Genomic DNA, 72,089 nt, shown 5'->3' on the forward strand with positions numbered 1-72,089 from the left:
ATCGCATTTGCGATGAGTGGTTCGCATTTGCGAGCATTGCAATTGTGAATAAAAGTTCGCAATTGTGATATCTGCAGCTAGGTAAAATGTAGGCATATTCGGGACTTAGCTCATTTTACATTATTTTTGAACCCTAGACTTCATAGATGCGATTTTGGGAGAGCAGTTTCTTCCCAACTTCATAGGTTAGCAACTTTAACTTGTTTTCAATCAACTTTTATTACTTTTTCATGAATTTCATCATCAAATCTAGGATTGTTTTAGTAGAAATTGGGGAATTTGGGTAGAATTTAGGGATTTTATAAAACTGAGATTTAGACCTCAAATTGAGGTCAGATTACGAAATAAATTGTTGTAATGACCCGGCCGGTCCTTTTTAATATTTTAGCCCTGCTCCCCTATTTATTTCCTCCTTTATGTTATATTATGGTTATGTGACTTGCTGGGGTGGTTGGTTTGGTTTTGGGTGAGTTTCGGAGTGAAGTGAGATACTTAGTCCTAAAGTTGGAAGCTTAAGTTGGAAGAATTGACCGGAGTTTGACTTTTATAAAGACGACTCCAGAATAGAGTTTTGATGGTTCTGATAGTTTTGTACTTAGGAGCGTATTCAGATATTGATTTGGAGATCCGTAGGTCGTTTTGGCTTGAAATGGCGAAAGTTAGAAAGTTGAAGGTTTGGAAGGTTGAGAAGTTTGACCGAGAGTTGACTTTATTGATATCGGGGTCGAATTCCAATTCCGAAAGTTGGAATAGATTCGTTGTGTCATTTATGACTTGTGTGCAAAATTTGAGGTCAATCAGAGTTTGGTATGAATCGACATTAGTTTTGGAAGTTGGATGTTAATGGTTTCAATAGGTTTGAATTGGGTTACGATTCGTAGAATCGATGTTGTTTGATGTAATTTTAGACCTCGAATAGGTTCGTTATGTGTTTTGAAACTTGTTGATATATTTAGACTAGGTCCCAGGGGCCCCGGGTGTGAATCGGATTGAAATCGGATCATTTTTGGACTTGTTGATTGCTAAAGGTTGCTGAAGTCTGGTGTCATCGCACTTGCGGTGGGTTTGGCCGTAGGTGCGGATGCACAGGTGCGAAACGGTCATCGCAAAAGTGGATTTTAGTGGGCTGGAGAAGGACTGCAGTTGCGGTCAACCCTTCACAGAAGCGGACTCGCAGAAGCGAGCCACTGCCCGCAGAAGCGTGAGTGCAGATGAGCTTTTGAGAGGGCCCGCAGAAGAGGAATTCATGGGCTTAAGTGAGAGCCGCACCTACGATGGAATTTCCATAGGTGCGGAGCTGCAGAAATGACTGTAGGTCCGTAGAAACAAAATCACTATGGGGCAGATCGAGGGTTTTATTTCATTATCCATATTTTGAGTTAGAGAGCTCGGTTTTGGGCGATTTTGAGAGAGATTTTCAAGGTGTTGATTGGGTAAGTGATTCTAACTCAGATTTGGCTATTATACATGAATCCATCATTATTTTTATCATTTAATTAGTGTTTTGAGTTGGCAAAATTGGGTAAATTTGTGAAAACTTTATAAACTATATTTTGAGGATTTGAAAGGTGATTTGAGGTCGGAATTGAATAATTTTAGTATGGTTGGACTCGTTGTTGAATGGGTGTTCAGATTCTTGTAAGTTTGGTCGTGTTCCGACATGCAGGCCTGGGATTGACTTTTTGAATTTCCTTTAAAAATTGCATCTTTATTATCCAGAATAGTTTTCTATGGTTTGTATTTATGGTATAAAGTTATTTTTGCTAGATTCGAGCCGTTCAGAGTTAGATATTCGCGGAAAAAGCTTACTAGTGGATTGAGTTAGCATGTTTTGAGGTAAGTATCTTGCCTAACTTTGTGTGAAAAAATTATCCCTTAGGATTGGTGTTGTTTTGTGTTAATTGTGGTACGTGAAAGTCGTGTACACGAGGTGACAAGTCGGTACACGGCCTAAATGTGGTAATTAACCGGTTTAAGCTATGTAGATTCTTTTCATGCCTTTAATCGAATTGTCATAACTTGTGTTATATTCATCATCGTTAATCTGTCCTTACATGCTTTATTTGACATTGTTAATGCGCATCCCATCTACTTGTTATTTCCCCTGACATGTTTAGTTGAAGTTACTGTTTCCTTATCCTCTTGTTAATTATTCAACTATTGAGTTGCCTTACTTGAAGTTGTTATTTCTTGGAATATCTTATTGTTGAGTTTCAGTGTTGAAGTTGTAAAAGTCATGATCACATTGACACAAAGTTATAAATCATTGAAATACCATTCTTGTTGAATTATTCACTTTCAGCTGCTATTGTTGAGACTCTTGTACACATTGTGGTTGAGCCACGGGCTGTTTATTATGGAAACATTGTTATTGTTGATTCTTTTGGCAAGTTGTGGTATTAGGACACTTTAGGTTCGAGTTGTGAGATGTTATGATATTGATTTGCTTGCGGTAGTATAAGGATAGGGGTTATAAGGTGGGCTCGATACGCGTGTTGCTAGTAAGGGAATTACTTAAAGCTACGCGGTGTGATAAGGTGGGCTAAAACGCGAGTAGCTATTTTGGGAAAATTGATTTTTAAAAACTAAATGTAAGGCTCCCGCGGTGATATAAGGAAAGATTGTGATTGTGTTTGTGAAATGAGATATGAGGTGGTACCTCGGACGTGATTCTTGTTGTTACCTTTCATTTACATTACTTGTGTTTTGTCTGCATTGTTTCCTTGGCATTCATATTATGTGTTCCTTCCGTGATGCCTTATTCGCCTTAATTTCAATAGAGCTTATCTTGCTGTATTTCTTTACTGTATCATTTCCTTGTTCCATTATTGTACTGTACCACACATTTTCAGCTTCTTTAATTATTTCAGTAGGTGTCTTGACCTGACCTTATCACTACTCTACCAAGGTTAGGCTTGATACTTACTGGGTAGCATTGTGGTGTACTCATACTACGCATCTGCATATCTTTTTGTGCAAATCTAGGTACTTCATACTAGGCTAGGCACTAGTGAGTTGAGCTTTCAGACCAGAGACTTCAAGGTATACTTGCCGGCGTTCGCAGGCCTCAGAGTCACCCTCTGTCCTTGTATCTTTTCTATTGTTTACTCTTTATTTAGACACTGATGTATTAGGGATTGGTTCAGTATATTCGTGTAGAGCTTATGACTCAGTCTCACCAGATTTTGGGAGTTATTGTCAGCTGTATTGTGGCATTCTTTTATGATAGTTGTATGGCTTAATTTGAAGTTTTATTGTTATTTTCGTTATTTCTTCATGCATATTAGGCTTACTTAGTCTTAGAGACTATGTGCCATCACGACATCCTACGGTGGGAGATGGGGGTCATGACAAGCTGGTATCAGATCTCTAGGTTCATTGGTGTTATAAGTCATAAGTAGTTTTAGTAGAATCTCGCGGATCGGTACGGAGATATATATACTTATCTTCGAGAGGCTACAGAACTGTTTGAAAACTTCACTCCTTCGATTCCTTATCGTGTGAACTTGTTGACTTCGAAATTATGAATATTTGTCTTTATGTTCTCTCACATATGGTGAGGGCACGCACCGCTGGATCTGATGATCAAACACCCGCACACCTTGCTTGAGCTGCGAGAGGTCGGGGCAGATGTCGTGGAGGGGCACGTGGTGCAGCCATAGCACCTGCCCGAGCTGCGATTTTAGTGGCCATCAGTAGCTCTAGTTGGGGGGCACGCACCTGAGACGCCTGTTACCACCCCTGCACTTCAAGAGACCCTCGCATAGTTTTTGAGCATGTTTGGTAGTCTAGCTCAGGCGTGATTGATTCCACTTGCACCAGCCACATCTCAGGTTGGGGGAGGAGCTTAAACTCCCACAGCCCATACCCCAGAGCAGCAGGTCTATGTTGACTAGGTCCCAGAGGTTATACCGATGCAGCCGGTTATTCCAGTTCAGCTCGAGGTTAGGGCAGCATCATCTGAAGAGGAGCAGCTTATACTTGAGAGGTACAAGAAGTATCACCTACCTACTTTCAGTAGCCTAGCTACAGAGGAAGCACATAGTTTCCTAGAGAAATGCCATCGTATTCTTCGCACCGTGGGTATTGTTGAGACGATCGGGGTTTCATTTACTACATTCCAGTTATCGAGACCAGCGTATCAGTGGTGGCGGGCTTACGAGGAGGGTAGCCCAGCCGATGCAGCTTTAGTTAGATGGACTTAGTTTTTTTTTCGAGTTGTTCCTGAGAGAATTTATTTCCCAAACCCTTAGGGATGCATGGCATGCAGAGTTTGAGCAGCTGCGCCAGGGTACTATGATAGTGTCAGAGTATGCTGTCAGATTCAGTGAGTTGTCCAGACATGCACCTACCTTAGTTTCCATAGTCATATAGCGAGCGCGCCGATTATCGAGGGGCTCAACTATGGTATTAGATTCAGTATGGCTCGAGAGTTGGAGATAGATACTCTGTATTAGCAGGTGGTAGAGATCGCACGGTGATTGGAGGGTATGTGGAGCTAGGATAGAGAGGACGGGGAGGCGAAGAGGCCTCGAGATTCTGGTAGATATAGTGGTGCATGTGCCCCGGTTGCAGCCCGTCATGGTAGAGGATATGTGAGTCGGCCAGTTCATTCAGCACTTCTAGCTTCTAGTGGTACTCCAGCTACTTCCAGGTCTCAAGTTGCCCATTATGCACCACCACTGTCTAGTGCACCTCTTGCACGGGGTGCTCTCAGTGGTCAGTCCATCCGACCAAGCCCAAGATAGTGTCTGCAGCCACGTCCTCTAAGAGCTTGTTTTGAATGTGGTGATACTCATCATATGGTGAGGGATTGCCCCATCGACTACTCAGGCTCCACGTATTCCATAGGGTACCGAAATTCTTAGGTCGTGGTTACTGCTCCAGTTGCCTCTCCACCTACACAGTCAGGTAGGGGTGGAGTTCAGGCGAGTAGGGGTCGCCCTAGAGGGGGAGGCCAGGCCGGATGTTATGCTTTTCCGGGTAAGACGGAGGCAGTTGCATCACATGCGATTATCACATGTATTGTTCCGATTTGTCATAGAGATGCATTAGTCTTATTTGATCCAGGATCCACTTACTCATATGTATCATCTTACTTTGCTCCGTATTTGGGTTTATATCGTGATTCTTTGAGTTCTCCTGTTTATGTGTCCATGCCTGTGGGAGATTCTATTATTGTTGACCATGTGTATCGGTCATATTTAGTTGTTATTGGTGTTTTTGAGACCATAATTAATCTATTGTTTCTCGGTATGGTAGACTTTGATTTTATCTTTGGCATGGACTAGTTGTCACCCTACCATGTTATTCTAGATTGTCACGCCAAGACGGTGACATTGGCTATCCCAGGTTTACCGCGGTTGGAGTGGATGGGTACTTTGGATTATGTTCCTAGTAGGGTTGTGTCCTTCCTTAAGGCATAGCGGATGGTTGAGAGGAAATGTGATGCGGTTGGAGTGGAGGGGTACTTTGTGAGAGATGTCAGTGTTGATACTCCTATCATTGAGTCAATTCTGATAGTGAGAGACTATTCAGATGTATTTTCGACAGATCTTCCGAGCATGCTTTCCCGATAGGGATATCGATTTTGGTTTTGATTTGTTGCCGAACACTCAACCCATTTCTATTCCACCATATCGTATGGCCCTAGCGGAGTTAAAGGATTTGAAGGAGCAGTTGTAAGAGTTTCTTGATAAGGGTTTCATTCGTCCTAGTGTGCCACCTTGGGGTGCTCCGGTCTTGTTTGTGGAGAAGAAGGATGGTTCCATGCGCATGTGTATTGATTATCGGTAGTTGAACAAGGTTACAGTGAAGAACAGGTACCATTTTTCATGCATTGATGACTTATTTGATCAGCTACAAGGTGCCAGAGTGTTCTCAAAGATTGATTTGCGGTCAGGGTATCATCAGTTGAAATTTGGGATTCAGATCTCCCGAAGGCTGCTTATAGGAATCGGTATGGTCATTACGAGTTCCTTGTGATGTCATTTGGACTGACCAACGCCTCAGCATCGTTCATGAACCTGATGAACAATGTATTCCATTCCTATCTTGATTCATTCGTCATTGTGTTTATTGATGACATCTTAGTGTACTCCCGCTGCCGGGAGGATCATGAGCAGCATTTGAGGATTGTGCTCCAGACCTTGAAATTAAAGAAGTTGTATACAAAATTCTCAAAGTGTGAATTCTGCCTTGATTCGGTTATGTTTTTGGGTCATGTGGTGTCAAGTGAGGGGATCAAGGTAGATCCGAAGAAGATTGAAGCAGTGCATAGTTGGCCCAGACCGTCTTCAGCCACTGAGATTTATAGTTTTCTTGGTTTATCCGGGTATTACTGTCATTTCATAGAGGGTTTCTCATCCATTGATGCACCTATGACTAGATTGACCCAGAAGGGTTCTCTGTTCAGATGGACCGAGGAGTGTCAGGAGAGCTTTCAAAAGCTCAAGAATGCTTTGACTACAACCCCATGTGTTAGTATTGCCTACGGGTTCGGGGTCTTACACTGTGTACTGTGATGCATCACGTGTTGGCCTTGGGGCAGTGTTGATTCAAGATGGTAGGTTGACTGTCTATGCGTCTAGGCAGCTGAAGGTTCATGAGAAGAATTATCCGGTCCACGACTTGGAATTGGCAGCTATGTTCATGCCTTGAAGATTTGGCGGCACTATTTGTACGGTGTTCCTTGTGAGGTCTATACCGACCACCGTAGTCTACAACATTTGTTCAAACAAAAAGATCTTAATTTGCGGCAGAGGAGGTGGTTAGAGTTGCTTAAGGAATATGGTATCACTATTATATATCATCCCGGGAAGGCAACTGTGGTGGCCGATACCTTGAGTCGAAAGGTGGAGAGCTTAGGCATTTTAGCATTTCTACCTGCAGCGGAGAGTCCACTAGCATTGGATGTTCAGTCCTTGGCCAACCAGTTTGTTAGATTTGATGTTTCGGAGCCTAGTCGGATTCTGGCTTGCTGTAACACCCCAGAAAATTTCGAAGTACTTAAGTGTAAATCCTAGTAGAAAAAAAATTTGTAAAAGAAAATAATGTTTCGCGGTGCCGAATTGGTTTTTACGTGTTTAAGGATTTTAGAGTAAATGAAAAATTTTGGCAAAAGAAGACATTTCTGCGGCCCACTATGCGGTCGCAAAATCACTCTGCGGACCGCATAATGGTCGCAGAGTGAGGTAGGAAATGGGAATTTTGGAGACCAGGTTTGCGGCGCATTATGCGACTGCAGACCAATTCTGCGATGCATTATGCGACCGCAGAACAGGTCTGTCGGCCGCATAATGACAGCAGACCAAGTCAGTTCACGCCCAGTTTTGGAGGCCAAATTATGCGGCCAGTATGCGGACCGCATATCAATTATGCGATCACATATGCGATCGCAGAACTTGTTCCGGAGCTCCATTTTTGGGTTTTTAAAACCCGATCCTACTTTGTTAAATATACACAAAGGGTCATTTTTGAGCAAAAATTCTGATGTTTTAGAGAGAAGGGAGAGTTTTTTAGAGAGAGAGGAAACCCTAGGCTAATTATTCATCAAGTCTTGCTCAAATCTTGGAAGATTAACAAGGAAAACCCATAAGTTCTTCATCTAAGAGGTAAGGTTCCATACCCTCATTTTCAATCTCAAATTTGTGTAGAAGATGGTTGATTAGGAGTATGATTCTTTGGTATGAGAGTATTATCTATATATGCATGTACCAATAAGATTTGTGGGAAGATTGTTGATCTTAAATAAGTAAGGATTGGGTTGTGTAGTGAAGGAAATCTTATAGAAGAACCTTGTGGTTAAATTTGCACACCTAGTGTTTGATAAAATGCTCAAATGAGCTGAGACCATGAATATCTTCCTAATTATGGTTTAATTTTTGTTATGTCTCAAAATAGATTGGGATTGCTAGAATTTCCGGAATGTTGTAGTAATTAAGGAAAGCTCAAAGCAAGGTATGTTGGCTAAACTACTCTCTTAGAATTGAATTCAATGATGTTCTCATAAGTTTCAAGTATGGTTGTCTCAAGTTCCTTATTCTATGTTCCGAGATATTCCCAATACATTCGATCCCGAATAAGAAAAGTTATAAGAATTATGTATTCAAAACGTGTTCCGAATGTTCCTATCACATTATGTTATCTTTTGGGAATGTGTTCAAGAATGATATGTGTATTAAAATGTTATGTCTTTGAGTTGTGTTTCAAATAAAGGCTATGATACCAAATTGTGTGAGAAAAGCCAATATGCTTAAGACTCTTAATTGCTCATATGTGTACCTAAAGTCTTGATTGAAAATGTCTTATTGTTGATAACCTATAAAGATGGTTGGAAATGAAATAATTGAATTGGGGATATAGTGTGTGGCTAACGTGCCAAGAATCTAAGTTATGACTGTGGTTAGTAGTGCAAATTATTTGAGAGGATGCGATAAAGAATATGAAATGAGCCTCGACTCAATTATTTAAAATCGATTTCAAAAATAGAACTGCCTAAAGGCTTTTGTACTCAATTCATGCCCATAAGTGGTTGCTTTAACTATTGCTTGCTTTATAAATATATCTAGTGTGATTCGAGTTCTATATACTCATGTATTGAAATTGTACATTGTCATTTCTGGGGGAAGAGTATTGCAAGAATAAATGGTGTATTGATTGTTTATGATTTTTCATGTGTGTTTCTATTTTTGGTTGGTATGCCTCATTCTTTTGGAAGAAATCATTTATGTTCGTAGTTCCCATTTGAAATGGATTTGAAGTATATGATTTTTGAAATATTCTATATGTTGATATTTGATGGTGATATTTGAAATTGAAAGAGGTGAAAGTATGGAATATGAAATACGGCCATCGTGCCAGGAATAAAGAATCTTGTGAATGGCCAAATGAGCCAAGGAAATATTGTCGTTGTGAATGACTGAAAATACTAATGAGAATTCATACAATGTGAAAGATGATGAGGTAAATACATTTCCACCTATGTTATTTTTGTGAATTATTCCCCTTATTTGGGATGAGATTGATGTGATAAAATTATTCCTCTTAATTAGGATAAGATTGATTGATAAAAAAAGTGTTGATGTCTCAAATAAGACAGCCTAGCCGATCGGGTCGTGATCGGACCCCATATCGCACACATGGTGGTGATTATGCTGGAAATTGTAATTGAAATTGAGATTTTGGTTGATGTTTTCAAATAAGACAGCCTAACCGATCGGGTCGTGATCGGACTCCGTGCTAAAATTACGGTGGTATTGGTATTGATAGTAATTGTGGTTGATTCTCTAATAAGATAGCCTATTTGATCGGGTCGTGATCGGACTCCCTGCTAAAATTATAGTGGTATTGGTATTGATAGTAATTGTGGTTGATGTCTCAAACGAGATAGCCTAGCCGATCGGGTCGTGATCGGACTCTGTGCTAAAAGTACAGTGGTATTGGTATTGTGAACATTAGTATTGTGTGGTATTGCTATTGTGAATATTGGTATTGTAAAAGGTGAAATTGTAAACAGTGATATATCGGTGCTAAAGATCTCCCAACCAAAAATAATATTATCATCATAATTTGATTATCACTTCACAGTGTTATCTTCGTATTTTGGAAATTATTATGTTTTAACTTGGCATTTGAATATCATTGAATGTGACTTGTTGTTTCAATGGATTTCCCTTTCTTACATTGGTATTTTATTTTGAAAGAGGACAGTTAGCTTCACATACTAGTACTATTCCATATGTACTAACGTCCCTTTTGCCGGGGACGCTGCATCTTCAATAGATGCAGGTGATTCATCAGTGGTGCAGCTTTGGTTCTCGTTAGCAGTTACTCCCTATTCAGCAGGTTTTGGGGAGCCATACTCTATTCCGGGCCCGATGTCACTTGATGTTACACTTTGTGTCTTGAGGTATAGCCGGGGCCTTGTTGCCGGCACTTTCATACTATTCTCCTGTCATACTCAAAGGCTTCGTAGACAGGTTGTGGGTGGTGTATGATGTTGGGAATTGAACTAGAAATGTTGCTATTTGACAAACATGTTTTTCATTATACCTATAAACTTGTAATACTTTGGAAATTATGAACGAATTTGCTAATGGAATGAATGAGAGTTATTAATAAAATATTTTCAGTGTTTGATTAATGGAGTACATCTCCTCTTTATTCACGGATGAGTTTGGGTAGAAGGAAATCTAATAGGCTTGCTCGGCCGGGTTCACTCAGTTGAGCGCCGGTCGCGCTCCCCGAGTTTGGGGCATGACACTTGCGTGGTTTCTCGGTCTTCTTTATATGATCGCATTAGAGAGCGTCAGTATGACGACCCCCATTTGCTTGTCCTTAAGGACATGGTAAAGCACGGCGATGCCAAGGAGGTTTTTTTCGGAGATGACAGTGTATTGCGGATGCAGGGCTGATTATGTGTGCCCAATGTGGATGGGTTACGTGAGTTGATTCTTCGGAAGCCCACAGCTTGTGATACTCTATTCATCCGGTGCTGCTAACATGTATCAAGATTTGAGGCAGCACTATTGGTGGAGGATAATGAAGAAGGACATAGTGGAGTATGTAGCTTAGTGCCTAAATTGTCAGCAAGTGAAGTATGAGCATCAATGACTAGGTGGTTTGCTTCAGAGGCTTGAGATTCCAAAGTGGAAATGGGAGCGTGTTACCATGGACGTCGTTGTTGGACTCCCACATACTTAGAAGAAATTTGACGATGTATGGGTGATTGTGGATAGGTTGACCAAGTCAGCTCATTTCATTCCGGTGGTGACTACATATTCTTCAGAGTAGCTGGATCAGGTCTATATTCGCGAGATTGTCCGACTTCATGGCATGTCAGTATCCATCATCTCTGATCACGGCACGCATTTTACATTGCGCTTCTGGAGAGCTGTACAGCGTGAGTTAGGCACACGAGTTGTGTTGAGTACAACATTCCAACCCCAGACGGATGGTCAGCCCGAGCGCACCATTCAGATATTGGAGGATATGCTTCATGCCTATGTTATGGTTTTCGGGGGTTCTTGGGATTAGTTCTTGTTGCTTGCAGAGTTTGCCTACAACAACAGCTACCAATCGAGTATTCAAATGGCTCCCTATGAGGCCCTATATGGGAGATGGTGTCATTCTCCAGTTGGTTGGTTTCATCCAGGAGTGGCAAAGCTATTAGGTACGGATTTAGTTCAAGATGCCTTGGAGAAGGTCAAGTTGATCCAAGATCGGCTTCATACAGCCCAATCTAGATAAAAGAGTTATGTGGATTGGAAGGTTCACGATATTGACTTTATGGTTAGAGAGCGAGTTTTGCTCCGGGTTTCACTTTTGAATGGTGTAATAAGGTTCGGGAAGAAGGGCAAGTTAAGTCCTAGGTATCGGACTTTTTAGATCCTAGAGAGAGCGGGAGAGGTGGCCTACAAGCTTGCATTTCCACCTAGTCTATCTGTAGTTCATCCAGTGTTCCATGTTTCTATGCTCCGGAACTGTCACGGTGATACGTCCCATGTTTTGGATTTCAGCTCAATCCAATTAGACAAGGATTTGTCTTATGCTGAGGAGCCAATGGCCATCATGGACAAGCAGGTCTGAAAGTTGAGGTCAAAGAACATTTCTTCAGTGAAGGTACAGTGGAGGGGTCAACCAGTCGAGGAGGCGACTTGGGAGACCGAGCATGATATGTGTAGCTGTTATCCTCATCTTTTCACCACTTCAGGTATGTCTTTATACTCATTCGAGGACGAAAGTTTATTTTAAGGGGGGGAGGATGTAACTACCCGGCTAGTTGATTTGAGTATTTTAGCCTCGTTCCCTTATTTATTACATCCTCTATGTTATATTGTGGTTATGTGACTTGTCGAGGTGGTTGGTTTGGTTTCGGGTGAGTTTCGGAGTGAAGTGGGACACTTAGTTCCAAAGTTGGAAACTTAAGTTGAAAGAGTTGACCGGAGTTTGACTTTTGTGTAGACGACTCCGGAATGGAGTTTTGACGGTTCTTATAGCTTCATATAGTGATTTTGGACTTAGGAGTGTGTTCGGATATTGATTTGGAGGTCCGTAGGTTGTTTCGGCTTGAATTGGCGAAAGTTAGAAAGTTAAAAATTTTAAAGGTTGAGAAGTTTGACCGAGAGTTGACTTTATTGATATCGGGGTCGGATTCGAATTTTGAAAGTTGGAATAGGTCCGTTGTGTCATTTATGACTTGTGTGCAAAATTTTAGGTCAATCAGAGTTTGTTTGATATGAATCGGCGTTAGTTTTTGAAGGTGGATGTTCATGGTTTCAATATATTTGAATTGGGTTGTGATTCATAGAATCGATGTTGTGTGATGTGATTATAGGGCTCGAGTAGGTTCGTTATGTGCTTTGGAGTTTGTTGGTATATTCGGACAGGGTCCTTGGGGGCCCGGGTGTGAATCAGATTGAAATAGGATCATTTTTGGACTAGTTGATTGTTGCAGGTTACTGAAGTCTGGTGTCATTGCATCTGCGGTGGGTTTGGCCGCAGGTGCGGACACGCAGGTGCAAATCGGGAATCACAGAAGCGGATTTGAGTGGGCTAGGGAAGGACCGCAGGTGCGGTCAACACTCCGCAGAAGTGGGCTCGCAGAAGAGAGCCACTGTCCGCAGAAGCATGAGCGCATATGCGCTTTTGTGTCCGCAGAAGTAGAATTTCATGGGCTTAAGTGAGAGCCGCACCTGCAATGGAATTTTCGCAATTGCGGAGCCGCATAAGCGACTGTAGGTCCGCAGAAGCGAAATCGCTAGGCAGAAAAGGGGCAAATGGAGGTTTTTATTTCATTATCCATATTTTGAGTTAGAGAGCATGGTTTTGGGTGATTTTGAGAGAGCTTTTCAAAGAGTTGATCGGGATAAGTGATTCTAACTTGTATTTTGCTATTATACATGAATCCATCATTGTTTTTATGATTTAATTAGTGTTTTGAGTTGGAAAAACTGGGGAAATTAGTCAAAACTTCATAAACTATATTTTGAGGATTTGAAAGGCGATTTGAGGTCGGATTTGAATAATTTTAGTGTGGTTGGACTCATTATTGAATGGGTATTCGGATTTTTGTAAGTTTGGTCGGGTTCCAAGACGCGGGCCCGGGTTGACTTTTTGAGTTGATTTTTTAATTTTCTTTAAAGATTGCAACTTTACTATCCAGAATAGTTTCCTATGGTTTGTATTTATGGTATAAAGTTATTTTGGCTAGATTCGAATTATTCGGAGGTGGATATTCACGGACAAGTCTTACTAGTGGATTGAGTTAGCATGTTTTGAGGCAAGTATCTTGCCTAACTTTGTGGGGGGGGGGGACTTAGAATTTGTGTTGTTTTGTGTTAATTGTGGTACGTGAAAGCCGTGTACGTAAGGTGATGAGTGGGTACATGGGCTAAATGTGGTAATTGATCGGTTTAAGCCATGTTGATTCTTTTCATGCCTTTAATCGAATTGTCATAACATGTTATATTCATCATCATTAATCTATCCTTACATGCTTTATTTGACATTGTTAATACTTGTCACATCTCTTACTTGTTATTTGCCCTTACATATTCAGTTGAAGTTACTGTTTCCTTATTGTCTTGTTAATTATTCAACTGTTGAGTTACCATACTTGAAGTTGTTATTTCTTGGAATATAGTATTGTTGAGTTTCGGTGTTGAAGTTGTAAAAGTTGTGCTCACATTGAGGCAAAGTTATAAATTATTGAAGTACCATTCTTGTTAAGTTATTCACTTTCAGTTGTTATTGTTGAGACTCTTGTATACATTGTGGTTGAGCCATGGGCTATTTATTGTGGAAACATTATTATTGTTGATTCTTTTGGCAAGTTGTGGTGTTTGAGCACTTGAGGTGCAAGTTGTGAGATATTGTGATATTTATACGCATGCGGTGAGATAAGGTGGGCTAAAACATGGGTAGCTATTCGGAAACAATGATTTTTAAAACTAAATATAAGGCTCCCGCGATGATATAAGGAAAGATTGTGATTGTGATTGTGAAATGAGATACGAGGCGGTACCTCAGACGTGATTCTTGTTGTTATCTTTCGTTTGCATTAACTGTGTTCTGTCTGCACTGTTTCCTTGGCATTCATATTATGTGTTCCTCCCTTGATGCCTTCATTGCCTTAATTTTAGTGTAGCTTATATTGTTGTATTTCTTTACTGTATCATTTCCTTGTTCCATTATTGTATTGTACCACGCGTGTTCAGCTTCTTTAATAATTCCAACAGGTGTCTTGACCTCACCTCATCACTACTCTACCGAGGATAGGCTTGATACTTACTGGGTACCGTTGTGGTGTACTTATACTACGCTTCTGCACATCTTTTTGTACATATGCAGATACTTCATACCAGGCTAGGCACCAGTGAGTTGAGCTTTCAGACCAGAGACTTCAAGGTATACCTGCCGGCGGTCGCAGGCCTCGGAGTCACCCTATGTCCTTGTCTCTTCTCTACTGTTTACTCTGTATTTAGACACTGATGTATTAAGGATTGGTTCAGTATATTTGTGTAGAGCTTATGACTCAATCCCACCAGATTTTAGGAGTTATTGTCAGTTGTATTGTGGCGTTCTTTTATGATAGTTGGATGGTTTAATTTGAAGTTTTATTGTTATTTTCATTATTTCTTCATGCATGTTAGGCTTACCTAGTCTTAGAGACTAGGTGCCATCACGACATCTTACGGTGGGAGAATTGGGTCGTCACAATCACATATCTGGGCTCAGGGGTGAATGGATAATAGGGATTTTATCTTAATTTCGAATTTCGACCACGTGGGCCCGGGTTGACTTTTTTAATTGTGTTATAGATGGAACCTTTATTGTATGGGGTTAGTTTCTAAAGCTTGTTTTGACTTGTTTGAACAATAATTGACTAGATTCGGGTGGTTTGGAGGCTTGTTCCAAGGGGAAAGTTGTATTGGATTATTGACTTAGTTCCGGAAAAAGGTAAGTATCGTGGTTAACCTTGATTTGAGAGAATTAGGATTGATTGGTCTATTTGCTATGCGATTTATGTGTAGAGACGGCGTATATGCAAAGTGACGAGTGCATATGCATTGTTATGGGTTCAAGCATGCAGGGTGTACTATTAATTGCATGTCTTTAATTATACCATGACTTCATGTATTCCATATTCTTACTTGTTACGTGCTTTATTTGCTACATGTTTTTACTTGTTGAATATATGCCTTTACTTGTTACATGTCCCTATTTTCTACATGCTTCCATCTATCCATGCCTTTATTTATTGTCCATCTTCACTTGTTATATGTTTTTACATGCTATTAGATAAACACTTTTACATGTATCATGCCTTTACTTGCTTAATTGCCTTTACTTGCTCCCTATTTTACTCTACTATATTATATCGAATTGTCTTAGAGAATTTATGCGTCTTAGTTCCCTTTTTATTTTACGTTATGAGATTCACCGTAGTTGATTGTTATTATACTACATATGTGGATCGGATTGCACACCGCAATAGTATTATTATATATATGTGGATCGGGTTATTATTATTATTATTATTATTATTATTATTATTATTATTATTATTATTATTATTATTATTATTATTATTATTATTATTATTATTATTATTGTTGTTGTTGTTGTTGTTGTTGTTGTTGTTGTTATTATTATTATTATATTTTTTTTCTTTTTTTTTCGAGTTCCAAAGAGGGTAATGAAAGACGTTGACTTTCTATTATTCTTGGTTGTATTTTTTGTTACCATGTTGTGTTGTAAGACTGAGAAGTGATTATATTTTGGGGGACCCTCTATCATATATGTAACGACCCGACCGGTCGTTTTGAGCTTTAGCGTTCCATTCAGTGGTTTGAGACTTTGAGTAGTTTCATATTATGTATTATGACTTGCGTGTAAGGTTGGTTTCAGTTTTCGAGCGGTTCAGGATTGATTTGGAAGAATGATTCTCGTTTTAGAAGCTTTAAGTTGGAAGAGTTGACCAAGGTTTGACTTTTGGATAAACGGATTCGGAATCTGATTTTAATTATTCCAATAAGTTTGTATGATGATTTTGGACATGTCCACAAAGTTTGGTTAACTTCCGATGAGTTTTGGATAAGTTTGGATTGTATGGTGATTGTTTTCGATTTCGACGTCAATTTGAGCATAAAGGTTACAATATTGAGCAAACGGCCTTTGATTCGTGTTTCGACTAAACCATTATATTTGTATCATAATTTTGAAATCATAGCAACTGAAATCATCAAGTGTTTACATCGTATGAGGAATTTATGATCATTTTACTAAGAATTAGGTTGCGAGATTTTTCAGATTAATTACGAAATTGCCACTGAATTCGTATTTAAAAATCTACACTATTTTCAATATTGAAACCAACATATCTCCTTCATTATAAGGTCAAATGGAGTAATTCAAAAGCCTAACTTAACTGAAATTTCACGAATAGGATCATTTAGCATAAAAACCGAGGCAGAACAACTGGGCTTTTTGGCTATTAATGTTGTTGGATTTTTTCTCATCTGAAAAGTTTGGGATTGGGAGAATTCAAGGAGTTTCTTCACGTTTCTTCCATGGGTTAACATCTAAACCATAACCTAAGTATTTTCCTTTGATTCATTCCCTTGGATTAAGCTTTAATCTATGATTTAAATTGTGAACCCATTTAATTTTTTGAATCAAGACCTAGGGTTATGTCCTAAGTTACAAAAATTAAAAATGCGTTAGAGGCATTTATTTTGCAATTCCTTTTGGGGTTTTGTTCTCCTATATTAAGAGAATAACATACTCAAATTTGGTGAGTTTTGGAGGAGCATTTCGGGAGATATAGGACCCAACTAGTGTGGGTTGGACTCTTGGGTTATGAACACCCAAGAGTGATGTTTTGGCGAATTGGTTGAGCTATCGGACTCCGATTGAGTCATTTTTCATTCTTGTGAGCTTGTAATAGTTCGGGCTTTGCTCAGGTAAGCTTCGATTCGGAATCTAAGGCAAGCCCGATGTTGATATTTTTGACTTTTTGGAGAAAATATAAAGATCATAGATTTATTTATTGTAATTGATTTCTCTTGCATTGTTTGATGTTATTAAGTTATTTTTTGTTAGATTTGAGCCGTGTGGAGGCAAATTAAGGGAAAAGCTATTTCAAAAGGTTGAGTTGGCCTAGTTGAAGTAAGTATCTTGCCTAACTTTGTGTGGGAGAAACTACCCCTTGGGTTGATTGTGCTATTTGTGTTATGTGAAAGTCGTGTACGCAAGGTGACGAGTGGGCACACGGGATATATGTAGTATTTGATCGGTTTAGATTATCTAGACTCTTTCCATGCCTTTAATTGAATTGTCATAACATGTTATATCTCTCATTGTTAATCTACTCTTACATGTTGTATTTGACGTTGTTAGCACTTGTTCTACCTCTTACTTGTTATTTTGCTCTTATATGCTTTAGTTGAATTTATTTCCTTCCTTATTGTCTTGTTACCTATTAATTATTGAATCACTTTTACTTGAAGTTGTTATTTCGTGGAATATCATCTTGTTGAGTTATTGGTGTTGAAGTTGTAATGGCGGTTATCACATTAAGGCGAAGTTGTTAATTGTTGAGATACCTTTCCTCGTTAAGCATTTTCATTCATTATGTTATTGTTTAAATTCTTGTACACATTGTGGTTGAGCTATGGGCTATTTGTTTTGGAAATATTGGTATTGTTGACTTTGTGGCAAGTTGTGGCATATGGGCACTTGTTGTGCGAGTTGTGATTGTGTTGTGATATTGATATGCATGCAGTGGTATAAGGCTAGGGGTTGATATGCATGCGGTGAGATAAGGTGGGCTTGGTACGCGTGTTGCTAGTAGGGAAACTACTTGAAGCCACGAGGTGAGATAAGGTGGGTTAGACCGCGTGTAGCTATTTCGGGAAAAATAATTTTTAAAACTAAATGTAAGGCTCACGCGGTGATATAAGGAAAGATTGTGATTGAAATTGTGAAATGTGAATACGAGGAGGCACCTCGGTTATAATTTTTATTGTACATTCCATGTTGGAACGATTTGTTGATTTGAATGATCATTGTTCTTCCTTCAATCATTTATCCGCATTTTGATTGTGTTTGGTTATTCGTTGTTATCTTGGTGTTGGAATGATTGTGGTTTCTTGTGTGAGTCATTGTAACGACCCGACCGGTCGTTTTGAGCATTAGCATTCCTTTCATCTATTTGTATTTTGATTAGCTTCGTATGATATATTACGACTTGTGTGTATCGTCGGTTTTGGTTTTCAGTTGTTTCGGAATAAGTTTGGAAGAATGAATTTAATGTTTGGAGCTTTAAGTTGGAAGAGTTGACCAAGTTTGACTTTTTATTATTTGACCTCGATTCGGAGTTCTGATGGTTCAGTTTGGTCCGGATGGTGATTTTTGACTCGGGCGTAAGTCCGGATTTGCATTTGGATATTTATGGAAGGTTTCGGCGCTAATTGGCGAAAGTTGAAAATTTGAAGGTTTGGAATGTTCATAAGTTTGAACGGGTGTTGGCTTTGATGATATCGGGTTCGGATTGTGATTCTGGGAATTAGAACAGCTTCGTTATGTCATTCGGGACTTAGGTGCAAACTTTAAGTACATTCTTGGTTGATTTGACATGGTTCGGCATGAGTTTTAGAATTTGGAAGTTCATTTGTTCATTAAGCATGAACTGATGTGTGATTCGTGGTTTTGGTGTTGTTTGATGTGATTTGAGGAACCGAGTAAGTTCGTATTGTGTTTTAGGACTTGTTGGTATGTTTGGATGGGGTCCCGGGGACCCCGGGTGTGTTTTGAGTGAGTTTTGGACAAGTTTGGACATTTTGGCACTTTGATGATGTTCTGGATCGAGTGAAGTGCGGAGGGCATGCTGAGGCGAAGCCCATGTGCAGCCGCAATAGGAAATCAGCAGGTTTGTTAGTTCGACTTCGAGAGCTTATATCTTGCAATCTATAAAGAACTTTGAGATGATTCAAAAACAAAAGTTGTAGCCCTTTGAGTCTAGTTTCCAAAAAAGCAAACCGTTGATCATTTGGATATTTGTACATAAGGTTATGGTCAATTAACTGAAGACTGGTAGTGCAATCGTTACTGAAGTGCGGCCGTACAATATGGATTGCGGCTGCAGAACTTGGAAGTGCGGACCACACTAGGAAAAGTGTTGTCAGCACTATGGGAGATCAGATATTGTAGTATATAAATGGGAGTTTTGGACTTTTGTTTCATTCTTCACCACTTTAGAGACTCGGGAGCTCGAGTTTAAAGGGTTTCAACCTAGACTTTCATCTACAAGCTTGGGGTTAGTGATTCTAACATATATCTATTAGATTTACATGAATCCAACACTAGATTTAACATCAAAATATGGGATTTAACAAGAGGAATTAGGGTTTTGTCAAAAACTTTTCTAAAGTGAATAATTGGGTTTTAAACATCGATACGGAGTCGGATTTGAATGAACTAGTATGGTTGGACTCATAATTGAATGGGTTGTCAGATTTTGTAAGTTTTGTCGGGTTTCAAGGTGCGAGCCCAAGTTTGACTTTTTGGTTGACTTTGGACTTTTAATCAAAGATTCAACCTTTATCGATTGGGTTTATTTTCTTTGGAATTATTTGATGTTCTCGGATTACTTTTAGCTAGTTTCAAACCTTTCGGAGATCGGTACGCGTGGGATGGTATTTCTAGAGTATCATTTGACTTGCTCGGTATTAGATTTGACTTGTTCGAGGTAAGTAACACTTCTAAATATGGTGATGATGGTATAAAACCCTGAATATACGTGTTATGTGTTGGTGTTGAGGTGACGCACATGCTAGGTGATGGCTGTGTGGCCGTGTACTGTGTGAATTGTGACTCGGTTAATTTTGTGGTATTGTTAGTTACTTAATCTTGTCTTTATCCATGAAATTTTTACGTGATAAATTGAGCTGCGATCTATGTTAGAAATCATGTTTAGTCTTTATGCTTATTCTATTGAGACCCGCTGAGGACATTTCTGCTGTTGAGTTATTTGCTTAAAATTTATAGATACATACTCAATCATAGTCATTCATTTGCATATCATATCCCAGTCTCTGTTATCATTTGTTGTCATATTATGTTATCATTGTTGGGCTGATTGGCATGAGATTTGTGAGCCCGAGAAAGTGGAGAGATTGATGATTGAGTTGGGGCCCGAGGGCCGGATTTTGAGTGATATTGATGGGATTGGGCTGCACGCCATAGCAAGCAATATTGGCTTTATATATGTTATTATATGTGGATCGGGTTGCATGTTGCAATAGGCCTTAAGGCTATATGCGGATCGGGTTGCATGCCGCAATAGGACTTATGGCTATATGTGGTTCGGGTTGCACGTCACAACAAGCCTTATGGCTATATGTCGATCGGGCTGCACGCCATAGCAGGCCTTATAGGCTTTATTACTATTAATGGTATTGGGCTGCGCGTCGTAGCAAGCACCATATAGTGTTGAGTGACTGAGTGTGCTGAGGGATAGAGCATGATGAGTGGGAGTGCGAGATAGTGAGATTGAGTACTCTGAGAGTGTGAGTACATAAGTTCATCACGGCGATGCATTGCATTGACATGTATATTTGACATATATGCATAGAGATGTATTTCCTCATGCTACACGGTATTGTGACATTCATGACTTCACGTGCACATTAACATGTAGGCATAGAGAGTTTTTCCATAACTGTGAACAAGCTGAGCATCATATCTTTGAGTTGTTTCTTGTACTGCTTTATTATATCGTTATGAGTTGATGTTGGCTATTGGTGTTGGACTCTGACCGTTGTCCAAGCTCGTCACTGCTTTTAGCCTTAGGTTTGTTACTTATGTAGTACATGGGGTCGGTTGTACTCATACTATACTTTTGCACCTTGCGTGCAGATTTTGGATGTTGATGTTGTTATGTATGGTGGGAGCTGGAATTGAAGATGTACCTGCATTCCGGTCAAAGTTGCCTCCTGTTCTTGGTAGCTTTAGAATTATTAATCTGTTCATGTATATTTCAAATAGATGATTTATTTATTTTATATCAGCTTTGAAAACTCTAAATCTTAGAAGCTCATTATTTGTACTACCAATCCTTGGAAGTTTTGTATAAATATTCCGCTTTATTATCATTACTTCTCATAGTAAACCTCATTTGAATTGGATTATTGTTAAATTGGCTTACCTAGAGGGTTTGGTTAGGTGCCATCATGACTAGTTAGATTTTGGGTCGTGACAAGTTGGTATCAGAGCTCTAGGTTCATAGGTTCTACGAGTCATGAGCACGTGTCTAGTAGAGCCTTGTGGATCGGTATGATGACGTACATACCTATCTTTGAGAGGCTACAGGGTATTTAGGATAAACTTCTTATTTTTCTTTCTTTATTGTGCGGCATTGATTTAGCTTGAAGCATATCACTTGAATTTCCTTTCACTCACTCATATGCGTACGTGAGCGCTCGGTATCAGTTGTGCATCGACGGCTTGTGATTCCATGGATGAGGTGCGAGATGTGTTTTCTGTGTGCTAATGATGCACTAGTATGGAGGACCTGAGGCCGGGTTTTTACCATAGCTTGGGCTCGGTGGTTTCAGTTATGTGAGCATGTGCTTTTGGACTTCTATGTCCAGTGGTGTCCCTGTGAGTGAGACCAGTGGCTCGGTGAGTGGTTGGATGGCTATATGATGAGTGGGATGTGGCTGCGGGATGTGATCAGATGGTTTGAATGTGACGGGAAGAGTTTGCTGGAGATATGAAAAGGACTATTAGATGCTTGATTTCTGTGAATGTGCTATACAGTCTGGAGTTATAAGGGTTTTGAGAGATTATTTAGTGTTATTTCACTTGTGGAACGAAGTAGATTTTCATGTCCTGTTGTGAGTTCAGACTCAGGAAGATTAAGCGGTGGCATCATAGTTGTGGCTGTGAAAGGGCATAGAGAGATATCAGTTTGAAGCTAAGCAGGTGGGTTATCACCTGCGGGGTAATCTACGGATGTGTGATCCTTATGATGTCGTGTGAAGAATTTCTTTCTACCAGTGGGTTATATGTGTTGCAATTTGAGTTTGGATTGGTTGAGAAAGTTGACCTAACCGTCACAAGGATGAATGTGAGCTTAGCAGATGATTTAAGGTATTATATGGTTTGTGTTACATGAGCTTATGAAGGATTTAGTTGAATCTCATAACAGTATTATGGCAGTAATAAAATATGGGCATTGTGAGCTATCGAGTGTTTTGATATATGGCTTTGAGCCAAGTGGGAGAGTCTGCTATCGACGGTATGATTGCATGGTTACGTGTTGTATTGGTTTCGGTCTGAGGCATACTTGTGGATCGGTTATGACTTGCAGAGGTTGAGATCGAGAATGACTCGAGTAAGGGAATTTCTGGATATGGGTTACACTTTATAGGTATATGGAAATCATGGAATGATTTGAGTTGTTATTCGTGACAGATGTAGTGCGCATGGAGTAGGAATTTACTCGGTTGCGTTAAGGCGGGGTTACTTTTTTGGGTGTTGTTGTGATAATGGGGCACATGTCATTCGACCCGCTTGGGTGGTGCAATTGAATTTTGAGCAGAGTGGATGACTCTTGAGAGGGTTCTAATGGATTCAAGATTTATATGTGGCAATTGAGAATTTTTCGGATATGTATATGGCTAGAATCTGAGATTTGCATCGGATGGTGTCGGGACTCGCGGTATTTCTATATCATTATGGATTCTACATTTCAGTATCAGGAAGGTGAAGGAAAAGACTTTAGATTCACAAAAGGTCTCCTCATAGTGGGTGTCTCGGTTGTGGTACTTTTGGGTGCTTAAGAGAGAATGCAGCGGCTTATGGGCTTTAGGACGATGTGGTTTTATGCTAGGATCTCTTATGGTGAGATTTGGGTAAGGATCGTGGTGTTATGGCAAGGAGAAGTATTAATTTGAAGGCAGTTTGGAAGGAACTCGGAGAAATAGGATAGCTTGGTAGTAGGTTGGATCAGCACGATAATTGATATGATCGGTTATTTGGGTACTTATGATGCGGTGAGTCTCTACAGGTGTCTTGTGGCAATACTCTTTGGTTTGGCGACCTGCGTGGCTTGGTTGAGTTAGAGAGATTCAGTTCTGATGGCTTGGTTTTGTGCAAATGGGTTTCGAAGAGTTCTCAATGGTTTCTACCACGGTTTGAGGTGGATATTTCCTACCGGCGTGAGGAGCATGTTGTGTATTGCAATTTTCTCCTGGATGCGATCAAATAGAAGGTTTCTGACTGATCGGGTATATATTCTACTGGTGACTTAGAGTTGATTATGAGATTCTCGTATTTTTCATATGATGGCATGATAGATGTGGTGCGTCCTGTGGGATTGAGATTTGCATGTGCCAGGTCACGGTTCAGTTTTGAAGGAAAGGTCATGAATTCTTAGACAGCATGGACGGTTTCCGATGTTTCGATGAATGCTATAACTACTTGGTAATGCTTGAGAAAGGTGCACATTTCAGAAGGCGCGCTGTGTTTTGACTTATGGATGCTTCATTGGTATTGCGGTACTTGCCTAGTTGATCGACTGCTGATGTTCGAATTTTGCTATGTGGCACGGAAGAATTATAGAAGAATTTCTCGCGGGATGATTGTGTATGGGATATGTGCTAGCCATTCGAGTGGTGGAGTTAGGATCGGCTATGGTGATTCGTGTGCTCTATGGATTTGGAGATTGGTAGTCCCTAGAAGCAGACTGTTTTGTGGTTGTGGACTGTGAAGATGTGGTCAAGGTTATCCAGCTGGTAGTACGTGTTATGGTTAGATCATTGTGGACTTTTGGAGGGCTATTTATCCATTTGGGGATGACTGGAGATAATTTGGGGGCCGATTGGTAGGCCCACTGAGGATGTGTATTCTACACCGGGTCCGATTTGTTGACTCAGAACTGTTTGTGTTGAGGTGTATGACATTTGGTTAAAGTTGAGCTTGTTAGTGTTCGGATATGTTACTCTTCTATGCTATGAGGGGTTGTGATTTATTGGTTTTGTGCACACATGATGCAGTTCTGTTTGGGCTTTATAGCGGAATTCTAGCGAGATGTTGATTGGGGTATGGAATGGTTAATTGCGCCTTGGTTATGGTCTTTCCGGCTGTGGTATATTGTGTTATTATTTCTCCATGGTTATAGTCATGCACTTCATGTACTTGATTTCGAATTGCATGTAGTTGTTGATTTTGAGCGTTGTGGCTTGAGGTATTTCATATGGACCGGTATTTGGATGGTTCACGCATTGCAGGGGCAATGTTGGGACATGATCCTTTGTGTTAGATTCATGTGTCTTGGTCCTACTATGTGTGATGGGATCAATCATTGCATTGTGGTAGTACTTGTTGAGCTTGCGGAACGGTTCTCTCATTTGAGTCATTTTCTATGATTTGAGTACATTTGAATTGTTGCTTATTGGTGCACAGATTGTACGGTTTGTGGCTTTAGGTTGTATTGGTGTGGCATGTCAATAGAATGGTTGTGTTTGAGGAGATGAGTTCATCGGATCTAGAATAGGTACTATCGGATTTGATTACGGTATGTTTGGAGGAATAATAGCGGAAGTCAGCTTAGGATTTGGCTTTGGTTTTGTCGTACGAGAGGGAGATCCACGACTTGTTGATCTAATGAGTGGTTATGCGTTTCTGCGTGTTTCTTTCATCATCGGCAGTGAACAAAGTTTTTAGAATGAGGTCTTATTTGACATGAGGATTTTATCGGTACAGGGTTTGTTTCTGAGCAGCTACTATGATCGGAAGTTTTACTACGAGCATGTGAGTTATGTGGTATATCATGTGATTACATCTTGGGTGATGGTCATGCCTTGATACAACTTGTTCATACTTATATAGTGTGTAGACGCGAGATTCGGGTCTTATAAGGAATTCCGGATCTGGAAAATTGGGTTCTAAGGCTTACGGACTAAGGTTAAAGCAATGATCCTCAATTATGTTGTGTTGTCAAGCTTACATAGATTGGAGTGACGTGGGATCACCCCCGGGTATGTGCATGGTAAGGTTACACAGTGATTTGATGGCTTTGGGACGACTCTGGGCAAGTTCGAGGACGAACGTATGTTTAAGTGGGGGAGAATGTAACGACCAGACCGGTTATTTTGAGCATTAGCATTCCATTCCGCCATTTGGAGTCTTGATTAGCTTCGTATGATGTATTACGACTTGTGTGTATCGTCGATTTTGGTTTTCAGGTGTTTCAAAATTAGTTTGGAAGAATAAATTTCATGTTTGAAGCTTTAAGTTGGAAGAGTTGACCAAGTTTGACTTTTTAGTATTTGACCTAGGTTCGTAGTTTTGATGGTTCCGTTGGGTCCGGATGGTGATTTTGGACTCGGGCATATGTCCGGATTTGCATTTGGATATTTCTGAAAAGTTTCGGCGCTAATTGGCGAAAGTTGAAAATTTGAAGGTTTGGAATGTTCATAAGTTTGAACGGGAGTTGACTTTGATGATATCGGGTTCAGATTGTGGTTCCGAGAATTGGAACAGCTTCGTTATGTCATTCGGGACTTGTGTGCAAAATTTGAGTTCATTCTGGGTTGATTTGATATGGTTCGGCATGAGTTTTAGAAGTTGGAAGTTCATTAGTTCATTAAGCTTGAACTGATGTGCGATTCGTGGTTTTGGTATTGTTTGATGTGATTTGAGGCATCGAGTAAGTTCGTATTGTGTTTTAGGACTTGTTGGTATGTTTGGATGGGGTCCCGGGGACCCCGGGTATGTTTCGGGAGAGTTTTGGACAAGTTTAGGCATTTCGGCACTTTGATGATGTTCTGGATCGAGTGAAGGGCGGAGGGCACATTTTGGGAGTGCTGAGGCGAAGCCCATGTGCGGCTGCACACAAAATTTTGCGGAGGCAATGGCCAAAGTGCGGACGGCACTGAGGGCCGCAACAGAAAATCTCCAGGTTTGTTGGTTCAACTTCGGGAGCTTATATCTTGCAATCTATAATGAATTTTGAGATGATCCAAAAATAAAAGTTGTAGCCCTTTGAGTCTTGTTTCCAGAAAAGCAAACCGTTCATTATTTGGATATTTGTACATAATGTTATAGTCAATTAACTGAATACTGGTAGTACAGTCACTGCTGAAGTACGTCCGCACAAAATGGATTGCGGCCGCAGGACTTGGAAGTGCGGACCACACTAGGAAAAGTGCGGTCAACACTGTGGGAGATCAGATATTGTAGTATATAAATGTGAGTTTTGGACTTTTATTTCATTCTTCACCACTTTAGAGACTTGGGAGTTCGGGTTTGAAGGGTTTCAACCTAGACTTTCATCTACAAGCTTGGGGTAAGTGATTCTAACATATATCTATGAGATTTACATGAATCCATCACAAGATTTAACATCAAAATATGGGATTTAAAAAGAGGAATTAGGGTTTTGTCAAAAACTTTTCTAAAGTGAATAATTGGGTTTTGAACATCGATTCGGAGTCAGATTTGAGTGAACTAGTATGGTTCGACTCGTAATTGAATGGGTTGTCGGATTTTCTGAGTATTGTCGAGTTCTGAGGTGCGAGACCGGTTTGACTTTTTGGTTGACTTTGGGCTTTTAATCAAAGATTCAACCTTTATCGATTGGGTTTGTTTCCTTTGGCATTATTTGATGTTCTCGAGTTATTTTTGGCTAGTTTCGAACCGTTCATAGATCAGTAAGCACGGGATGGCATTTCTAGAGTATCATTTGGCTTGCTCGATATTGGATTCAAAATGTTCGAGGTAAGTAACATTTCTAAACTTGGTGCTCACAGTTTGAAACCCTGAATATACGTGTTATGTGTTGGTGTTGAGGTGATGCACATTCTAGGCGACGGGCGTGTGGGCGTGCGCCGTGTGAATTGTAACTCGGTTAATTCTATGGTACCGTTAGTTACTTAATCTTGTCTTTATCCATGAAATTTCTACGTGATAGAGTAATTGAGCTGCGATCCATATTAGAAACCATGTTTAGGCTATATGTTTATTCTGTTGAGACCCGCTGAGGTCATTTCTACTGTTGAGTTATTTGCTTAAAATTTACATATACATACTCAGTCATAGTCATTCATTTGCATATCATATCTCATTCTCTGTTATCATTTGTTGTCACATTATGTTATCATTGTTGGGCTGATTGGCATGAGATTTGTGAGCCCAAGAGACTAGAGATATTAATGACTGAGTTGGGGGCCGAGGGTCGGATTTTGAGTGAAATAGATGGGATCGGTATGCACGCCGCAGCAGGCTATATTGGCTTTATATGTGGTATTATATGTGGATCGGGTTGCACGCCGCAACAGGCCTTATGGCTATATGTGGATCGGGTTGCACGCCGCAACATGCCTTATGGCTATATGTGGATCGCGTTGTACGCCACAACAGGCCTTATAGGCTTTATTACTATTGATGATATTGGGTGGCACGCCGCAGCAGGCACCATACAGTGCCGAGTGACTGATTGTGCTGAGAGATTGAGCATGATGAGTGGGAGTGAGAGACAGTGTGATTGAGTACTCTGAGAGTGTGAGTACATGAGTTCATCACTGCGATGCATTGCATTGATATGTATATTTTACATACAGGCATAGAGATGCATTTCCTCATGCTACACGGTATTGTGACATTCATGACTTCACATGCACATTGATATATAGGCATAGAGATGTACTTTCCTCATACCATCGGAGATTGAAATATTTTTATCTGTTATTGAAAGTTTTTGGGAAAAATTACAGTTTTTTTATATACTCATATGTTGGTGATTTCGGTGAAAGATTTGGGTTTTACTGTTATACTTAAAAAGCATGCCTATTTTTCTATAACTGTGAACAGACTAAGCATCATATCTTTGAGTTGTTTCTTGTACTACTTTATTATATCGTTATAAGTTGATGTTGGCTATTGGTGTTGGACTCTGACCGTTGTCCAAGCTCGTCACTGCTTTTAACCTAAGTCTAGGTTTGTTACTTATTGAGTATATAGGGTCGGTTGTAATCATACTACACTTTTGCACCTTGCGTGCAGATTTTAGATGTTGATGTTGTTGTGTATGGCGGGAGCTGGAATTGAAGATGTACCTGCGTTCCGGTCATAGCTGCCTCCTGTTCTTGGTAGATTTAGAATTATTAATTTATTCATGTATATTTCAAATATATGATGTATTTATTTTATATCAGTTTTGCAAACTCTAAATCTTAAAAGCTCATGATTTGTACTACCAATCCTTAGAAATTTTGTATAAAAGTTCAGCTATATTATCATTACATCTCATAGTAAACCTCATTTGAATTGGATTATTGTTAAATTGGCTTACATAACGGGTTGGGTTAGGTGCCATCATGACTAGTTAGATTTTGGGCCGTGACAGTCATGTATTCTACGTGATTTATTGTGTTGCTTTAACATGTCAATATGTGCCTTCGTTATAATTTGATGAATTGATTGTCAATGTGAATTTAATTGCGTGGAGTACTCACTATATCATATTTTGTTGAGTGATTGGTAACATAACGGTTTAAATAAAAGAATTATTAAGATGCTTTATTCTATGTGCCTCTTAATATAGAACTCGTTATCTCACTCGGTACCTTATTATTCTAAATGGTTATCGCACTTTCACTATAATTGGGTTCTCAAATTATACTCATTACCATGTTAGATGTTTACGTTACTTAAAATCGTTATCATGTTTTTCCTTAATAAATTCTATATTTATTTTATTAATTTAATTTATGTTTTATTTTGTTTAAAAATGATACTTTTACTCAATTCTATTGATTTCTAAACTAAACCCATCTTATAATCTGTTTCGTACAAATTGTATATTATTTTACTTTACTTGATTTCTAAAATAAACACATTATTTTATTTGACACCTTACTTTATTCAAGATTGTTATTATGTTTTATAGTGTTTAAATATATCTTTCGTTCATCTAAATTAATATTTATCACGGTTGCAAAGTACATGGTAGCACGTGGGCTTTGTTGTGCGAAGGTGATTGTTATTGTGGGCATGAGGTACCATATGTGTAAGATTTGAGAATTGTGGTCCATGACTTGTGGTTTGAGAGGTGTGGTGCCTCGGGATAATTCTTGTTGTAAGTCCATGCGTTGGAAGCGATTTGATTATTTGAGTTGTCATCCGTTTTTCCTTATTTGAGTTCATTTACATATCATCGATGTTCTGATTATGTTGTTTCTTTATTACTTGTTACTACTTGCTGCCATTTATGTTTCTATTACTCCATTGTTGGTTGTAAATCAATAATTTTTTCGTTGTTGGTCCTACATTGATGTTCTCCATTGTTAGCTTATGTATAGCTTGAACAGGTTTCTATATCTAGTAGGTGTCTTGACCTGGCCTCGTCACTACTCTACCGAGGTTAGGCTGGATACTTACTAGGTACCGTTGTGGTGTACTCATGCTATGCTTCTGCACATTTTGTGTAAATTTGGGTATTCTAATTGTGTTGTTGAGAGTTGTGTCTATGCGGCGGGAGACTTCAAGGTATACCTGCTTGACGTTCGCAGGTGTCGGAGTCACCATCTTACTTCATTATGCTACTGATAAATTGTAATTCAAAACAGTATTGTGTTTAGAAATTCTAGTGTGTTTTAGTAGTCTTATGACTCCGTACTACCGGTTTTGGGAAATGTATAACTATTGGCCGTTTGCGGCTATGTATGTCATTTAATGGTTTATGATAAATGATTAAATAGTTTAATTCTGTTATTAAATCAGCATGTGTTAGGCTTACCTAGTCTTAGAGACTATGTGCCATCACAACATCCTAAGGTGGAAAATTTGGGTCGTGACAATATATTTCTTATTCCGGTTATCATGTAGTTAGTTGTTTCTCTATTTCGTTATTATTTTTATGCTTATTACTCATACATCTTTATAGTGAGTGTCTTGTCATAGTCTCGACACTACTTCGTCGATGTTAGGCTCGACACTTACGGAGTACATGGGATCAGTTATACTCATATTACACTTCTGCACTTATTCTGCAAATCTCGGTGTTGGTCCCAACGGTGGTTGCTCGGACCCTTCCTTCCAGGAGATTTGAGGTAGTGTTATTAAATCAGCATGTGTTAGGCTTACCTAGTCTTAGAGACTAGGTGCCATCACAACATCCTAAGGTGAAAAATTTGGGTCGTGACAATATATTTCTTATTCCGGTTATCATGTAGTTAGTTGTTTCTCTATTTCGTTATTATTTTTATGCTTATTACTCATACATCTTTATAGTGAGTGTCTTGTCATAGTCTCGACACTACTTCGTCGATGTTAGGCTCGACACTTACGGAGTACATGAGATCAGTTATACTCATATTACACTTCTGCACTTATTCTGCAAATCTTGGTATTGGTCCCAACGGTAGTTGCTCGGACCCTTCCTTCCAGGAGATTTGAGGTAGTGTTGCACGGCGTCCGCAGATCCTAAAGTCCCCTTCTTATCTATATTATTGTTTACTTTGTGTCAGACAGTTTATATTTCATTTCAGACTTTATTTGTAGTATTTTAGTAGTTCATGCACTTGTGACACCAGTTTCTGGGATTAGTCTAGACACCGACGGTTTCGGATTATTACACATTTCAGGATACTTCAGTCTTAATTTTAGAAAAATAATTTTTTATGCTACTCTTCTCATCTCCTTCCCCCAAGTCCCCATGTTTCATATGTTCTTCACCCTCCCCCTCCCCTCCCTCAAATACCCAATGTTTTAAGGATTTTATTTTCTTCAAAAATTTAATTTAACTTTTAAAAATTCAAATAAACCCAAATGAACTAATGTGCTGCTTTATGTTTTTACGCAAAAACAACGTTGAAATTTATGCTCCATAATTAAAAAGAAAATACTCTTTTTTGGAGTGTGGGGTGGGTTGGTGGGGATGGGGAATAGGGTGAGGAAGATTGAAAAAGAGTTCTGGAAAATATTTTTCCTTCTCTTCATAGGGAAAACATTTTACTCCAATTGAAGAAAAATGAGTTCATGAGAAAAATATTTTCCAAAATATTTAATCTAACCAAACATAAAAAATTGGAAAAATATTTTCCTTCGTACCAAACACTCCCATAGTGTTTCCTTTTTTAGAAGTTGAATCTGAAAACTGTTTCACCTTGTTATAAAGGAGACATGACTGGAACTGTGGAAGAATGATGTTAGTCATGACCTTATAACTTCACCAAGCGAAAGGCAGAATTTATATCAATTAATTGAAAAATCTTTCGGGAAAGAGAGAGACAGAGTGTCCACTTGATAATGAACACTGTTTCAAGACTTCTAATGCATTATCTGCTTAACTAAAGTTGACAGAAAGTTTTACTGTTATTGGATGGGAACATTCATATTTTCAATCAAAAGAAATTGAAACCATCTCACCCCACTCTAGTGTTAGCTATAGGTTCAAGTGAACCCAATAACTTTTAGCCAGATAAGGTAAATGTATTAAGAAATTTTTTAAATATATAATTGTAAATCCAATTATTATTTTATATTAACTTAAAGTTGTTTTAGGAACTAATAAATTTCAAATCCGGGATGAATAGACAAATATTATCCAGCAATATAAACGTGGAGAATAGGTCAAGAGTTTCAAATTTGTTTCTATGCTTTAATATGCACTAAGACAAGAACTTATGCCCACAGAACTATTATTCGTTGAGTGCAAAAGTTGGTAAAGAAAATAAGATGTCTGCCTCGTGCTATTTTATACAAGCATCTGGGTCGGCAAATGATGCAAGGTCATTCAAGAATTTGCAGTAGTACTTAATTCAATAGATTCAACTTAAAGTTCTTTATTGTATAAAATACTCAATTGCTAAATCATTCAAATAATGTGTCGAAAAGCCATGCATTTATATTTCAGAGGATCAATTTGAAAGAAAGCTTCTTTTCACTAATACGTTCTTTCCCTTTCTGGATCACAATAAAAGGTTTAATTTTACAAAAGCATAGATAGTACCGCATTGATCTAAATTATATTTTCTGGCTATAGGTTTAGTTAATAATCTAATAAAGTAGTACCTTTTTGGGTTTAGATTAAGGTTCAAACTTAAAAAGCTTTCAATAATGACAACCTTGTGTGTTTCTGTGTGAAAACTTACATGGAAAGCTCAAGAACAAAGGAATATTTGGCCTTTAAGCAACCTTTGTTCCAAGCAATTCTAAAACTTTTTCTCTTATGGCTAATTCGAAAGAGTACAAGTTTTATTTTTTGTCTTCTGTACCATCCATTAATTTTGAACTTGACCAAATTGATCTTCCTGTTGTTGCTGGAATGGCTGTGACTCATGCAGATCTTGCACCAAGTCGCCCTAGTACCAATTTAGGTAGCAAAATGGGTGCATTTCTTATGGTCTTGTCAATACTTCTTGGCCTCCTCTGCTTCATTCTCTCCCTCATTGCCGAAGCCACGCGTTCTCAGGTAGGTTCTCTTTTTCGTATTTACCTTATATACACCGACCGTGTAAGAAAATTGTTAGGGATGGCAGTGAGGCGGGGCGGGTTTGAACTGAACTCACAAAAATTTCAACCCGCCCCACTTAACACCTGCAAAGACCCGCCCCGCACCGCACCCACATAAGTTTTTTTCTTCTGTTATTTTGTTATTTAACTAAAACAAATAGTAGGTTAAACATTTCATTATTCTTTTAAACGAAGAGCTTATCAGTTACGTTACTCAAACAACTTAGTACTTTATTTTCTTTTTTTTCTTTGTGTTGTGGTCTCAAGAAAAGACCCTATTTGAATTCAGAAACAAGAATTTTTAATTATTACAATTCAACTGATTCTTAATCAAATGTACTCAAACCTCCTTGTCGTTTTTATTAACCCAGCTGTATTTACAAAGTCAATAACTCTCTTCTTGTTGTTTTTCAGTTGTTTTTTGGTCATTTTTAATTAAAAAATTGGTTGTTAACATTGCCCCCTCTAGTAGCAAAATATATACCAATACTAATATAAGGAAAATAATAAGATGACTCTGTTAGGCCAAGAATTTTTCTATTCAATTGTCACAAATTGGAAAAAGAATTGTCAAATAATTGGGTCTTGCAGAAAATGAGTTAGATAGTCTCACCAAGTAACATACAAAATAGAGATAAAGAAAAGAGTTTAAATGTTTAATAGACAAACAAAACTGTGTGAAGTGATTTAGCTTAATATCAAAACTAGGGAAGAGCAAGAAAGGGAGTAGATTGCTTTAATGGTTTCAACCCGTAATCCGCACCGTCCCGCTTGATTTTTTTACAAAAAACAGTCAACCCGCGTAAGAGCAAACCCACACCGCCCCACATAAGAGAAAACCCACTCCGCCCCGCCCCATTGTCATCCCTAAAATTGCATACTATCAATATGTTTTAACTTATTGTAACATGTAGCTTACTTTATATTCCAAATTACTAAAGTACATCTCATGAATAATTACCTATAGTTATCTTTTAGGTAACTTAACTTTTGTAAAAAAGTGTTTGATACTGTCAATCTGTTCAAGTTAAATTATACTATATAATTTCTCTCAAAAAGATGTACCACAATTTTTGTTGAAAACTGGAAAAGGTTCATGAAAGAAAGCTAAATTTGAGATGAGTAGTCACCAAACCCAAAGAAGTTAATTCTAGGGATAATACATAATTACTATTGGAGTTGTCCCACTTTACCCGACGCATCCTTTTATTTTGCGGGTACCCCTCGTACAACTTTAAAGCACGCACCAATATTTACTTGACACGTGTCAAAACACTAAAAACTTAAAAATAAAGAAGGTAATTTTATATCCTTCCCCCAAATTGTCAGCACCTTCCCGTAAACCTCTGCCCTAAACCCCATTAACGCTCCCTCACTTTCTCTCTTGTCAGTTGCAAGGCTGGATCTCGGCGAAGGAGGTTCAAGAAAAAAAATTCATAAATAGTGAAAATTGAATGTATGACTTTTCAAATATTTTGAACTCCACCACTAAGCTACACTTTTGGGTTGTGTCAAGGGGATTCGAAACTTAATATATAGAGGTAAAAAATAGAGTTTGCCTTATATTTACGGTATAATTTTTCGACGAAAGGGATTCGGATGATCCCCTTCCGCCCCCCTAAACCCGCCCCTGTTGCCGGTCATTCCCAGATTCTTCAGTTAACAAATTAAAATTAAATTATGAAGGAGAAGAAGAATTCCATGGCTATTTTCACTGCTAATTTATTTCATCAGAGAAAAGAAAATTCCAATAAATATATAAAAAGCTTCTGATTTCATGAATATTCGGCCATCTCCTAAAATCTGTAACCGAAGAAGACCCATAAAGATTTCGAATCGGAGCTCCAACGACTTTATCCTTCCTTAACAGCTGGTTTCTTCGGAAAACAAAATCTCAAATTTCTATTAGGCCGTATTTTTTTGGTTAGAAGCTTCCTAAGCTTTTTTTTTAACTGATGTGGTGGAAATTGTGACAATCAAAGTGGTGGTGGGTGTGATTTAATGGCTGAATATATAGAGTGTAACTTTTTCTTTTGGTTGAAAAACAGTTCTGGTGGGTTTGGTGGAGATGGAGGCGGTGAAGTGGTGGAGGAGGGACATGTTACTAAAGAAGAAGGAAGAAGAGAAGAAAAAAGAAAACTGTGAAAATGATGAGGAACAGTGAAACAAAATAGAAAGAAAAGTAAAAAAAATTACATTTAGTAAAAAATCTGAAAAAATTAAATTTTTAATTTTCTTTTTAATTCCCTAACTTGACAAGAGGGGTTGCTCTGATGGTAAGTAACCTCCACTTCCAACTAAGAGATTGTGAGTTCGAGTCACCCAAGAGCAAGGTGGGGAGTTCTTGGAGGGAAGGATGTCGAGGGTCTATTGGAAACAGTCTCTCTACCTCATGGTAGGGGTAAGGTCTGCATACACACTACCCTCCCCAGACCCCACTAGTGAGATTATACTGGGTTGTTGTTGTTGTTGTTTTTAATCCCCTAACTCTCTTTAAACAAGTGATATACACTCTCCATGTCATGTGGGCTAGAAAGGGGACAATGATATCAGTTCAAAGTTGTTAAAAGTTGTTAAGGGGAGTCGTAGGACCCCGCAAAATAAAAGGGTGCATCTAATAAAGTGGGGCAACCCCAATGGGATAATTATGTATTATCCCTTAATTTTAGTTGAAAACATCTTTTATCTTAGAACAGTGAATGATTGCATATTGGAATTGAACAATACTTATGTTTAATGGAAATTGCAGGTGATATTGAGTGGGAAAGGAGGAGGGACAAATGAATGCACATATAGTGGTAGTGGGAAAACACCTCTACTGTGTGCTTCTGCTGCATTTTTGGCTCTGGCTATTGCCATGGTGATTGAGCACACATACTTGTTGATTGTTGTGAGCAAAGCAACTCCTCCTCATATACTTTATTGGGATCCTCATTCTGAATCTCTCAACACTCTTGTTTGGCAAGCTGGCTTCTTCTTTGTTTCCACATGGTATGTATATATAATGTCACCTTTCTTTTCTAATCATCTCAAAATGATGTTAAAATAAAACTTGAGATACGAAAATATTAGGGGTGTCAAATAGGCGGGTTGGAACGATTTTGGACGGGTCAAAATGGGTTGAGTCAATTAATGGACAGGTCATTGACAAGTCCAAAAATTACTTGGGCTGAGATGGACTCGGTAAAGATGTACTAAAATTTGAATCATCGCCAAACCCGTCCAACTCTTACCAAGCTTTAATTAATATGTGTTATTTTCGTATGAATTATATAATTACTAAACAAGACTTTTTTTTTTCTTTTGTTATGGACATACGTAACATATCAAATTAAAAAAATTCTAAAATATTTTGGCAGAGTTACTCATGGAAGAAGAATTAACCCAAATAGCCGCTCACCCAACCACTTAAACTAAAAATAGCCAGTGGATGTGTAATATATGCATAATTTATATATTATATGTGTATAATTAATGTAGAAAAAAGTAAACAATGAATGTGGCCGGCTATTTGTATAAAAATCCCAACTTTAAATTGGTTGAGATAGATTGTATCAAGATGGGATGAGTTCAATAAAGGGTAATCTACGCGATATGCCCATTGAAATTACTTTGTATACCTACTTTATAAATTTATTTTACCTTGTATACCTACTTTATAATTTTATTTTATCGTATATACCTACTGTATTCTAAAATAGAATATTGTGGTATGTTTAGTTTGGATATTGTATTCCAAATTAGAATATTGTAGCATGTTTACTTTGAATATTGTATTCCAAATTAGAAAATTATCGTATGTTTGATTTGGATATTGTATTTCAAATTAGAATGGTATAGCATGAAATATTTTTGGGTTATTTGACGTAATTTCAAAACTTAGGTATATCATGAAAGTGAGTTTTATAAATGGGTATATGAGGTAACTTCTCCTTCAATAAATAGGCAGGTCAATAACCAGCCCAACCTTTGGACAGGTCATTTGGGCTTGGGCCAAATTTAACCGCCATAGAGAAAATGTTAGAAGCTGTATCACTAAAGACAGTAGGTTTTGAGATTAATCGTGGAGGAGGAGGTAACTTATGTAGGTAAAAGTGTAACAGTTTGATAGCAGAACTCTGAAGTATAAAAAATTTGAAGAGTTAAAGATCATATTTTGGAAAGAATGTAGGGCAACCCCATAAATCCTCACCTGGCCAGAGGTATATTTCGGTCATGGGTGGATCGACCTTTTTGACCGTAATTTGCACTTGCTGTGAACAAAGAAAATATTGCAGTGATACCTCACATTCGTTGGCTTAAAATATACGATCCACCTCTGGTTTCAATCTTATTTTTCCATTTTGCAAATATATATCCTAGCATACTATAATATAATATCATGTTGGACAAATCAAGCTTTTTATACTTCATTAATGTGTGTAGTATTTCAATCTTATAACAGGGTTTCTTTTGCTGTTGCGGAGATATTGTTACTAATAGGGCTAAGTGTAGAGTCTGGACATCTAAAAAATTGGGAAATAGCAAAGGAAAGTTGTTTAGTAGTAGGACAAGGATTATTCTCAGCTGCTGGAGTTTTTGGTCTACTGACAGTTTTCTTGGCGGCTGGTTTATACATGATAGCACTACGAGCGCAAAGACTATTGCTTGATCAAGAAAGTATAAGTCGTCAAGTCCTAGAAACCTCTATGTTTTTTGCATCTCCACCAACATCTCCTCGAACAATCATTAGACCTGTTCCTAATGAAAATCCTATTTCAACAACAGCTCAGAGTAATGAACATACTACTTCATTAGCACAGTACCTATCTGACTTTGACAAGTATTTATACTTGGTTTGAAGAAGCACAAGACTTCTGAATTTCTCGATCCTAAAAATGCATAGAAAAATATCTTGTATGTTTTTACTGTTTTCCTACAAGATTGATTTGTATATAAGTTTTACCAACCCCCTTTTTTATTTATAGACATGGCTATTTCTAAGTGTAATTACTACACATTCTCATATCAAAAGAATTTTATGTTGGGATCTCTAAAACAACTTATTGTAAAATATGGCCCACGCTGGTTACAAGTTTTTTTGGGTTTAATAAATATTAAATTAAATTTGCTAAATTCCTATTGGCTACCCGGAGAAGTTAATTTTGATTAAAACTCCCTACTCCTCACTCTAATGGAAAGTGGGATTATGCGTTAAAACTACCGGTCCTCTTTCTCTGTCTTTAAAAAGGTAAAGAATAATATATTCTATCGTTGTTGTTCTGAAAGAAAGCAGAAAGAAAAGAGAGAGAAAGAACTTTCTTAATCACAAGTAAAGGTCATACAATTCCGCTGCGAATCATCAATGGAATCGGGTATGTTTCTTGATTTATGCTTTTTATGTGAAAATCATATAGTTCCACGGTTCTAAATAATTGATAGAATTTTTCATAGATTGCTTATGAACCACAATCTAGAATATGAAAAAATCCTTACATATGGTATCAAGAGCACAGGTTTAAGAACTAATGATTTTCCGTTAAAATTAATGTTTCCTCAATTTTGTCAACCCTAATTATTTATTTAAGGAATTCCACAATTACTGTCAATAGTAATAGCGAAGCATATATAAATTGATTTTATGCGTTGATGACCAATAGTATATTTGATTATCATCTGATTTCATGATCATGTTGGCGTAGTGGATTCGGTAAGTAAAAGGATGAAATACTTTCCATGTTGTCATGTAAATAAATTCTTTAAAAGAACTTAAACTGACACTTGTACGTGAATTCTTTGTTATATGGGCTTGATTTGTTTCAGAATGCTTTTAAAGTTGAATCCATGTGAAGTATATTATCAAATATATAAATTCAGTGATTCATATGTCTGCTTTTTACTTATTTTTACGAAATTGATTTACTAATTTTAAAAGGTATGCATATTGTTTCTATGGTTTTCTATGAATAACCAGATTATGGGATTTGCTTATTTTGTCCAATGGTGATTACAAGTACTTATAGCTGGCGGATCCAGGATTTCTCATAAGCGGAGTAAAAAACTATTGTAAAGTCATGGTACAATCATAATAAAGTCGACATCGTGCATCATTTTTAAGCCTTTTCCCCTTCTTTTTAAGCACTTCGACAAAGATATATTAATGTTAATGTCATCACTTAAAAAAAGAGAATTATAAATTATCCAATTAAAATTTTATCAAAAACAATTACATTTTGATAAATTTTACTTTCAAATATATACTCTTATATTTTTTTCTTTAAATTTGTTATACTTTAACATACTTTAAAAAATCTAATAATTTCTTAAGGAAATAACAAAAGCAAATTATATACATATAAATATTGAACTAATAAAGTAACTAAAAAGAAACGAGAACTACAACGTAAACAAAACTAACAAAGTGTAATAGAAGGAAGAAAGTTGTATAGCAATCAAATAATTTTACTGTAGCATAAATAAAATTAAATATAAACGAAAGTTAAAGTATCCTAAAAATAATAAATGTGTTTCAGCAAATTCTGCCACAAAACAAAATCAACAAATTCTTAGGAAATATATATCATATTATCGAATTAGTAATCCACATATGTGGGCTTATTTTTTTAGTTGCTCAAATAAAAGAAATCAAATTTCACAGGGTTCTTCTGGATTTTACTACTGAACAAAAAAAAACACCTTACTATTAATATAGAAAAGAAAATTGATAAACTAATAATGAAACATATGGGTTGAATTTCAAGCCTTAGGTTTACAAAGACCCCGTAAGGGAATTTTTGATAAGGAATAAGACAATTGCAGGATAACTTTGTTAAAAAAAAAAAAAACAGTACAACCGAGCCAGCGGAGGTTCGATCTCGTAACTTCTTGGACTTATTGAACCCGCTTGACCATTGTTCCACAACCTTCGTGCTTGTCAAGTGGGTTCATTTGCAGGAATATAACAAGAAAATTATCTTTTTCCAATATAATTTATATATATAAACAGTATATTATTCTGCGAAGCGGATTCAGTTGAACCCGCTAGCTTCAACGTGGGTCCGCCCCTACTTATAGCATCATTTTTAGTATGATTGATAACCGTAAAATTAAACATCATTGGAATTTCTTTTACTGGAAATACTTGTTGGCACAGTAGTGCAAATTATGAAAGCCCTTCTAGTTAGACAGAGTCTAGTTAAATCCAAACTTATGTATTATATTTGGAAGAATACCATATTCACAATTTCATTGGAATTATAAACGTGAGGTTCCTTAATGACTAAAGTGATCGAATCATTATGAATACTTAATTTCAAAGTAATGGTTAAGCCTATCTCAATATATTATCCATAAATTGTGAAGCTTATCAACGACATAATAAATATTGGGTAAACTAAAGTTCTCGATTATAAGATATTTATGGATCGCCCAAAGGTTGATCGTTTGTTCCTATAATTATTAAACATTAAGTCAATAATTTAAATGTATCGTTAGTTTTATTTATTTATCCAAAGATAGTAATATTACTAATTTGTACATTAAACTTATCGAATTATGTAAAATTTATTTTAAGCATCATTATGTTAAAAGTTGTATTTTGTGTTTCGCCCAAAGGTGGACATTAATATACATTTAAGAGTAAATAAAAATTGTTTCTGAATCTAATAGTATGTTTAAATTTTATAACTCAAAGCATTAACAAATGAGCATATTCTATTTACAGCACTTGCTCTTCACTCGCACTCTGCTTCTATTACGACCTTTAACGGATTTAATTTCTCGGATTTGTGCGAACAGCTCAAATTCCATCTTGGAGCTTTAGATCTTGATGCTACACTTTATACTGAGAAGCCATCTAATATAACTGAAACTAGCACTGCTGAAGAAAAGTCCTACTTTAAGCATTGGGATAGGTCCAACAGACTAAGCCTAATGTTTATGTGAATGAATAATGCGGGCAATATAAAGACTACTCTTCCCAAAACTGAAAGCACGGAAAAACTTCTTAAGCTTGTGGAAGAATGCTCCCAAACTACTGATAAGTCTCTTGTTGGGACATTAATGGGTACTTTAACCACCATAAAATTTGATAGTTCACGTACCATACATGAGCATGTCATTGAAATGACAAATATAGCAGCAAGACTTAAGACTTTGGGAATGGAAGCGGATGAGAATTTTCTTGTTCAATTCATTATTAACTCATTACCATCTTAGTATGGTCCTTACCAAATAAACTACAATACCATGAAAGATAAATCGAACGTGCAAGAACTGCATGGAATGCTGGTTCAAGAGGAAACAAGGCTTAAGAATTAAGGCATCCACTCCATTAACCTTGTAGGCCATCAAGGAGCTGGGAATTAAAAAGAAACATGGAAAGGTTAAACAGAGGCAACATAATGTCAATGAGTCCTCTTTTCAAGTACGTAAGAAGAAACACAAGAATGATAAGTGTCGTTTCTGTGAAAAACCTGGACACTTTCAGAAAGATTGCCTGAAACGTAAGGCATGGTTCGAGAAGAAAGGTAAGCCTTGCGCTTTTTTACATATCTCGAATCAAATTTAACTGAAGTTCCTTATAATACTTGGTGGGTTGGCTCTGGTTCTACTGTTCATGTTTCTAATACGATGCAGGGATTCCTTATAACCCATACCATAAATCGGAATAAAAGATTTGTGTACATGGATAATAGAGTGAATGCTCCAGTTGAAGCTATCAGGACTTATCGTTTAATCCTAGACATTGGGCGTCACTTAGACTTATTTGAAACTTTTTATGTACCTTCTCTTTCAAGAAAATTTCTTTGTCTAAGTTGGATAAAGCTGGATATTTTTAAAATTTTGGCAATGGATGTTTCAGTTTGTTCAAGCATAATCATCTTATTGGTTCTGGTATTATTTGTGATGGCTTATACAAATTGAGTCTTTGATAATCTATTTGCCAAAACTCTCTTAACTCTGCACCATAATGTTGGAACCAAGCATAGTTTGGTGAATGAATATTGTGCTTACTTGTGGCATAAACGTTTAGGTCACATATCCAAAGAAAGACCGGAAAGATTAGTTAAGAATGAAATCCTTTCAGATTTGGATTTTACAGACCTTAATATTTGTGTGAATTGTATTAAAGGAAAACAAACAAAATATACAAAGAAAGGAGCCACAAGAAGCACACAACTTCTTAAAATTATACACACTTATATATGTGGTCCCTTTGATGTCACTTCTTTCAGTAAGAAAAGATACTTTATCACCTTTATTGACGATTTTTCACATTATGGATATGTCTATTTGTTGCATGAAAAATCTCAAGAAGTGAATGCCTTAGAGGTATTTATTAATAAGGTTGAAAGACAACTAGATAAAAAGGTGAAAATAATCAGGTCAGATAGAGGTGGTGAGTATTATGGAAGATATGACAAAACTGGACAACACATTGGTTCATTTGCTAAATTTCTTAAAAAGCGTGACATATGTGCTCAATACACAGGCACACCACAACAAAATAGTATGGCAAAAAGGCAAAATCGTGCATTAATGGATATGGTTAGGAGTATGTTAAGTAATTCATCTTTACCTATCTCATTGTGGATGTATGTATTAAGGATTGTCTTTACCCATCTCATTGTGGATGGATGCATTAAAGACTGCCCTTTTGCTTGTTAAATAGGGTTCCTAGTAAAGTAGTTTCAAAGACTCCTTTTAAACTTTGGACTGGTAGAAAATCTAATTTGAGGCACTTGCATGTTTGGAGTTACCCGGCAAAGACAAAAATTTATAATCCACAAGAAAAAAAACTGGATTCAAGAACAATTAATGTTTTCTTCATTGGTTATCCATAAAAATCAAATGGGTATAGATTTTAGTGTCCTAATCACACGACGAGAATAGTTGAAATTGGAAATGCTAGGTTCATTGAGAATAGTGAAGTTAGTAGGAGTGAAGAACCACGTAATGTGGAAATTAAAGAAGTCAGGGTGCAAGTTCCTCTATCCTGCACTTCTTCTAAACTTGTCGTTCCTGAAGTTGTTGTACAACTTAACAATCAGCAAGAACAACAAATAAATGATCCTACTACTAACAATGAAGTTACAATTAATGAACCTACAGTAGATGAACCACAAGAAGTAGCATTAAGAAGGTCTCAAAGACAAAAGAGATCTACTATTTCAGAAGATTATTTAGTTTATCTACATGAGTCAGAAATGTTTTGAAATTGTTAATGATCCAGTTTCATTTTTACAAGCCATTGAAAGTAATAATTCTGATAAATGGTTAGATGTTATGAAAGATGAGTTAAAGTCTATGGAACAGAATAAGGTTTGGAACCCTGTTGAATTACCGGAAGGCTGCAAAAGAATCGGGTGTAAATGGGTCTTTAAGACCAAACGTGACTCAAATGGCAACATCGAACGTCACAAGGCCAGACTTGTTGCCAAAGGTTTCACTTAGAAAGATGGCATTGACTATAAAGAGACATTTTCACTGGTCTCTATAAAAGATTCACTCAGAATTATAATGGCTTTAGTAGCTCATTATAACTTAGAGCTACATCAAATGGATGTACATACTGCTTTTTTAAATGGAAATTTAGAGGAAGAAGTTTATATGGATCAACCAGTGGGGTTTGCCATTAAAGGAAAGGAACACATTGTGTGTAAATTTAATAAATCAATATACAGACTTAAACAAGCTTCCCGACAGTAGTATCTTAAATTTAACGAAACTATTGTCACCTTTGAATTTAAGGGAAAAAAATGTTGATTGGTGTATATATCTGAAGGTCAGTAGGAGTAAGTTTATTATGTTAGTCTTGTATGTCGATGACATCTTGCTTGCTTCTAATGATCTTGGTATGATGCATGACACCAAAAAAAAAAATTTCTAACAACTTTAAAATGAAAGATGTGGGAGAGGCATCCTATGTAATCGGGATAGAAATATTCCAAAACAGATCACAAGGATTATTGGGGTTGTCTCAGAGATCCTATATTAATAAAGTATTAGAGAGATTTAGAATGGAAAAATGCTCATTAAGTCCCGTTCCAATTCAAAAAGGAGATAAATTCAGTCTCAATCAATGTCCTAAGAATGAATTGGAACGTGAACAAATGAAAGATATTCTTTATGCATCTATAATTTAGAATTTAATGTATGTCTAGACATGTACAAGGCCAGACATCAGTTTTGCTGGTGGAATGCTGGGCAGATATCAAAGTAATCCGGGAATGGACCACTGGAAGGCTGCAAAGAAAGTGTTGCGATACTTGTAAGGGACGAAAGATTATATGCTCACTTATAAAAGATCTGATCATCTTGACGTGATTGGATATTCATATTCAGATTATGCTGGTTGTATGGATACAAAAAAATCTATATTTGGTTATTTGTTCCTGTTAGCTGGAGGAGCAATATTATGGAAGAGTGTGAAGCAGTCTGTTGTAGCTGCATCCACCATGGAAGTTGAATTTGTGGCATGCTTTGAGGCCACAGTTCAGGCTAATTGGCTGTGGAACTTTATTTCGGGACTTGGACTAGTCGACAATATTACCAGGCCGCTGAAAATTTATTGTGATAATTTCGCGACAGTCTTTTTCTCTAAGAACGACAAGTATTCAAAAGGTGCTAAGCATATAGAAGTGAAATACTTTACCGTCAAAGAAGAAGTCCAGAAACATAAAGTGTCAATTAAACATATTAGCACTAAACTTATGATTGCCGATCTTTTGACGAAAGGATTATCGCCCAAAATATTTATTGAACATGTTGAAAGAATGGGCATTATTAATAGCAATGTATGACTTTATATAAAAATTATGTTTATACAATTGACACTTTGAGCTCATTTAAGCATATGTTTTTGGTATTCTATACATGTTCTCTCTTATATACATAATATTGAGAATAACGATGACAGATTCTGGCTTAGATAAAGATATTCTATGCATTAACGTTGGACCATTTAAGTATTATTTTTACATGTTGTATTGGGTAATAAACTAAAATTATAGTACATGGAAGGGACTATATCGAGTAAGTGATGTACGACCGCCATGACTCATATTAGTTTACTTATTTAATAACAACGAATGATGTTTCCAATGAAAGAAGGATTTAGCATTAATTGTGCGCATAATTTAAATATTTATTAAGCCATTAAGTGAATAATTCATGTGTTCCAAGTGAGAGAATGTAAAATATGACCCACGTTGGTTACAAGTTATTTTGGGTTTAATATATATTAAATTAAATTTGCTAAATTCCTACTGGCTACTTGGGGAAGTTAATTTTGATTAAAATTTCCCACTCTGATGAAAAGTGGGATTATACGTTAAAACTACCGGTCCTCTCTTTTTGTCTTTAAAAAGGCAAATAATAGCATATTCCATCTTTGTTGTTCTGAAAGAAAGCAGAAAGAAAAGAGAGAGAAAGAACTTTCTTAATCACAAGTAAAGGTCACACAATTCCGTTGCGAATCATCAATGGAATAAAGTATGTTTCTTGATTTATGCATTTTATGTGAAAATTATTTAGTTCCACGGTTCTAAATAATTGATAGGATTTTACATAGATTGCTTATGAACTACAATCTAGAACATGAAATATCCTTACACTTATCCCATCATGAACTTATTAACTAGTCATTTCTAATTCATTTTCTCTTGTATTAGTAGACTTAAATCGTAATTCACAATGAATTTAACTTATATATACAGTTAATATAAAGAACTTTTACCTCCTCCGATTTCTTTCATTGGGAGCTGGTTTTCTCCCTTCTGGTGGAGAATTGCTTCTTCTCTATTAGTGACTGTTAAATATATGTATCCAAAACAGTAAAGGCCAAAAAGGCTGGGAAAATATAATAACCAGAAACTTTAAATAATTTCAAATTCGCATAAATTACTGTGTTTTTAAGGAATTTAATTTCCTCTTTATTGGCGAAGGTACGGATTAATTCCTCCCATGATAAAGTGAAATATACTGTGTCGGAGAGAAGGAAGAGGGCTCTTTACCAGTATCATAGCCGGGAGAATGAAAGCATTAGTGGGAAGATCTTTTGTTCGATCTGCCTTCTATAACAGCAGCACTTCAAATTAAATTATAGAATTTCGACTAACTCGGAGAGCGGAGCAATCACACTTAACACTTTATTTGAAAAAAAATGTAAAGAACGGGGTAGAAAGTTTTCAAAAATTTTGATGTGTAAAACTGAGGTCAAGCCTTTGAATTTATAGCCTACAAGTTGGAGAATCAAAAAGTGCGAAGATGGCCGTTTGAAAAATGCCATGTGGAATTACGAAAAATCATTTGACCACAACCAAAGTAAGAGCAACAATGATGCAAGACTTGCCTTCTTCTCAATTCTTTAAAAGATAGTAGAAAGGCTTAAGCCCTATAACTTTCTTCTATTTATTCCATATGAAATAATATCCATACGTTTTTCACACCTTGCAAAACACCCAACAGTGACAATGGAGGTTTTAAAATTTTCTCGCCATTTTCATCAACAATCAAATCACAAAATTACTATTTTTATCCATCCATTACCATTGCATTGCCCAAGTCCCAATCCCACTCTTGTTCATCATCCACCGGTCAACTTTTTCTACCAATTACCATTGCTTATTTTATAATCGTCATTGGCAACATGTCACTATACCATCATATAATCATCTCTTCTCTTTGTTCTATCATAATATTATAATTGTTATTTTTTCGACATGTTCTATCTATGGATGCTGATATCGGTACTTGCATCCTTCCGAACAACAAACATGCAGTCTGCTCCTTATTCCAGCTATATTGGTAAAATCTGGCCTTGACACATTGCTAATTTACATGGCGACACGGCGCTACTTAGGATAAGTATCTATCCGGGGATAGGGATGAACCAAGGAATGAATAAGCAGTGGAAGTTTGCCTTTGCGTGAAATAACTTCGACCTGGTAACTCCTTTCCGGGGAGATAGAAGCAGTGCCCTCGAGAAGCACTATGAGGACGGCTCCGGGGCCTAGCAATGAAGTTGTAATTCGGAGTCTTGTCTAGTCTTCAACAATCTCTAAAATATTCGGGGTTCACTCATATCCACTACGCCTGACGCTTATCTTACAACCGACGAGTATTTTGGTAGTTAACAACCACCCAGAGCAACGTGTAGGAGTTGAACTAGGGATGTAATGTTAGGCTTAGACTATAAATATCTCCACTTCCCTCACTTGTAATACATTCTAATTCCGCTATATTCACTCATTATTATATGCAATTACATTTTGCTTTTGTCAAGCTTGGTGATTGATCGTTATTTCGCAACATTGTTGATCAAAAATAATCTCAATAAGATTATTCTTTCCTTTGCTTACGAACTTTAATCGCATTGTTATCGTCATTTGTTGCTTGCTTAGTCTAGCCAAAGGATTTATTCAACTAAGCTCAGATTTGAATCGATGTTAGTGGTCTCATTAAACATAAATTTGATTATTTTATCTTGAAACTCTTTTTGGGTTAAACAGTACGAGGTCCGCAGTGGATCCCTAGCAATTGAGCGTTTGAATCAAAGACTTAGTTGTTTGTGATATGGATTTTAGAAAAAATATGCAAGCAACAAGAAGGTTGAAAATAGGATTGAAAAACTGTCTCTAAAATTTTATTAATTATAGAGTTTTAAATAGCCAAATAAATAAAGTAGTAGACTCCTCCTACAACTAAATTACTAAACTCTTACTATAATTAAAATTCTGAATCTTCTAGCAGACTCCTCCTAAAACTAAACAACTAATTATTCTAGAAAACAGTGGCAGTAACAGATGCAAAATCCAACACTCCTCCTTGCTTCTGTTGCTGCAGTCTAAAGAAGGTCATCCTCAATTCCTTTTTCTGCTATTAGTGCTTGTGCATGAGCATCTTTGAACTTGCACACTTTTGTAAAATGATCTTTTTGTTTGTAATTTCCACATAATGCATCAGGTCTCTACCAACAAAATTTTTCTAAGTGTGTTTTATTTTTGCAATATTTGCAATAAGGATAATCGACTTTTTTTTTTGGTGTTTCGCATAAAAAATACCCTCAGTAACTTTGTCTTGTCTGAAGGACCTTCTTTGCTCTTGTGCTTGAAGAGCACTTATTAATTCTGCAAAAGAGATGGTAGATAGATCTTTAGACTCTTCCAGAGAGGAAATTTTGGATTCAAATCTCTCGGGAATTGTCATAAGAATTTTTTCAACTATCCTGTCATCTTTGAAATCCTCGCCATGTAACCTGATTTTATTGACAATTAGAGAAATTCGGTCAGAATACTTAGCGATGGTCTCATCATCTTGCATTCTAAGAGATTCAAAATCTGTTTTCAAATTTAAAATCTGATGTTGTCTGCCTCATTCACTTCCTTGATACTCTTGTTTGAGTGTTTTCCAAGCTTCTTTTGCTGTCTCACATGCAATGATTTTAGAGAAGATTGAATCTGCAACTGAATTTTGAATTATAGTTTTGGCTTTGTATTTTTTGATTTTTTCATCTGAATGAGCTTTGATTTGGGCAATGCTAGGATTTGCAGGAAGTGGTTGTATAAGTTTGTCTTCATTACAACTTCCCATAGATCATAAGCTTCAAGATAAGATTTCATCTTCACTGACCAAATCTGATAGTTTTCACCAGTGAAAGTTTGCGGGGTATTCAAAGAGAGACCGCTGCTTGCCATTATTAAAAATTTGGTTAAAAATCAGTATGGGTAAAAATGCGTATGATTTAAAAGTGGTTGAAATTGGTTGTTTTTCAACGAATTCAGAGATTTGTCAAGATCAATGGAGGCTCTGATACCACTGATATGGATTTTAGAAAAAATATGCAAGCAGCAAGAAGGTTGAAAATAGGATTGAAAAACTGTCTCTAAAATTTTATTAATCATAGGGCTTTAAATAGCCAAATAAATAAAGTGGTAGACTCCTCCTACAACTAAATTACTAAACTCTTACTATAATTAAAATTCTGAATCTTCTAGCAGACTCCTCCTAAAACTAAACAACTAATTATTCTAGAAAACAGTAGCAGTAACAGATGCAAAATTCAACAGTTTGTTCTCATTAAAATGCTTAATTCTCACTCATATATCAATTTCCTTTATACTTTGTAACTCAAAATGACTGGAAAGAATGATCAGCCAACTAATCAGAACAAGGTGCCACAACTTAGTGGACAATCCGGGGACTCCATGAATTCGCAAGGAAAGAAGGTCCCACATGCGGGTAAAGAGGTACCGATTAGCAAAGATGCAACACCCAACAAAGGAGCTTCACTCCACAAGGACGTGTCACATAACAAAAACTTGCCTTCTAACATGGACTTGCCGACCCATAGATTTACCGAATAGAGTGGCAAATCCTCGCCATGAGGTTCCCGAGAGGCGTTACCCCAGAGAAGTTCCTGTAGGGCGTCACCTCGAAGAAATTCCTTGGATCAGCCTAGTTTAGAAGAAACCCTGAATTCTTTTATGGCTTAACATCAGTACTTGAATGCTCAAATAGGTATAATGTTTGATGTATTGACCGGGAGTAATAACCATAACAGCACACCAATCCTGTAAATAGGAGTGATGCCAGACGTGGATACCCCTAACTCATTACTGACGGCTTCCAAAATTCCTGATAATTTTGAGGCAAGAGGGTCATGTACGGCTGTTAAAAAGTATGGTTCTAACTCTGTAGGAACGCCTTAAGGATTAAATAGAGCGCATCGAGAAAGTTCCAGAGATTCCCCCTATGATCAAGAAATCCAACATGGACAAGTACTCTCAACAACCCTAAGCCTAGCGCAATGCCCATGGCAATTCCAAAGAAATTCAGAATGCTGAACATTCTAAGATTTACCCAACAGACCACCTCATGGCCTACACAACTGTCATTAAGGGAAATGATTTACCCAAGGCAAAAATCGAATAAGTCCTTGTCAAGAACTTCGGCGAAACTCTAAGAAAGAGTGTCTTGACCTGGTATTCTCATTTTCCTGCAAATTCAATTAACTCTTTTGCTAAGCTTGCAGATGCATTCGTGAAAGCCCATAGCGAGGCACAAAAGTGTAAAAATGGATGAAAGATATGTTTAAGATAGTATAAGGGGAGAACAGGATACTTTAGGACTTCGTTGAATGACTTCGGAGGGAGAGGATGTTGCTTCCCCCTATACCAGATAATTGAGTTGCCATTTCCTTTGCCCAGAATTTGAACGAGATGAATTCTGAAGTTACAAGGTATTTTAAAGATATCCTATGAGAATTCCCGCCAACGACTTGGAATGAAGTCTATAATTATTACAGCACCAAGCTCCAGGTTGAAACAAATCTACGTACACTCCTCGGCTTTGGAAATCGAGAAGCCCATAGAAGTAGGAGTCCTGAGGTAACACCCAGGTGTTGGATTTTGCATCTGTTACTGCTACTGTTTTCTAGAATAATTAGTTGTTTAATTTTAGGAGGAGTCTGCTAGAAGATTCAGAATTTTAATTATAGTAAGAGTTTAGTAATTTAGTTGTAGGAAGAGTCTACTACTTTATTTATTTGGCTATTTAAAGCCCTATGATTAATAAAATTTTAGAGACAGTTTTTCAATCCTATTTTCAACCTTCTTGCCGCTTGCATATTTTTTCTAAAATCCATAACAGTGGTATCAGAGCCTCCATTGATCTTGACGGATCTCTGAATTCGCTGAAAAACAACCAATTTCAACCACTTTTAAACCATACGCATTTTTACCCATACCAATTTTTAACCAAATTTTTAATAATGGCAAGCAGCGGTCTCTCTTTGAATACCCCACAAACTTTCACTGGTGAAAACTATCAGATTTGGTCAGTGAAGATGAAATCTTATCTTGAAGCTTATGATCTATGGAAAGTTGTAATGAAGACAAACTTATACAACCACTTCCTACAAATCCTACAAATCAAAGCTCATTCAGATGAGAAAATCAAAAAATATAAAGCCAAAACTATAATTCAAAATTCAGTTGCAGATTCAATCTTCTCTAAAATCATTGCATGTGAGACAGCAAAAGAAGCTTGGAAAACACTCAAACAGGAGTATCAAGGAAGTGAACGAGGCAGACAAAATCAGATTTTAAATTTGAAAAGAGATTTTGAATCTCTTAGAATGCAAGATGATGAGACTATCGCTAAGTATTCTGACTGAATTTCTTTAATTGTCAATAAAATCAGGTCACTTGGCGAGGATTTCAAAGATGATAGGATAGTTGAAAAAATTCTTGTGACAATTCCCGAGGATTTCAAAGATGACAGGATAGTTGAAAAAATTCTTGTGCCAATTCCCGAGAGATTTGAATCCAAAATTTCCTCTGTGTAAGAGTCTAAAGATCTCTCTACCATCTATGTTGCAGAATTAATAAGTGCTCTTCAAGCACAAGAGTAAAGAAGGGCCTTCAGACAAGACAAAGTTACTGAGGGTATTTGTTTTTATGCGAAACACCAAAAAGAAAAAGTCGACTATCCTTATTGAAAATATTGCAAAAAGAAAATACACTTAGAAAAATTTTGTTGGTGGAGACCTGATGCATTATGTAGAAATTGCAAACAAAAAGGTCATGTTACAAAAGTGTGCAAGTTCAAAGATGCTCATGCACAAGCACTAATAGCAGAAGAAGGAATTGAGGATGACCTTCTTTAGACTGCAGCAACAGAAGCAAGGAGGAGTGTTGGATTTTGCATCTGTTACTGCTACTGTTTTCTAGAATAATTAGTTATTTAGTTTTAGGAGGAGTCTGCTAGAAGATTCAAAATTTTAATTATAGTAAGAGTTTAGTAATTTAGTTGTAGGAGGAGTCTACTACTTTATTTATTTGGCTATTTAAAGCCCTATGATTAATAAAATTTTAGAGACAGTTTTTCAATCCTATTTTCAACCTTCTTGTTGCTTGCGTATTTTTTCTAAAATCCATAACACCAGGTGTGTTCCTAAAGGTGGATACGAGCCTTATCATGGTCTTGCCAGACAAACACATAATATGAGGTCAGAACCAGCACGGGACCACAGGCGAAGCAACCTCAAAAACACTAGGGGGCTGCCCAGAAGGGCAAGGAACCCGAGATATCGCGAGACAATGATCATTATCTTAGACACAAGTTGGCTGATTACAACTTTAACACCACAAAACTGATAGCAGTACTCCGAGGCATGGGAGACAAAGTGAGATGACCAAGGAAATGAGAACAGATCTCAGCAAAAGAAGACAAGCCCATTGGAGTTAATTCTATGGAGACCATGACATAAAATCATAGAATGCAAGGTCATATAGGGCGAGGTGGATTGACTCCTCAAGATAGGTTACCTTACGGAGATTTTTAGTGAAAAGGCAAACTATCCTATATGCAAAACAAGAACAATAAAGAACCACCCTGGGCTCCATCTCTAAAACGGGTGGTTAATGTCATCTTAGGAGGCAAAGAGGTGAACGGTGTCACATATACATCCTTGAAGAATCTCTCAAAAATATCCATTAACCGCGAGAAGCGCACTCGGTACACCTTGATCAGAGAAGAAATCACTTTCAGCAATAAAGATGCAGATAGATTGATCATGCCACAAGACAATGGTCTGGTAATTACGTTACGAATTGATAACACTGATGTTAGGCATGTTTTAGTTGATCCAGGTAGCTCAGCCAACACATCCAAATATGAGTGGTTGAGGAGATGCAGCTTGTGGATCAAATTGTCCCAAAAGCATTACTACTCTCTGGACTCAACAACTCTAGTGAGATGACCAAAGGTGGGATTACTCTACTGAGTTTTGCAGGAGGGGTAACTAAGGAAACCCTGTTCCAAGTAGTAGCCAGAGATATGACCTACAATGCTATTCTAGGTCATATACGACAAGTATGCAGTACTATCAACCTTGCACAAGTGATAAATTCACCATAAGGAATTAGGGAGATCCGGGGAGAGCAAAGCACCGCCTGAGAAGTTAATTCAATTGCAATTGCCAATAACCTTCACAAAAAGGAAACAAACAAATAGCAACTACAGCACATGTTTCGGAGCAGAGTGAGTCGACTCTTGAGGATAAAATCATCGAACTAGAAAAGGCTGGTGCTGTAGAATCAACTACCAAAGAGTAGAAGGAAGAGATTTTCTTCATCTATTGGATAAAGAGGAAGGTCTATAGTGGTTCAGAGCTGGCCCTCAAACAGAATGTAAGTTAATTGAATTTTTACGTGCTAACATAGACTGTTTTACTTAGTCTCATGCAAACATAAAAGGGATCCCACTCGAGGTAATGACACATAAACTGAATGTCAACCCAAATTGTCGCTCGGTCAAACAAAAAATAGAAATATCATACCTGAGCGGAATACAATTATGGAATGAAGGTAGCCAAATTGTTGAACAGCGAATTTATCTGAGAGGTAAAATATCCAGATTGGCTAGCCAATGTCATGGTGGTACCCAAAAAAAAAGGCAAACTGAGGGTATGCCTCGATTACAAAGACCCCAATAAGGCTTGCATAAAAGATTTCTTCCCCAAGCCAAATATTGACCAACTTATAGACTCCACTGTCAAACATGAGTTGTTGAGTTTCTTAGATGCCTATTCGGGGTATAACCATATAAATATGGACTTAGGAGATCAGGAGAAAACATCCATCATAACTGATGGGGGGACATGTTGCTACAATTTTATGTCATTCGGGTTAAAGAACGCCGGTGCAACATATCGAAGGCTCGTCACCCAAATGTTCAAAGATTACATTGGGAAATCCATGAAAGTATACATTGATGATATGTTGGTCAAATCGGTCTAAGAAGATGATCATCTTGATCACCTAATGGAGGAATTTTCTATCCTTTGGAAGTACAACATGAAGCTAAACCCAAGAAATGTACCTTCGGAGTGGGATCAAGTAAGTTTTTTGGTTTCTTGATTTCTAATAGAGATATAGAAGTTAACCCTGCGCAAATATAGGCCATCAAGGAAATCCCAAATATGAGAACCAGAAAGATGTAATGAGGCTGACTAAACGTATAGTAGCACTCGGTCGATTCATATCCCACTCCTAAAAAAGGTATCACAAAATCTTCATATCACTAAAGATAAAAAAAGGCTTCTACTGGAACCTCGAGTGTCAACAAGCACTAGGGGACCTAATACCTATCAAATCCCCAACTTTTATTCAAGCCTTGCTAGGGAGAACAACTACTGGTGCATTTAGCCGTATTGGAAATGGTTATAAGTGTTGTATTGGTGCGAGAGGACAAAGATACACAATCTCTAATCTATTATGTTAGTAAGGTACTTATAGACACTGAAACCAAGTATCAGCCTATAAAAGTTAGCTTTAGCACTCATAATAGCCTCCCAAAAGATAAGGCCTTATTTTTAGTGTCACCTTATTTCTGTGGTGACCACTTTCCCACTGTAGAATATTCTTCATAAGCCGAAACTCTCTGGACGGCTTGACAAATGGGCAGCTGAACTAAGTTTATTTAATATAACATATCAACCTTGCACCACCATTAAGTCACAAGTCCTAGTCGACTTTGTTGCTGACTTTAGTGAGAGTATATTCCCGGAAGCTGATTAAAACTTTCGGAACAGCTTCGGTACTCTGGACCTTTTACACATATGGCTCAATGAGCACCAAAGGCTTCAGATTAGGTATTGTGCTTACAACTCCAACCGTTAACGATATGTCAAGCTATTAAATGCCATTTTATAATTAATAATGTATCAGAGTATAAGGCTATGATTGCAGATCTTGAACTAGCCAAAAGCTTAGAGTAGAATATATAGAGTGGAAAAGTGACCCACAGTTAATGGTCAATCAAATTCGGAGGACCTACGAGGCCAGAGATGCCCGGATGATGCGGTTTATGAACAAAGTTACCTCTCTTCTTGATCAGTTTCGATAATAGAAAGCCACTCAGATACCCTAAGAGGAAAATGTCGAAGTTGTTGCCCTGGCCACCCTCGGGGCAGCTTCAAACATCACTAAATCTAGGAAAACCTTGGTAGTTCATTTGTTTTACTCCACTATCGACCAACAGCAAGTTGAGGTGAACATGGCTCGTCTAGTTTGGGATTGGCAAAGTGAAATCATCGGTTACATGTAAAATGGGACACTACCGAAAGATAAGAAAAAATCTCAGAAGATTGAAACCAAGTCGCTAGAAATTGCCTCGTGTCAAGTGACTTATATTGAAGAACCTACAGTGGCATGTTAACCAAATGTTTGGGCTCGGGGGATACCGATTATATGATGCGAGAATTTCATGAGGGCCATTGCAGAAATCATTCATGGGATAGGTCCTTGGTCCAAAATCTACTGAGAGCTGGATATTTTTAGCCTCAGATGAAACATGATGCAGCAAATTTTGTCAAAAGATGTGAGAAATGCTAGTGGATCGCCTCATGGTTGCATCAATTGGATGAGCCCCTACATTCAGTACGGTGACCCTTCATGAAATGGGAAATGGACAATATGAGGCCATTACCACAGGCACCGGGAAAAGTAAAGTTCCTTCTATTTCTAACAAGGATTTGCTAAATTCATTAAAGGAGAAGTTGGAAGCAGCTAAGGGAAATTGACCGGATGAATTACCGGGGGTACTTCGGGCTTATTGAACAATAATAAAATTTAGCACCAAGAATACCCCATTTTTGCCTTGTATATGGGTCTGAAGCACTTATTCCGACTGAAATAGGGGAGCCTAAGGTTCACTCACACTACAGAAGAAATCAATAACAAAGCGCTTGCAACAAAATTGGATCTGCTCGAAGGATGGCGAGAATTGGCCCTGGTCCGGATGGACGCTCAGAATTAGAAGATCGAGAAGTATTACAACAAAAAAGCCAACCTACGACACTTCAAGTTTGGGGACTACGTACTCCGAAATATGTTCTCAGAAATGCAGGAGTCAAATGTAGAAAATCTCGGACCCAACTAGGAAGGATCATACTAGATCACAGAAGTAACTAAGAAAGGATCTTATAAGCTAGAAAAGATGGATAGGAAGCCCGGGAAATCGAACTGAAATACAGTACACCTCAAATGATTCTATTTCTAGAATTGCAACGATTTCGCCTCCTCTCTTCTGCACGCGTTACAAATTAATTTTATTATATTCTTATTAACATATTTAGATGATATGCTAAAAGTCTACCCGGCTAGAATGATGATTATACTAAATATCAGCAAAATTTTGGAACCTCAAAGAGTTCTCGGCCACAGTCGAGCAACATCTAACTAAAAAGGGGTTTGACATAGTCTTTATCGAAAAGAACACCCCCCCATCCGTTTATAGCTCCTTAGAAATATTCGTTTAAACCAATGCTAGGGGATAATGACTCTGGAAAGTCACCTTGGCCTATTGTGCCTTGTAGACATATTCATGTTACAATCTTATTTGGGTTGACCTTCGGTGATGACTGTTTTGGATCCCGAGCTTTTCCTCGTGATTTTGACCTGCAGAAGGCTTAGTCCCCTAGTGTGTAAGTCGGATAGGTGAACACTAGGTAATAATCTGGTTGTCTCCTACTATACGCTTGGCCTTCTGCGGTTTCACCCTCCGATGGTCCTTACAAATATTTTACAATGACATTACATTCCTTTGAAGAATTATCTTCATTTTACTCTACGGACGTGCTCCCAAAGAGTTATCCGAATTACATCACTTTAAAATTAACATAACGCCTAAAGAGAGGATGATATGTCACCCTCATGTGCGACACCTTTCAATTACGAGTTGAATACACTGAAGTCCACTCACATTATTAAGAAACTAAAATACCCTTGGGGGTTCTAATAAGAGATAAAAGCAAAAAATTGCTTGTAAATTGTTCAAAGCACGAAGAATTACAACAATCAATATCCCTGAACACTCATGAGATTTCCAAAAAAAACCTCCCAAAAACAAATGAGTATCCCAGAACACTCACAAGATTTCCAAAAGAAAACTTCTAAAAACAAAGAGTGAAGTACTCAACCAAATTGGTCACTTGCACGGTTCGTTAACATCCACTAGGAGAAGGAGAGTATGACATGCTTGCTTGGGTATCCGGCAAAGGAGAGACAACTGAAGGATTCAAAGGAGCCATGGGAGATACTAGGGAGTTCCCGAGGGAAGAGTAACCTGAGAAGTCAAGGGAAGAGAGAGCACATTAATAGCTCCCTGACCCATATTGTTCTCTGGCATATCCAGATTCGGTTTCGCCTCGGAGGAGTAATTGTCAATGTCATCTAAATCTAGTTGCAGTAAGGCGTCATTCCATGCTCGTTTTGGCATCTCTTATCTCTTTGTCCAAGTCCGGATCACTGGAACAAACAATCGGGACTCCAAAAACAAAGCAGTGTTGAACAAGCTCCGAATGAATCTCAAAGTCCCTAATCGGAGGCTATCTTATCTTTTTCACGTCTAAGCTTCTCATCCTTAACCTTCAAAACTTCAAGCTGCGCCTCAAGGGTTCTTCCTCTCTCCTTCGCATGGCAAAGGTTAGGTACTAGCGTGACGCGCTCCTTGGTAACCCGACCTAAGAGGATCACCTTCTTGCCAAGCAAGGTTTCGAGATGGAAAATCCTCTTAGCAGACTGGGCTTTCTCAATACTTACTCGCTCCAACTCCTCCCCCGCTATCTTGGCCCGAGACTCATAAACTACCTTCTCGGAACGCTCTCTCCTAGCCTCGATATGATCGTTTAGCTCCTCAATTACCCCCTCATGCCAACGGATCCTCTCTATATGTTGGGAGACATCAAATTGGCCTGCACGGACAGAGCGTAAACCATTTGAATATTATAATTAAAGATGAGCATAAGATAAAATGCAATATAAAGACATACTCGGAGAGGGAAGTTTAATATGTCGCTCACAAGATAGGAAGTGGATTTCTCCTCCAACTTTTGTAAGTCAATCCCCTTGGGAACCTCCACCGTAATATAATGCTTATCGGTGCTAATGGAGGGACCAACTTGGGGAGAAGTTCAGGCTGATGGGGCTATGATCGGAGTTGGATCAGACATATCCGCTACATGGGGACCACCCTCCAATAACTCTTGAGAATCTCTTACTAGGGACTCCGTCTCTTCAACATCTATGAAGATAGGATCGGTATCCCGGGACAGAGAAGGCTTCTTCACAAAGCTGGATCGAGTCCTTCTCCTGGGAAAGCTGGTAGGGCTATTGACTGGAGCATCTGCTTGAGAGTTTTTCTTACTGCGGCTGGCCGCTGAAAGTTCCTAAATCCTTTCCTAGGCAACGCTTGAGGATAAACCAAGGCCCAGAATAGAGGCTTCCTCGATGCAATGCTTGCAAAAAAGAAGGAAAGATAAAATCACAGGAGATATAAATAAGGACCTACAAAAATGCCAACTGTACTGAGATTTTTGTCCCTCCATCCGGCAACTCCGAGATGTGCCTCCAAGACCTTTCGTGTAGTAGAGAAAAAGATAAGATCTTCTTAACCCACTCCTCAATATGGGGTACCTCTCAAAGCGTGCTAAGAGCGGCTGCATTTCAAAGACTGAGTACGATGAATGGTAAAAGGAAATTTCAGAAGAAAAACAATGTACTTACACTTGCCATTCCACCTCTCCGGGAAGGATCTCCTCACAAGTTGGGTAAACTCCCGGGTAGGACAGCCACAAAGTGATCATACCATCCCTTATCAAAATCATCCTCAGTATCTATGATCTTTCATGTGCTTTGGTTAGAAACAATGATATCACATCGTCTGTATAGCTCCAGGAAATGCAAGTGAAGGATATGTTGAAGAGAAAAACTTACTCCGAATAGATTCAACAGATGGCGGAAACAAGCCACAAACCTCCAGATTGTCGGGCCAACCTGGGCCAAGGTGACATTAAACTTCCAACAAAGATCTAAGATTATGGAATCTACCATAGGGTTAAACTTCAAGGTAAAAAGATAGGTATACAAGAAAACAAACCTTCTCTGTAGCTAGTGATCTGCTTAGAAACTAAGGGAGCTTGAACATTTATGTGATTCTAGCCACATTTTTCCTTTACTAGAGGAAGATAGTCTGATCTCACAAGAAAATTCAAGGTGCCAATAGGGTACGTCGTGTTGTTCCATGCACCACCCTCCGCCCCAGTGCCGCCCTGCTTTGGTATGACATCTGAAACAGTGGGTTCAACATTAGTATTTGCCCTTTTACTGAAAGATACCTTTGCCACCCTCTTCCTCTTGCAAAGATTAGACTCGGCCACCTTACTAGAGGGCTCCGTCGCCACAATAGATAGAGCCATTAAGACGGCAGCTGCAACATGGTGAATGTCTTGTGAATCCATAGCACTTTGCAAATAAGCTAACACAAGAAGTAAGGAAGAACATGGTGAATATCTCGTGAATCCATAGCACTTTGCAACAAGGCAGCATGGTGAATATCTTGTGAATCTGTAGCACTTTGTAAGAAAGCTAACACAACAAATAAGGAAGAATCAAAGTGGGAAAGCTAGCAAAGCAAAAAAAAGGCAGAAGAGATGGCGCAATTCATGTGTATATATAGACAAAAATCAAAGCCAAAACCTCTAGAGTCAGGCTCACATCAATCACTAAAAGTAACCATCATTGCCTAAGAAACTGCCACCAACAGCAGATCCTATGATATCTGGCCGCGTACCGCAAACATTAATAAGAGACTGCACACGTCTCATCAATCACATATCAAATCACATCATCTTGGGGATATGAAAGAGCAATCTTTACTGTCAAGATCTCTAGTTAGGAAAAGATATCTGTCAAGATTTATCCTGTTAGGAGTTTCCCACTTCCCTGGTACCCCCTATAAAGCACCCAAAAAATAGGGGGACAATGATATCTGTATCAAAGTAACAGGCTCGATTGATGGCTAATTCTTGATGAAAATAGCTTTATAAAGCTAAGCTCTTTTGTCGGAAGATCGCACTCAGTACCTGTGATCGGGGACAGTCCGATGATCGTATTCAGCACCCATGACTGGAGATCATCCAGATAGGGGATGGACCAACCTGGGACTATTTAGTCCGGAGATGGATTATCTCAAGAAATGCCTAGGTCTGGAGACTTCGCCCTTATTAAATATCTACAAAATTACTTAGGAAAAATTCCCTATACACTGGTCCTTAGGCTATTCAACAAGCCCTTTCTCCCAGATAAACAATCTTGAAAGGCGGAGACTTGGCAGTTTTTCCAAATAACTTACGCCCCAAACTGAAGAGGAGACGTCTTCTTCATAGGCACTAAAAATAATAAAAAGACCTAGGAGGCAACTTTAACCACTTTCATAGTCATTCGGTGAGTTCATCCTAGAAACTACCTAGGTTGTGTTAAGCTATAAAAATGCAGTAATTATAACATGCGAATATGCAAAAAGCAAAACATAAAGGCATAATTAAACTTGCTATTTATTGCCAGAGACACAAAAGCCCCACAATATATACAAAACAAAAATTCTTTACAAAAAGGCCCCCATAGACCCCTTGATCCTGGAAGAGGTGCTTGGGAGGAGGAAGGGAGAAATAAAGAAGGTGCAACCAGAAGAATTGGAGGTGAAGGGTGCGTTTTAGTACCCCCTCCCCCCCCCCCAATTCCCAAGGACTTTAGCAGGCTGAATAGGGGATGGCATCTTCATTTCGTTCTTTGTATCATCCCAAGACTTTTTGAAGTCATCAGACGTATAAAAGCTCGTGGGCTTCGCCTTCTCAATAAGCTCATCCACCTTGAAAATCTCCTCGTCCAAGTAGAAACCCTTAAAACGAACCTCGTAGAGGTCTTTCTGACGAACCAGTAGGTTGGCGTACTTTTTGTCCTCCTCTACCTCAATACTAGCCATCTTCAACTCCGAGGTGATGCCAGCCCATTAGGACAAGAATTTTTTCTTCTTTGCCTCAGAGATTTCCAAAGCCCCTTTTAGCTCGTTTACTTCTTCGAATAGCTCCCGACACCAATCCTTCATGGACTTCCTTTCAGAGATAGTCTTGCTCCATTCTTCCACCAGGCTAATGTGTTGGTCCTTATTTCTCTGGATGATGACTTCAAGGTCCTTTACCTTCTAATTCAGCTCTCTGAACTATTGGGAAAATTTGAGATCTTAGGCCTCTTTATCCTGTTGTAGCTGACAGATCCTTTTAGAAGCCTCTCTGATTTCTGAGGACATAGACTCCTTCTCCGAGTCTCTCTCTGTCATGGTTTGTGTCAACCTCTTGATTGTTTTTCTTTCTCGAGCCTAATAACAATGTTTATCGTGGTCCTAGCAAGTAATTCTGTTGCTAATAGGTTGACCTAAAAAAGAGGATATTAGAAAAACAAAAAAAGAGGCAGAAATCGACAAAAAATGAGGTGTTTAGGAACACACCTTGAACCCTGATTACATTACGTGGTTTTCCAGAGCTACCGTCAAAGCCCTATCTATGTATTCGCATTCTAGAGGCTCAATAAAATCTTTGAACCACTAAACAATTTTCTTGGGCCTCCGGAAGACGTTCACATACGAAGGAATTTCTACCAGCACCTGCCTCTTTGGGTAGTGGAATCTTCGGGTTTCTGGCACTGGGGTACCTTAGGGCAGGATACCTAGTATGGGTCTGCCTAGAATCCTGCGGAATCATGTTCCAGAAACTTCAACCATTTTGGAAAGGCTTTACTTGACTCGCCAAAGCCTTCGCGCCGAAGTGCCATAGCTTCTTCCTTTGGCACCATTAGTTCTTTGTTGGGTCTCCACTTCAAGGGTGATTTCGGCTAGTCGTTGTCTTCAACAAGAATGGTAGGAGGAGCGAGAGTGTGCAGAAGTTCATCCGCCTCAGGCTCATCCTGGAGCTTGGAGAGGGTGACTGGAGGCAGTATCCGAGGATTAACGTGATCCTCTTTCTCCTAAGTTCCCTTTTTAGAACTCTTCTTCTTCTCGGGTTTGGGGATGGAATATCCCTTCTCAACAGCTTTCCTCTTCATCAAGGTTGACTGTTGGACAAGATCCTATGGGATCTCAAGATCTAAGACCTCAATCTGGGCCGATGATATCTTCGGCCTCGCGCCTGGAGCAGTAGAATGAGAGTGTCATGAATTTCAATAAGAAATAGAAGTTAAAATACCCTGGAGTTAAAATATCCCTACCATGATTTTTTGACTCTCATCTTTTAATGACAGAGATCGCTTTCCATATTTCACATACATGGTAATCTACTTTAAAATGTTGACGACCCACTCCTCTATATTCGGGAGCGCACCAGTGACGGAGGTCAGAGTAGCTGTTCATCATAAAAGTTAGAAGGTCCTAATCTAAGAAGGTGAAATAAAACATGAGAAAAAAGGTGAAGAACTTACATTTGAAATTCCACTTCTCCAGGAAGGGAAGGTCATTGTCGTACCATTTGCGATCGAAATCATCCTCTGTATTAGCAAGACAGATGCGAGTGCCCCCACTCGCCAATGTTATCATCTACCCAATGTAAATCTTGGGGCAGTAAATTTGGATGAAGTGCTTGAAAGTGAAACTCTCTCGCACCTTTTTAGCAAGAAACCTCAGGCATGTGACTTCTCGCTACACAACTGGTCCTAGATGACCCAAGCAAATGTTCTATGCCTTGCAAAGGTCCTTTACTACTGGATCTATGGCCGGCTTAAACCTGAGTGAGCGGGTATGTGAACACATATGAGAAACCCTACCGATAGGTAGTTATGTTCTCGTTTGCTTCAGGTAGGAAGAGCTGAACCTTTTCTTCCCACATGCAATCTTTCAGGACGGCCGGAAGGTGCTTTCCCTTTTAAGCCAGCTAAAAAGTCTCAATTGCTCTTGTGGGAGATGTAGGAACCAATGAAACTGGTCGTCTTTGGGAGAACCTCTGTAAGTTTTGGCAAGTGGTGCTCTTTATTGCCTTCGTCAGAGGTTTTGGCAGCCTTGACCCTCTTGGCAGGGACTTGTTCCAACTCCGCTATGATCGTGGTAGCCTGAACAACTCTGCCTTTGTTGGTAGGGGATGATGACCTCTCTCCCTCCATCTTCGTCGAAATCTTGGTAGATTTGGTAGCCCTGCCTTTCCTAGTAAGGGAGGGTGATTCGTATCCTCCATAATCACGATGGTCGCTGACAGATGAGTAATGGTTGTGGCCTCGATGGTGGAGTCTATATCGTGAGCTCAGATTAAAGTATCTTGAGAAACAATTAGAAGTTGTGATGTGAAGATAAGGGGAAACAAGAAATAAAAAAGTTGAAGGTTACTTGGAGACAACAACGGAGTTGTATGAGAAATTTCAGAGAAGAAGTTCAAGGACAGAGAAAAGGATCGACTCTTATAGGCAAGGTCATCATGACCTTGCTAACCGCTGCGGTGTTAGAACTCATTTAAGGCCGCCATGTGTTCGGAGCCTTAAATGAAAGTGACTAGGCGTCATTTCAGATTCAAAAACGATGATGGTAGCATGATAAATCTTGCCTAAAAAATTCCTCTGGAACATGCCAAAGATCATGAAACTTCCTAGACATTTCTCAAAAAATATCTGAAAAATGGGGGACTGTTTGTATTGATAAAATTTAACCTTGACACGTGGCCAATTTACATAACAATACGATGCTGCTTAGGATAAGTATTTGTCTGAGGATAGGGATGAACCAGGAAATGAAAAAGTAGTAAAAGTTGCCCTCGCGTGAAAAATCTTGGACTTGTTAACTCCTTTCCACGAAGATGGGAGTAGTGCTCCGGAGAAGCACTACAAGGATGGCCCCGAGACCCATCAATATAAATGTAATCCGAAGTTTTGCTTCGTTTTCAACCACCTCTCAAATATTCGGGATCCACTCATATCCATTACACTATATCTGACGCTTATCTCATAATTGGGGAGTATCTCGATAGTTAACAACCACACAAAGCAACGTGTGGGAGTTGAACTAGGGATGTAAATGTTAGGCTTAAGCTATAAATATCTCAAATTTCTTCACTCGTAATTCTTCTAATTCCGCTCTACTCACTCCTTATTATATGCAATTATATTTTGCTCTTGTCAAGCTTGAGATTGATCTTTACTTCGCAACATTGTGGATCAAAAACAATCTCAATAAGATTTTTTTTCTTTGCTTGCCAACTTTAATCGCATTATTATCGTCATTTGTTGCTTACTTAGTCTAGCTAAACAATTTATCCAACTAAATTATGATTTTAACGAATTGTTAGTGACCTAATTAAATATAAATTTAATTATTTTGAATGGGTTAAACATTTTGGTGTCCACCGTGGAGCCCTAGAAATTGAGTGTTTGACTCAAAGCTCTAATTGTTTGTTCTCGTTAAAAAGCTTATCTCTCACTCACTAAATATCTACTCGTTTCTTTTTCTTCTTCCTACACAATTCCTTGTCTGAAAATTGAGATTCAATCTTTGAGTTGGTTCTTGTATACTGTAGTGGAGAACTTGAAATCCACCATTATTGAACCTAGAGAAAGCTTGAAAACAAACCCACAAATGGGTGTTGTTGATTTATGAAGATTTATGGTTGAGATGACGATGACGATGCCCCACTACTTGAAGCTTGTTCTTTAACGAGTCTAATAAAATAAATACTATTTTGGATGACAATAGGGAATCATAATTGTAAACCCACTACTTCATATAAACAAATAAGTTCAAAGTTAAAGCTGTTATAAAAAAAAAAAAAGCAATTTAGTAAAATATGAACAAGACATATTGTTATGAAATAAAAGCAATTTAGTAAAACATGAACAAGAAATAGAGATAGAGAGAAGGAAGAGATTTTCTTCTTCAATTGTATGTATTTTCTTATCTATTACAAGGCCTTTATATAGGTATGAAAAGTGAAGAAAAATATGTCATTAAATATGTCATTAAGCATAGAAATATGTCATTGAATATTTCATTAAGCATTTAAGAAGATCACCATAATTTGATTTTTCTTATAACACTCCCCCTTGGATGTCCATAGATAATGTGCCTCGTTAAAACTTTATTAGGAAAAAATCCTATGGGAAAAAAATTCTAGTGAAGGAAAAAGAGTACACATGTTTAGAAATACGCCTTTTGGTTGCCTCGTTAAAAACCTTGCAAGGAAAACCTAGTGGGACAAAACCTTGTAAGGGAAAAAGAGTACAACGCGTATTAACTCCCCCTGATGAGAGCATCAATTCACATCCTTGAGCCTTCGTATCCCAATCTTGTACACTAGTTTCTTGAAGGTTGACGTCGGTAGAGATTTGGTGAACATATCAGCCATATTATCACTTGAATGGATCTGTTGCACATTGATATCACCATTCTTTTGAATATCATGTGTGAAAAATAACTTTGGTAAAATTTACTTTGTCCTATCCCCTTTATGAATCCTCCCTTCCATTGGGCTATGCATGCTGCATTGTCTTCATACAAAATTATGGGTAGTTTGTCACACTTTAAACCATATTTGTCTCGAATAAGATGTATTATAGACCTCAACCATACACATTCTCGACTTGCTTCATGAATAGCAATTATCTCAGCATGATTAAATGAAGTAGCCACGATTGATTGCTTAGTCGATCGCCAAGATATGGCAGTGTCTCCATATGTAAACACATAGCATGTTTGAGATCGAGCCTTGTGTGGGTCATATAAATACCCAACATCGGCATAACCAATAAGATCGGGACTGAAATCATTGTCATAAAATAATTCCATATCGGTAGTCCCTTTTAGATACCGCAATATGTGCTTGATTCCATTCCAATGTCTCCTTGTAGGAGCAGACCTATATCTTGTTAAGACATTAACTTGAAAAGTTATGTCAGACCTTGTAATATTAGAAAGATACATTAGTGCACTAATTGCACTAAGATATGGTATTTCGGGACCAAGAAGCTCTTCATTATTTTCATGATGTCGGAATGGATGTGCTTTATCCATATATAATCGCTTTAAAATCATTTTAGTGTATGCTGGTTGATGGACAAAAATTTCATCTTTCATATACTCAATTTGTAGACCAAGACAAAATTCTGTCTTTCCAAGATCTTTCATTTCAAATCCTTTCTTTAAATAGTCTACTGCTTTAGGAAGCTCCCTAGGAGTTCCAATGATATTTAAATCATCAACATACATGGTGATTATAACAAATTTAGATCCAGATCTTTTTATAAAGACACAAGCACAAATTGATTCATTCTTGTACCCTTCTTTCAACAGGTACTCACTCAAGCGATTATACCACATGCGCTCTGATTGTTTCAACCCGTATAAGGATTTTTGAAGCTTTATTTAATAAATTTCTTGGAAACCTTAATATGCTTCAGAACAATTTAAATCCTCAATGATTTTCATTATACGCATATCACATTTTTCTTGTATTGCCAGATTAAAACCTGAAATGACGACATCCACCACAGGAGAACATGTCTCTATATAATCAATGCCAGGATATTTACAATTTTTTTGTGACACAAGTCGTCTTTATGTTTATCGACTTGACCTTTTTTTTGCACAAGTACACATTTATACATCCACTGGCTTTATACTTTCAGATGTTGGGACTATCCGTCCAACTTCATATTTTTCAGGTGAAATTAATTTTCATTGCGTATTTTTCATTTGGCCAATCATTTATCTGTCCAAATTTCATGACAGATTTGAGCTCAAGATCCTCGTCAATATTAATAATATTGAGCGCTACATTATATTAACAATATCGTCAACGATCATTTTATATCGGTTCTACTATTACCCAATAAAGACATAACTTATTGAGATCTCTTTATCTTATTATCTTCAGGTACCTGAGCCTCTCCCATGAGGTCTTATGAAGTGTTATGTCGTGGTGCTCTTCTAGAGCACTTGCCTCCTTATTATGACCATCTTGAACATTTGCTCCTCTCCTTCTTCAAGGAATTTTATCTTTGGAACCGATTAGTCTATTATGCTTCATGCATGCCATAGACTCTATTCATTATAAATTTTATTTTATTTGGAGCATTAGCAGCTGAATATGACATTTAGTTTTGGGTCAGCAAATACGCCTGGCAATATTTTGTAAATGAATTATCACTTGAACTTCAAGTTCACATTTTCTCGTACGAGGATCTAGATGTACTCATAATAATTCATTACATGCATTACTTTTTTAGCTGCCTATTTTCTCCCCCTATTGTTGGGATCACCAATAAATATTCCTAGCCTTGTTTGGGGATCCATCTTTGTGCATTGTGGTGGAACAATTAAATCATATAGCATATTCATATTTCTAGATGGAAATTATTTAGTTTCTAACCCTGAACCGATTGTGATAGGGAGAACTTATCATAACTTGGCTAGATGCGTACAAGTGCTGTTGTATATTAAATAATATATCACATACCAAATTTTATTTTGGCAATTTTGTTCTCATAACCAATGGTTTAGATATAATTGGAGGCATACAATTTCTGCTAAACCAACTTGGATTTAAACTAGTATTATCAAGATAAATCATCATAATTTATATTCTGGAACTGTGCTCTAATAATTTGAGCAATCAATCTTGCAAAAGTCAAACTGCAAGTTGATAACAAATGCACATGTGATCATAGAATAGATACATCTATTAAAATCATATAATAGTAAACGGTCCACATGGAAGGTGACTGGGCCCATATTTATCACCTTTTATTCGTTCCATAAATCAAGGGATTCAATCCCAACCTTAACTGGTATATCATGAGAATAAGCAGCAGAAGAGAATTCTTGAAGAATCTTATATTTCTTCAATATATGCCAATGTAATTCTCAATTAAATTTTCGCATCATAATTGAACCGAGATGGTCAACCGGTCATGCCAACTAATATTTATTTCAGTAAACCTCTAGTTTACTTATGGCTTGTGATTGCATCATCATGCTTATACTTGTGTAGTACAAATAGAAGAAAAGTCAGGTAACATTTCATATTTACCCGATATGATTATAGTAATATAAAGATATTCAATCTTCTTTTCATCTATAGTCTCAATATGCCAACCACTTTGGCTAATATATTTATAAATCAAAATATTTCTTTTGAGACTTACTACAAGATTAATGTCATGAACAATTTCATTCATTCGGGTAGTAACAAATTAGTTCTTTCAGATCTCTTAACTGCTTTTGTACTACAAGATCTTTTGTCACACCATCCATATAATGAATGTCTCCTTCACAAAGAAAATCATATCATAATAATTGTCATGTTCAAAATCATCATAAGCAAAATAATTTCTTGCTTTAATTTTGCTTTTAATAACTTTCATAAAGCTTGACAAAATATTTGGCGTATCACATGTATGCGACCAATGATATATTCATGTAAGGACACAATAATATTCATTATTTTTCTTTGTCTCAAACCCCCCTTAGAGGTGAGTTATAGTATTTATCCAACCATGCACTAGTACATTATTATGCATAATCTTTATCACATATATATTTTCATATTTACTTTCAGGAATGAGTATGCATTCCCAATGTTTATCACAGGTCACATTCTCTTCAAAGAATGGAGTATAATTATACAATGTGCTTTATTTTATTTTATTTTTTTCATACCAATTTGATGGTAAACATTATCTTGTTCTCCCTTTTTATAATTACCATAGTGATAATTATTATTATTTTGGCCTTTCGCATGCCCACATTTATTTTTCAACCACTTGTCTTTATTTAGACTTATCATGCACTGCTATCACATTCACTTCAAGAATGGAGCAAATCAAGCGGGACAAGCTTCATGTTTTTTCATGAAAAATATATTATTTTTTCTTTAGTTATTATTATTATCAATATGGTGCATTAGGATTCAAACCCAATACCTTACCCATATAGAGGCATGCTAGGCCATAATGCGTTGGAACTTGAATCCAGCGTCTTTTTATCAACATAGTGCGTTGGGACTTGAACCTATCGTCTTACCCTCAATCTTTGGCATAATAGGCCAAAATTCACTAGGACTCGCACTCGAGCCTTTAAAATATTATTACTTCATAATTATAGGCATAAGTAAATTAACTTTCAAGAAGACATATATAACTATTTCAATCTTGAAATAGTTCCTCTGCAACAAAAATATTAGTTAGGATATATGCCATTTTTTTAAAAATGATACAATCATTTTTATATTTTAATAAATTAATTAGGGGAAAGGTGCAGATAACCTATAACCACTTATATTTCAAAGACTATAAGAACTTCACCAAAAAAATCCAATACGGAGGAATGAGCCTTATGTTTCCAGCAAAAATATTTAAGGCTTAATGCATAACTGTGACTATTATAAATTATAACTATAATGAGTTTATATTGATTGTATATTCGAATGCCAAATTTGTAAGGTACTGTAAAATCGCCTACATATTTGATAATTTTGCTTTCAATGAAATACATCATGTGATGGTAAAAATATTATTACTAAATTACCTTAATAATTATCTATCATAGTATGTAAAAGGTCAGAACATATATATATATGTTGGAATATTATATTTGTCCTATAAGAGATGTAGCCAATAAAGACATACCTTTTCAGTTCTTTATTTCAGTGGATACAATTGAAAAAAATATTTTAACTAAATACTGCACATAAAGTTAATGCAAAGATATGAAAATATGAATGGGTTTAGATGGATGTAAAACTTATCTTTGTATTATCATTCAAGACATTTTTCATTGTACTTGATCTCATTGTCTGCGTATAATTTACATAGTCTTGACGTAGAAGATCATGAAATGAGCAATTCGTACTGATAACGTGTTATAAAACAAAAGCAATTTAGTAAAACATGAACAAGACATGTTGTTATGAAATAAAAGCAATTTAGTAAAACATGAACAAGAAATAGAGATAGAGAGAAGGAAGAGATTTTCTTCTTCAATTGTGTGTATTTTCTTATCTATTACAAGGCCTTTATATAGGCATGAAAAGTGAAGAAAAATATGTCATTGAATATGTCATTAAACATAGAAATATGTCATTGAATATGTCATTAAGTATTTGAGAAGATCATGGAGGAAGAGTAGACATCCACCATAATATGATTTTTCTTATAATAAAAGCAAAATATTTGAGTGTGTAATTTTTGAAGTCTTTGCTTCAGTCATAAACATATGTACTTCAGCTACATATGTCATAAGTGTGGCTGAAGTGTAATATAAAAATCTACCTCTATTCACTTTCTTTTCAGAAACTTTTATATGCACTTCAGCCATATTTGAATAAAGTGTACATAAAAATACTTGAACTTCAGCCATATATGATTGAAGTATATACAAAAATGCCTGAATGCTTCAGCCATATGTGACCGAAGTGCAAGTAAAATCGGTTGAACACTTTAGCCATATGTGACTGAAGTGCAGTCATGCATGTAACCTACCAACTTCAGATGCGAATTATTGGAACTTCAGTCACGTACGTCTAAAATATGTTTTAAAGTATATAAATTTGTAAAATTTTGTGCAATACGAGTATGACTTCAATGGTGATCCCAAAATCGGGTATATTTGTACTTCTCCCAAAATAAATGGATCAAGTTTTCAACAAACCATTTTGTCTACCTCTCCATTTGGACATTTACCCATCACTTTTATTGGTATCTCTTGGTTCATCCGAAATGCCAAGATGAGGATTTGTATTAGATATGGAATTACCGAGTGGTATTTTTGTACAAATAGCCGATCAAATTTACTCTTTATTTTTTTTAGTTGATATACATTAATTATACACAGTTATATGCGTATTATATATGAACTATACATATATTATATATTCGTCAGTTATTTTTAATTCAAGTGGTTGGTTGAACAACTATTTGACTTAATTCTTCTATTAGGATCATGCATAATCTTGAGCCAATTAATGTCCCTATTTTGATGTATGGCCAGTTTATAAGTCCATACTAGTTGACATATGTTCTTTCACTAGTGAGTACTTGTATTCTATTAGATTGCAAAAAGTATTGCTAGATGATCGAAATCATTCTAGTCAGAATAAGAAAATAATTATTGCTTCCTTCTTTTAAAAACCTCCTAGACTAGACTAAGATCTTATCCATTTGTAGATGGAGATTGGATAGCAGCTAGGTCTAGAAGGAAGTTGTGCAGAAAAGGAACTTCGACGACCTAGAGATCGTGGAGTCTACGCCTATGCCGAAAGTGAAAAAGCTTTCCTCTTCTTTCAGTCGAGCATGATCACCATTTAGCACCTCCCTTCTCGAAGTGAGAGTAGAAGAAATGAAAGTGCACTTGGTTAATTACCATAGATCAATTACATTTTATCTAGAACAATCACAAATACTTTTTTTATTATGGATCTACTACCTGAAATTCAATACGTAATTTCAATATTCAATGTGTATTCCTGAATGATTATCGAAAATATCTGCAATAAAAGGATATAATAATTATGGCTTTTTCGTATAAATGTGCTGAAAATAAAATTTTAATATCCATATATTTTAACTTATTGTAGCAAGTTATTTGTCTTATTTGACAAGTTAATAATTTTTACTTTTGTGCATAGCTATTTATAGTTATTATTCAAGCGGCCTAATGGCGGCCTAAATTTTCTCTTTTTTAAATTTACCTATGAGATGAGGTGGAAGGATCCATGATTATTTATAATCTATTTGGACCAGCTTTTTTTGGGCCAAAATTGCTTTTTTTCAACGATAAGATGTTTGTCCAAACTTTTAAATTTAAAAAAAAATACTTTTGAATAGAAGCAGAAGCAGTTTTTGAGAAAAAGAAAAAGGTAGCTTCTTCCCAAAAGTATACTTTTTTGAAAGTACTTTTGAGAAGAATACATTTAGTATCACTTTTAAATACTTGTCCAAATACTAATTGATACTCAAAAATACTTTTCAAATTAATTACTCAAATACAAACTGTTTCACACCAGAAGTATTTTTTTAAAAAGTACTTTTGAGAAAAGCAAATTACAACTGTAGAAGTGACTCTCTCTCTCTCCCTCTCTCCCCCCTCTCTCTAATGTTTCTTTCTTTCTTTCACTGCAGCGTCCTCCACCGGGGACTCCATCTCCGGCGACCGGGTAAGGCTGCCCTTTTCTCCGTCTCTTCTATCTCTCTTCCCCTCTCTCATCTCTTTTCTCCCTTCTATCTTCTGTCTCTGCCTCTCCACTTTTCTTCCCAGCCTCTCTTCCTTCATCTATCACACCACCATCTCGTTACCGACGCTGACCAAAATGTCATCACCGGTGCCGAACAATTATTGCCAAAGCCTCCCAAAAGATTTTGATAGAAGAAGATTCCAACAAACAAACTTGCCGCCATTCGCTATCACGAGACAAATTTGCCTGCCAGATTAAGGTAGCCCACGTAAAATCTTTCCTTTTTTATGATTCTTCCCATTATTTTTTAGGTTTTAGTCTACTTCTTGTTATTTTCTTTACCATATCCATAATATTACTTTAAATCAGAATCTTCTCATTATATTTCTTTATATATTGCTTTCGTGACTTTAATTTTCTTGCTTTTTTTGCTTTCTTGCATTTCATTTTTCAGTTTTTGTGTTAGATCTAGTTTAAATTATCACTGTAATTTTTGATCGAGTGGATATCCTTGCAAACCTAGTAATGGCTTTAGCAAATGATGGTA

At 37.4% G+C, this 72,089-nt stretch overlaps 1 protein-coding gene and 1 long non-coding RNA gene across 9 annotated transcripts; one reads left to right on the top strand and one right to left on the bottom strand.

Moving 5' to 3' along the window:
* The first annotated feature begins 32,155 nt into the window (after positions 1 to 32,155).
* On the top strand, positions 32,156 to 37,548 carry LOC107766220 (uncharacterized). Its single transcript, XM_016584969.2, has 3 exons — positions 32,156 to 32,485; positions 35,276 to 35,517; positions 36,971 to 37,548. The coding sequence occupies exons 1-3, from the start codon at positions 32,243 to 32,245 to the stop codon at positions 37,365 to 37,367; spliced, it is 882 nt and encodes a 293-aa protein (XP_016440455.1). The 5' UTR covers positions 32,156 to 32,242; the 3' UTR covers positions 37,368 to 37,548.
* Positions 37,549 to 56,317: 18,769 nt separating this feature from the next.
* LOC107766213 (uncharacterized) lies at positions 56,318 to 63,303 on the bottom strand. Of its 8 annotated transcripts, none has more exons than XR_012698640.1 (8): positions 62,002 to 63,303; positions 61,821 to 61,886; positions 58,730 to 58,779; positions 58,450 to 58,638; positions 58,287 to 58,346; positions 58,077 to 58,193; positions 57,344 to 58,009; positions 56,318 to 57,265 (listed from the first exon to the last, which is right to left on the bottom strand). It is a non-coding gene; the product is annotated as an uncharacterized LOC107766213 (long non-coding RNA). The 8 variants fall into 8 exon arrangements; XR_012698642.1 differs by having other exon boundaries at positions 58,077 to 58,203; XR_012698644.1 differs by having other exon boundaries at positions 58,077 to 58,186; positions 58,730 to 58,827; positions 62,002 to 62,136.
* Positions 63,304 to 72,089: the final 8,786 nt, after the last annotated feature.

This window comes from Nicotiana tabacum, chromosome 14 (assembly GCF_000715075.1).
Source record: "Nicotiana tabacum cultivar K326 chromosome 14, ASM71507v2, whole genome shotgun sequence".
Lineage (NCBI taxonomy): Eukaryota > Viridiplantae > Streptophyta > Magnoliopsida > Solanales > Solanaceae > Nicotiana > Nicotiana tabacum.

Excerpts from the sequence above, each read along its gene's own strand:
- LOC107766220 (XM_016584969.2), top strand. The coding sequence starts at position 32,243 with ATGGCTAATTCGAAAGAGTACAAGTTTTATTTTTTGTCTTCTGTACCA. Across the intron at positions 32,486-35,275 it reads CCGAAGCCACGCGTTCTCAG|GTGATATTGAGTGGGAAAGG; the intron begins GTAGGTTCTCTT and ends TGGAAATTGCAG. Across the intron at positions 35,518-36,970 it reads TTCTTCTTTGTTTCCACATG|GGTTTCTTTTGCTGTTGCGG; the intron begins GTATGTATATAT and ends ATCTTATAACAG.